The sequence below is a fragment of the Bidens hawaiensis genome, unplaced genomic scaffold, assembly GCF_021521415.1.
Source record: "Bidens hawaiensis isolate Kalapana, Puna unplaced genomic scaffold, B.hawaiensis_p1.1 tig00008152_1, whole genome shotgun sequence".
Classification (NCBI taxonomy): domain Eukaryota; kingdom Viridiplantae; phylum Streptophyta; class Magnoliopsida; order Asterales; family Asteraceae; genus Bidens; species Bidens hawaiensis.
In genome coordinates, this window is record NW_027491581.1 from 1,074,844 (window position 1) to 1,146,932 (window position 72,089).

A 72,089-nucleotide genomic window follows, 5' to 3' on the forward strand; every position below is an offset into this window, starting at 1 on the left:
TATTTGTGGGAGAAGATAATAATATGTGAGAGTAAGGAATTTAGAGTGTATTGCTTAATAGCTGAATACTCTGTTCTTGTCTGTTTCAGTGTGTTATCTGATGTCCTCTCCTTGTGGAGTTGATGTGATATTTATACGTGCAACAGAAATGTTAGCCAAATTTGGTATTATAAAGAAAAATGCATAAGTACAAAGGCTTACCAGGCGCATCGCTGTCGAAGACAAATCCCAGATCAACAGGGATGAACATGTCATCGAAGCGATCGGGGAAGCCAACCTCCCCAGCGCCCAGCGCGACGGAGCCACCCTCCATATGCTCATCATAGGCGGCGTGGACATACTCCTTGACGACTGCACAAAACAAGTTAAATGATATCAGCAAAAAGAATTATATTCGCGCAGAAGTAATGCAATGAGATCAACTTACACAAGCCGTCAACTTGGATAACGGGCTCAGTCGCGCTGTCAGCCCACCTCCTGCTCATACCGACCCCCACCAGCGCCTCCTCACAAATTTTCTTGGCGGGGGATGGTTCGGCGGTCAACTTTTTAACCCAGGCGCCAGTTGGGTTCTTGAAGACACCCACATCCGCAGGCGCAGAAGAGATCGCGCGCATCGTCATGCGGATGGGGATCACACCAGCCCTGATGTAAAAAAACCACTCAGACCAGTCATGAAGGCTCTTGAATGAAACAGTGGAGCACTTCACCTTCTGACTGCGAGGAATAAATGAGAACCAAGAATCTTGGATCTTGGGCTTGTAAAAAAACTGAAAGCGCCGAGGGGTGGGCTCCTCGCGCTGAGATTTGCACATGAACTCAAAGTGAGTCATGCGCACGAGTCCAAACGGATGGACTTGGGATATATGAATCCCATAAAACCTAAGCACCGCACCCACAAACCTTGAGAAGCCCTTCATTTTTTTTTATTTTTATTTGTAGTTTGTATCTTATCATCTTGTAAACTTGTAAATTTCAATGCCTTGGAATGAAATTTTGTTTTTCCCTTCTTCGCATCTTGCGCATTCCCCATTCATCTCTTTATATTGCATGTTTGCTTGTTGAATATAAGATATGCTTGCACGTTGAAATAAGAACAAGGTTGTAAGGAAATTATTATACTTAATCCTTGTCAGTGAATTGTTTGCCATTATCGCTCACAATTTCCATGGGCAAGCCAAAACGGCATATGATGTGGCTCCAGATAAACTGCTTCATCGCTTCGGCTGTGATTTTTGCTAGTGGCTTGGCTTCAACCCATTTTGTAAAATAGTCTACTGCCACTACCAAAAATTTTACTCGTCCTTGCGCTTGCGGTAGGGGGCCCACAATATCGATTGCCCATTTGTGGAAAGGCCATGCAGAGGTCACCGGAATCAAGTTGTTCTTTGGCCGCATGGTGTTTGGCGCATAGCTCTGACATGCTTTGCATTTTTGGATCTCTTTTAAAGCGTCCAAGTACATGCCTGGCCAATAGTAACCTGCGCTCATTGCCTTGGCAACCACCATGCGCGGGCCAGCATGTATTCAACAGATTCCTTCGTGTATCTCTCTGATCACATAGCTTGCTTCCTCAGCATCTAGGCATTTCATGAGCGGTCCAAGATAAGAGCGTCGATATAATGTACCATCAAGCAGTTCATAGTTCTACGACTTGTGTCTTATCTTCCTCGCCTGTGCGCGATCGTCTGGTACTTTTCCCTTCTTCAAGAATTCCATTACTGGAGTTATCCATGATGAAGGGGTTGTATGAGTTACAAGGACAGACTTCGCTCCCACCGACGGGTTGCTCAATACTTCCACCCTGACATCTTTGCCAAAGTGATCGAAGCTGGTTGATGCCATCTTGCTCAGCGCGTCAGCAGACTTGTTTTCGCTGCGCGGGATATGAATGATTCTGAAGCAGTCAAATTGCTCAATGAGCTTTTTCGCCTGCTCTAGATACAGAGGCATGGTGTTCTCCTTGGCATCATAAAGGCCATTGACCTGTGCTGCTACCAAGTATGAATCAACATGAGCCTCCAGCTTTTTAACTCCGAATTTGTGCGCGATGCGCAGGCCCGCCAGCAGGGCTTCATACTCAGCCTCATTGTTTGTGCTCTTGAAGTCCAACCTGATGGCGTAAGTATATTCCTGATTCTCTGGATCCACCAGCTTGAGGCCTGCGCCGGATCCTTCGTTGTTTGAAGCTCCGTCGGTGAATAATCTCCACACATTTTCTTCATCATTGGCTCGCGGAGGGTCTACCTCGCGCTGAGCCTCCTCAATTTTTTCTTCGGGGACTTCTGCAATGAAATCAGCCAAGACTTGTCCCTTTATTGCTGGACGGGGTTAATAGGCGATCGTGTGCTCACCTAATTCCAGCGCCCACTTTGTCAGCCTTCCCGAGAGCGCGGGGCGCCGCAAGACTTGCTGGATGTTGTAACCAGTCAGAACTTCAATGGGATGACCATTGAAATATCTATGAAGCTTGCGCGACGCGTGTGTTAGTGACAAAACTAACTTTTCCATGATGGAGTAGCGCGTCTCAGGATCTGTCAGCACCCGACTCACATAGTATATTGGCGTTTGGATTCCCTTGCGATCCACCAATAATACTGCGCCGATGGCGCGCTCTCCTGCTGATAGGTACAATGTCAAAGTTTCACCAGGAAGTGGAGCTGTGAGCGCGGGCAAATTTATCAAACATTCTTTTATCTCACTGAAAGCTTGCTCGGCCTCAGGAGTCCATTTGAACTGGCTTTTCTTTAAGCAGTTCCTCAATGTGTTGACAAATGGGGTAGATTTGCTTGCATGGTTCGCTAGGAACCTGTTGATTGAAACCAATCTACCATTCAGCTTCTGGACTTCTTTCATGGTGGATGGCGAGGGCATGTCAAGGATGGCCTCCACCTTCTCAGGGTTAACCTTGAAACCATCCTTGGTGACCATTACACCTAGAAATTTTCCCTCTAGTACGCCGAAAGTGCATTTGCTCGGATTGAGCTTCATGTTAACTTCCTTTAGGCGCCCAAGGGTTTCTTCGATGTCTTTGAGCATTTGCTTTTCCTCCCTGCTTTTGATCACCAAATCATCCACATAGACTTCTAGGTTTCTTCCAATCTGCTCGCTGAAAACGGCATCCATAAGTCTTTGGTAGGTGGCTCCCGCATTCTTCAAACCAAAGGGCATTTTTGTGTAACAAAAAACACCCTTGTCGGTTCTGAAGGCGGTCTTGTCCTCGTCTTGTGGTGCCATTTGTATCTGGTGATAGCCTTTGTAGGCATCCAGGAAACATTTGAGCTTGAATGGCGCCACGGAGTCCACCTTTGCGTCGATGTTTGGGAGGGGGTAACAATCTTTTGGGCACGCTTTGTTGAGGTCCTTGAAGTCAATGCACATCCTCCACGACCCGTTACCTTTCTTTACCATCACAGGATTGGCTACCCATGTCTGGTATCGTATCGGGCGGATGATGTTTGCGCGCAATAGATCCTCAACCTGCTCATTCATGGCCCTCGCCTTCTCATCCCCCATGACTCTCTTCTTTTGAGCAATTGGCTCTACAGACTTGAACGTGTTGAGAGAATGTTGCGCCAGGTCTAGCGGAACCCCAGTCATATCAGAGTGTTGCCACGCGAAGACCGACATATATGCTGTGAGCAATCTTTTCATTCTCAACCTCGTGTCGTCTGATATCGTAGCGCCAATTGTGATTGTCTGCTCCGGGAATTTTGGGTTGAGAATCCATTCCTCTGGCGCGTTGTCTGCCATTGGAAGTTTCATCCTCCCTTCCCGCGGAGTACTTGTCACTGCACACAAATGATCTCGGTATACAAAAGTTACACCTGTTGGTGTTGGGAACCCCAATGCGCCGTGCGCGGGCGACGGTATGGCGTTGAATTGGGCAATCGTTTCCCTACCCAAGATCATATTGTGGCATGAAGTGGTGGGCAAGACCAAGAAGTTGACAACTTCGGCTCGCTTGTGGTTTTCATCCCCCATGGTTAGCTCAAATTGTATTTGACCTAGGGGATGAATGATTTCATTTGAAACACCAGAGATCGGTGCATTCACAATCTCAAGCCTTGCTTGGTCTGCCGGATCCAGTTTCCTGAAACATTGCTCATACATGATGTCTGATTCGCTGCCAGTGTCCACCAGGACTTTTGACACTTCATAATGAGCAATGTGTGTAGTGATGACAAGAGGGCTACTGATGGAAGGGCCTCCCCTGATTCTTGGGAAGATGACTTGTTGCTCGCGCCAATCTCCTTGGATTTGCGCGCTTCTCTTTCTTGATATTTGCCCTTGCCTTCCTCCCTCAGCTACACAGATTCTTTTGTACTTTTTGCTGGCTGAGGCTCCTGATTGTTCATTTTCTGGTCTTGAGTTTTTAACCAGGTGAGCCAGCTTGCCTGATTTCACATCTTTTTCAATTGCATCCTTCAAGTGGTGGCATGCATCAGTGTTGTGTCCTGTGGACTTGTGAAACTCACAGTACTTGCCACTGTCTGATGGTCCCTTGTAGTGTAGTGGCTTGGGGCTTTTGAATTGGACATTCTCAGTGCTTAACACCTGTGAAGGCGTTTTAGTGAGGGGAGTCCATATTCTTGGCAGAGGTCTGTTAGGATCTCTGCCGCCTTCCCTCTTGTCACCCTCCCCGCGATTACGAACGCCTTTTTGGGGCTGGGGTGAGCTTGGTTGCGCCTGTTTTTCTGCGGAAGAAAAACTGGTTGATTGCAACCTGGACCATACAGAGTTCTGTTTGCCCCTTTTTTCGTTGCTGCGCGGTGACTCAGCTTGATGCGCTCTTTCTCTTGCCCTATCTTGGGCAATTTGCTTTTCATTTCTCGCGAAGACTCGCGATGCTTCCATTAGTTTGGCCCAAGTGGTTGGCATGCCATCTCTGCTTACGAGAGCTCGGCGGAGTTGATCACTGCGCGCGCCTTGTATAAAGGCCACGCGCAAGAGTTGCTCAGTGATACCTCCGATTGCCAGAGACTCCTGATTGAAACGAGTTATGTAGTCTTCAATCGTTTCATCATTCTTGCGCACGCAATGCATGATGTCATCAGGGTCGCGCGTGTGTCTGCGCTGCTGTACGAAGTGGGCTTGGAACTTTTCCAATAGTTCCTCGAACCCATCGATCTGCCCAGTCGGCAAGCTCTCGAACCAGACTCGCGCCGCGCCCGTGAGGCAGTGAGCAAACATGTGACACCATGTTGGCATCATCCAGCTTTCTAGGTTTCCAGTGTTGTAAAACCCTTGTAAGAAATCGTCTGGATCTGTTGTGCCGTCATATTTGCCCAAACCACTTGGCATCTTGGTTTTGTGCTGAATGGGGGCCTTCGCGATGCGCTCAGTGAACTTTGAATGTTTCACCAAGATGGCTGGCCTGTATGGTGTGGTTACGTCCACTTGCCCTCTTACTGGTGGGCTGTATGGCGCGTGCAGATCCAGATCGGCTCTGGCTCCAGGCGCCATGTTCACGTGCGCGCGGAGCTGTGAGCCTCCTGCATGAGTATCTCGCGTCTTCCTCATGCTGTGCACTTCTTCATCACTAAACTCAGTGTGTGCAGTGTGAACAGAATGACCCTCTTCCGGCGCGCGCGCCCTCTTTGTTCCATGAACGTTTTGCTTGTCAAACGCTAGCCTTTGTGTTAAGTCAGCTGACTTTTTTTGTTTGATCAGCTCATTGTACTTGTCCATTAGACGTCGTTGCTCGTTTATGAGCCATTCTTTGGGGTCATTGGTTTCATCTTCTGGACCCATTGGTCCCTTTTGTTTCGCGCCGGCAAGATTTTGTAACGTAAGATCGTCTGGAGGAGTTTCAGTCTGGTCATGAGGAGTTGTGATGAAGGGACGGTTACTGGTGGCGCGCGTAGAATCACGCGGCACCCTCAGAAACTGTTGTCCCTCATTAACATCCTCACGTTCAATATCCTCCAGAACTTGATCAACGTTACGAACGCCAGAAACCATGGTGAAAATTTGTTTTTTAGAGATCTGATGAGATCTTGTTGCCGTTGTAACAGTGGATGGCGCCAATGAAGAAACGTGGATCGACTCACTGGTAGACGATCTACTTTCCTCGGGTGTGATTATGCTATTTCACCGATGGTTTCTCTTGGATCTGGGTTCTTCCACCTACAAAATGAACAGCACCGTAAACTTACCCCTCAGAAAGGGACAGAGGGGTCCTCTTTGGGGTAACCCTCCGGTGTGAGAATAAGTATTTGTGGGAGAAGATAATAATATGTGAGAGTAAGGAATTTATAGTGTATTGCTTAATAGCTGAATACTCTGTTCTTGTCTGTTTCAGTGTGTTATCTGATGTCCTCTCCTTGTGGAGTTGATGTGATATTTATACGTGCAACAGAAATGTTAGCCAAATTTGGTATTATAAAGAAAAATGCATAAGTACAAAGGCTTACCAGGCGCATCGCTGTCGAAGACAAATCCCAGATCAACAGGGATGAACATGTCATCGAAGCGATCGGGGAAGCCAACCTCCCCAGCGCCCAGCGCGACGGAGCCACCCTCCATATGCTCATCATAGGCGGCGTGGACATACTCCTTGACGACTGCACAAAACAAGTTAAATGATATCAGCAAAAAGAATTATATTCGCGCAGAAGTAATGCAATGAGATCAACTTACACAAGCCGTCAACTTGGATAACGGGCTCAGTCGCGCTGTCAGCCCACCTCCTGCTCATACCGACCCCCACCAGCGCCTCCTCACAAATTTTCTTGGCGGGGATGGTTCGGCGGTCAACTTTTTAACCCAGGCCCAGTTGGGTTCTTGAAGACACCCACATCCGCAGGCGCAGAAGAGATCGCGCGCATCGTCATGCGGATGGGGATCACACCAGCCCTGATGTAAAAAAACCACTCAGACCAGTCATGAAGGCTCTTGAATGAAACAGTGGAGCACTTCACCTTCTGACTGCGAGGAATAAATGAGAACCAAGAATCTTGGATCTTGGGCTTGTAAAAAAACTGAAAGCGCCGAGGGGTGGGCTCCTCGCGCTGAGATTTGCACATGAACTCAAAGTGAGTCATGCGCACGAGTCCAAACGGATGGACTTGGGATATATGAATCCCATAAAACCTAAGCACCGCACCCACAAACCTTGAGAAGCCCTTCATTTTTTTTTATTTTTATTTGTAGTTTGTATCTTATCATCTTGTAAACTTGTAAATTTCAATGCCTTGGAATGAAATTTTGTTTTTCCCTTCTTCGCATCTTGCGCATTCCCCATTCATCTCTTTATATTGCATGTTTGCTTGTTGAATATAAGATATGCTTGCACGTTGAAATAAGAACAAGGTTGTAAGGAAATTATTATACTTAATCCTTGTCATATTGTAAGTGATTTTTCCATATCTTAATTATGTTGACACGTGCCTAGGCGTTTTCATTATTCCTCTTTTGCGCGACGTTATCCAAATTTTCTCTCTCCTGGGCCTATAAAAGCCAGCCCTTAGAGTTTTTTATACTTCATCTTCTTGTTTATTATTCAGAGCTCTTTTCTTTCTTTGTATTCCGATTACCTTTGTTCTGCTTCCAGCTATCTGTTCTTCAGAAGCATCCTTTGTTCGTTGTCACAGTTGTATGTCTGATAGCTCAGACGACACATTCTCCCCCATCCATTGCCGTAGAAAATCGTTGAAGAAACGTGGATCGACTCACTGGTAGACGATCTACTTTCCTCGGGTGTGATTATGCTATTCCACCGATGGTTTCTCTTGGATCTGGGTTCTTCCACCTACAAAATGAACAGCACAGTAAACTTACCCCTCAGAAAGGGACAGAGGGGTCCTCTTTGGGGTAACCCTCCGGTGTGAGAATAAGTATTTGTGGGAGAAGATAATAATATGTGAGAGTAAGGAATTTAGAGTGTATTGCTTAATAGCTGAATACTCTGTTCTTGTCTGTTTCAGTGTGTTATCTGATGTCCTCTCCTTGTGGAGTTGATGTGATATTTATAGTGCTAGGGTTTTCCATGATTGGGCTCAGACCCAATTAGGGCTTTGTTGGCCTCTTCCAGTTGCTTTGCGCCACGTGTCCTTTTGGACACCTGGTGCTTTTTCATTGGTTATAATCACGTGGTAGCACATGGGTTTTGCTGAGTTGTCCACCTTTCATTGGCAGCTGTCAACATCAGCATATTCTTATTCCTTAAAAAGATACCTTCTGGAAGGTTGTCTGACGTGCACAATCAAGGTTGCCCTAATCCTGATTTGGATAAGGACGAGGTTGATTATGTGCATGTGTGATACGCGCCTATCCTGAGGATGCGCGAGGTCTTCTCTTTATTCTCACGCGCAGATGTTTCATGCGCAGATGTGATATGCACGAGCATGTGATATGCGCCACGCGTGGATGCGCCGCGCGCATATGTGATATGCGTGAGCATATGTGATGCCTGAGCATCTGTGGTGCCTGAGCATATGATGCCTGAGCATGTGATGCATGAGCATATGTGATATGCGTGAGCATATGTGATATGCGCCATGCGCGTAGGTTTTGGCTTTGTGCCTTCATAATGTCTTGATTTCAAGACTCTTGTCCATATCTTGTGGGTTGACCCGCCTCGCTCGGTGTTGAGGCGGGTACATACCTCTTCACTAACAATTATACAATAAATAGGCAACGTGTCCGATAATATGAATCACCAAAATATACCAAAAACCAATATCCTTGCAAAATGTCATTCAAATTTGTAAATAAAACAAAATCACTTTCAGACCCAAAACCAACATATATCAGCATGATCTGTCTCTATTGCCAGAATAGGTGGTCCCTAGTTTAGGATGTGAGTTTTAAGTGTGGAGAAAGCGACACACATATCATTATGGTCTGTCTCCAGCTGGAAGGTTTCATCGGGGGGGGGGGGGGGGGGGGGTTGGGTTCAAGCTGGGTACTTAGAGAGGCGACCCATCTAGAACCTTGAACACTCGACATTATGATGTTTATGTCGTCAAAGTCAAGGATGTAGAGAAAGCGACACATCTAGTCGCTAGTTTCAATCACGTACGCCAATTTATTTAAGTATCATGTATTTTGTTTTTAAATATTTGATATTGTAATTGGTATATTTGTAACAATAAATTCAAAGATATTAATCATGTAACTTTGTTAACTTTTTGTGACTTTAATATTATTTGGTATATTTGTAGTCATTTTTGAAAATTTTGTGATCTACTTAGGCGTTTCTCGATCTATTCGGCGTTTTCATCACGATATAGTCGGTTTTTTTCACGATCTAGTCAGGCTCTTATTGTTTTTAACATTCTAGTCGGTTGGTGTTTTCACGATCTGGTCGGCCCGACATAGACATGAATACAGTCGTCGGCCCGACTGCTTTGTTGACGCTTAGATTGTCTTCACGAACCAGTCGCCACGTCAGCTTTATGGACGCGTGTTTGTTTTCATTGGCTCTACGAACTAGCCGTCTTGGATTATTAAAAAGTCATCCCATGTATTTCGTAATGAACAGTTTGGAAATTATTTGTAAAAGATGGTTAAATTTAGAAAACCATTTTCTAAATGCATATGTTATTACTACACCATATAAGTTATTTAGACTCCATATGTGTCTACACGGCTCGTATAGGTGCAAAATTTTGATCTTTTGTGATGTAGAGTATCAGGTGTTTGAAGCCGCCACGTATAGGGGCTATACGACATGCATAGACTGAAAAAGCTGACATCCGTATATTAGTTAGTGATGTAAGAGCTATACGAATCTTATAATCAATATACGAACCGTATAGAGTTTTTACACACAATAAGAGTGGTTTTTGAATTTAACGGTCCTTTTCTAAAATGGTTATTATAAGAATTTTCCTTTTATTTTATACTTTTGTTTAGAATTGGAATCTTTTTGTTGAATAATGGTACCATATCATATCGGCCACACACAATTGATAGCGACCATACACAATTGATAGGAGTACCATATTTGAATTGCTCATTTTCGGCAATATTACATGTGTTTTTTTTTAAATAAAAAAGGGTTGAATAATATGAGACCTTTTGGATATTTTATGTAAATCAAAAGAAACTAACCAGGCCGTATCAAAACAGTAAAGCTCCAAAAATCCAGTACCGATACGGGTATTGTACAGGACCGGATGGGTAATTTTGGTACGGTATTCAGTATGTGTTTTGGAAAGAACTTTTATTTTTTTCAGTATCATATTTTTGTAACTACTTTCTAAGACCATGTGTAGTGGCAACGTTGCCACCTGCGTTTTGGAGGATAACGCGGGGGGTACGCCCCCACCCCCCCCCCCCCCCCGCGTTTTGTAATTTTTTTTTGGCTACGTTATATATACAACGCGAGAATTGGCTCCAATATCAAAAAAAGAGCCGTTATATATTACCTTGGAAGGAGTTTGGCTGGTTTTCTGGTTGCCACGGCCGAAGCCGTTGGGAGGGTGGGGGAAGGAGTAACTCCGGCGGCGGATGCGGCGGAGGTGGAACGAGACCTTGTTTTCTGATCTGGCTTCGAGCTTGTGGCGGTGGAAGGATACCTTGTTTCTTAATTTGGCTTCGGGCTTGCGGCGGAGGAGGAGCGGTGGCGGCAGTAGAATTTTGTTGGGTGTTGGGTTGGTATGTGTATTCCCAGGAGCAGCAGTTGTTTTTTGGTGGGTGGAAGGATATCAGCTTGTTTCTTGATTTTAATGTTGTTTTTCCATTTTATGTAATTATTTAAAGGAATTATTATTAAAAAACAAATAAAATTAATAGTGATTGGGCGTCATGTGGCGCATAACGCCTGGGGATGGATAGTTATGACTACAACCTGTTTTTGTAAAAAATCATAACTCTGACTGGGCGCCACGTGACGCATAATGCCTGGAGATGAAGAGTTATAACTACACATGGTTTATTCTACACAATTTTTGTAAATACTTTTACATAATATATAAACCGTCCTTGCGTCAATTGAAACAAATTTCGAGTCCTTCTGATGTTAAAATTACACGACCATAATTGCCAGCTTGTGAAAACCTCCCAAATGATTGTAATCCATTTTATTTTAAGATATATCACTCTTTATAAACGAACAAATTTAAGGGAATTCTTATGTGAGACTTATAAAAGTTATTTTTCTAACTTATAAAAGCATGGTTTAAGAATTTTAGAAGGCTTTTCAATCAAAAATATATTTTAAGAAAAATTGGGCTGTACTACATGTCTTTAGTTAGCCTTTTATCATACAAGGCTGTAACACTGATAAAAAAACTTCATGAAATTGTACCAATTGATCAAGCAATAAACAAATGAACATATCTTTCCTATCATGTGGATAAAGGACTTATTTAATTTCAAAACGGGTCGTATTTAAGGTTAGCTCATTTGACTGAACCATATTCCTTTTTTAGACGGGACGGGAAGTCTTATTTATTATGCACTTAAAAGGCACATCTTTTGGTTTGTTTTTTCTTGTCTCTTTATGTTATTGTTTATAAGTTGGTTGTGGTGACCATGAATATTTGTGTTTTAACTTTAGGACCTTTAGCTAGGGAACGAGGAATTCAGTGGATCAAGCGACTCATTTGGCAACGGTTTTCTTTATTGGAAACAATTACAAGCACGAACCACAACTACTTTAAACATATACTTTAATAAATAATTTCACTTACAACTATATTATTAGAATATAAAAAAAATTCTTTTTAGTTAGAAAAAAACAAAAAGCTATTATATAAATACTAACGTCCTGGTTTTAAAACAAATATAAATATGAGCGTTGACTTATTTAAGTACATGCGGTTCTGCGTTAATTAAATTTATAACTTGCAAAGAATATTTTCTCAAATTTGACAGAATTACAAATTTTGTCCTTTAAAATAAGACGAATTACGGTTCGTGTCCTTTTCTAAGTTTCCTTGCAGGCGGTGTACTTTAAACTTTTTTTTCCTACAAGTTTTGTCATTTACGCTAACTGGGTTAGAAAAAGTCAGTTAAGTATGACATGTGCAAAACATGTGATGGGCATAATTGTAATTTTAATAGGGGAATGTATTATATATATTTTCTTTTCTTTCTCTCTTCTTTCTCTCTAAGCCACCACCATCACCATAAATTCCGGCCACCATAAATTCCGGCCACCTCGTTGCAGATTCCATTCAACCCACCACCACCACCTCCTCTCCATCTCACAAACCGCCACCACACTTTCCGTTCACAAACGCAAACGATCCCTATCACCCGAACCCGACCCATCCTTTTCCAAAACCCGTATCCGAAAACCCAATTCACCTAACCCACCCACTGACCAAGATCAGTCGCACCAATCAAGCGACTTAACAGTTGGTTAACTTCAATGGCTGGTGCAGCCCCATCTCTGCTTATCCTCCACCCCCAGTTCACCCGACTCGCCACCACTCTCTGCCCATTCACCTTAATCCACCACTTCACGGCCTTCTATACCTAAGTTACAAGACCTGTGACCCTAACCTACCCACCCTCTTCCTAACTTCTTTCTTCCTCCTTTCCAATTCACGGCTAAACCGCCGCCGCCATCCCCCACCTTGTTTCCGACAGCCATTCACCAAGACGGGAGCAATGGGTTTCAAATGATTCGCAGAAGGGTTCTTCGCTTGGGGATCTTCGCACAACTCGTTTCGCATCGGGATGCGAAAACATGGTTTCGCTTGGGATGCGAAGACACGGGTTCGCTCGCCGGATTTCGCATAACAACTTTCGCATGAGGGTTTTCGCTTGGAAATGCGAAATTGTTCCTTCGCACGGGATACGAAATCACGGGTTCGCACGACGATTTCGGGTTGCACCTGGTTCGTCGGGTTTGGTTAAATAGGGTTCAGATCTGGCCAATGGGTTGGTGTTTAGCTCAAGTAGGCCGTGCCTAGTGTTCCTTGCACACCCACTGTTCACCGGAGCTTCTCCTTACCGGAAACTCAGATCCGGCATCGAGCTGGGTTTTCCATATTAGTTTATGTTCTAGCCTGCTTACACATATATTTATGTCTGTAATCATAATTTTTCGGAGATGGAGCGGTGGCTGGTGGCGGAGCTATGGTGGCGGTGGTGATGGTGTTTGAGGAGTGGTTATGGTGATGGTGTGGTAGAACATAGAGAGAGAAGTGAGATGAGGCAGTGTTAATAGATACAGAAACAACAGCAGAAGAAGAAGAAGTTGCAGGGTAGGCAAAAAGACAAAACTACCCTCACATGCTTCTCACGTGATGGGATTTAACAGAGTTTTTCTAACCCAGTTAGCGTAAAGGACATAACTTGTAGGAAAAAAAAGTTTAAAGTACACCGCCTGCAAGGAAACTTAGAAAAGGACACGAACCGTAATTCGTCTTATTTTAAAGGACAAAATTTGTAATTATGTCCTCAAATTTTATTAGATTAAGAATGCACATTTATGCGTTGTGGGAAAAAAATTATACATATGTTTTAGCGATTCATTACAATATGTAATTAAGTTCATTCACTCACTTCTAATTCATACCTTTGGCAAAGGATGGTGTCCGTTGAACGAGTCAACCTGACTTGTTACTCTTTTATTATAGATATAAATATAAATAAATTAAGTGTTAACATCAAAAAAGTATTATGTATTGGATCATTTCAGAAGTTTTTTTACAGCGGGAAGTGCGAGAAGTGAAGGTGTAACTCCATTAATCCCTAATTTCACTCCATTTCTCATGTATAGGTGCGTTGTGTATGTGCATATGTATGTGTGTAGGTACGTATGTTTGTATATGTGTATGTATGTGTGTAAGTACATAAGTTTGAACGCGGCTCGGTACATTTATATGTTTGTAAGTAGGTTTGAATGTGTAATTAAGACATAAATAAAATCAACCTACATATATGCATGTAACATCATATGAAAGGAAGTGAAATTAGGGGTTAATAGAGTTATACCTTCACTTCTCGCACTTCTCGCTGTAATATCACTTCTCGCAAGATTCATCCCATATATATATATATATATATATATATATAAATCATAGACAAAATTTTCATTTTTTATATTTATTATAAGACTATTGTGATAGTTGAATAACAATGTATTTATAGGACAACATGGAAGTTGTTCAAAAAGGAAAATCTGGTGTCTTTTTTATCTATGGCCGGGTATGGAATGTAAAACATTTTTGTGAAAGAGTTTAGCTACATCTTTTACATCGAAATGTCTCATTTTTTTAAATGTTGATTCAAGTGGCAATGCTTCATTATTGTATACCGATTGTTGTACAACTCATTCTCGATTTAAAATTCAAATATATCTGATGATATCTAACAACTATATTTGTAATACATTTCTTTTACATAATATAAATAGACTTAATTATCTTTTTTATTTGTATTAAATTATTCATTGTAATTTATACATTAATTTCTCTCGTGTAATACACGGTTTTCTAAATCTAGTTATTATGATACACCCAACCCAACCCCTATGTTCCCCGTTTTTCCTGCAAAGGCTGCCGCCGGCGAGCTCGACGGCTCCGGCAAGCCTCCAAAACCCATTCCAACTCGTTTATTATCGCCATTAAACCTCATAAAACTCGTATACCATCACGACAAACGTATAGCACCAATGACTTCAAAAATAGCCATCCATTAGAAAAGATGGTTGATCATGGAGCAACTGAATTATATTGGTGTTTTCTTCTCACCAAGCATTTTGTCAGGTAAGAAAAAGATTTGTTTTTTCTAAAAACCTTCATTGGTGTAATTGTAATTTATTCATATGACATATTTGTGTAAATTGCATTTTGTTTAATTGACACATTTGTTTTCAGAAACGCTCGATGGTTGACAAAGAAGTTTTGGATGTAAAAAAATTTGTGTCGATGCTGTCACCGGTTTCGATTTATTGCCGATTTAGAGGCACATGAAAGGATTTGTGAAGTACATGTTTTGTAAAAGTATTTCTTTATATTTTAATGTAGGGAATTAAATACCCAATAGTCTTATAAAGCGTTTAAAATGAGAACATGTAAATTTACATCATTTACATAATTTGAACTTCATATGAGTCATCAAATCAACTAACAATACCCACCATCTTCTAACACTCTGTGGAATTCACCACACCAAAAATGGGCAAACTCGTGGACGTAGGCCTTTGCTCACACATAACTTTTTCTAGCTCAATTGTGACCAAAGGTTGCCATCGTAAGTATCAAACTGCGAGAAACTCACATTTTAGTGGTCGTAACAACTCAAAAGTGTGGCTAAACGGTACCAATATTTGTTGCTGTGATTATTCATTTTGTCCCAGTAAGTGTGACTAAAGGGTACCAACGATCACATCTATGCTTTTTCAGTGTTGTTGTTTGTGTTATATGGTGACAAAATAAGTATGTTGGCTACAACCAATTCAAAAAACCGTGGTTAAAGGGTTGTTGGAACCAAACATAATAAATGTGTCTAAAGGGTACCTCGTATTGAAAATGTGGTTGTTTGTGTTATATGGCCACATATATTATGTTTTGGTCACATGCATTTCAAAAAAACCATGGCTAAAGGGTTGTTGGAATCAAATGTAATTAATGGGGCTAAAGGGTACCAACAACCACATGAGTATATTGAAAGTGTGGTCGTTTGTGTTATATGGTCACAAAAATTTATGCTTTGGTCACATTTATTTCAAAAACCCATGGCTAAAGGGTTGTTAAAATCAAGCATAACATATGTGACTAAATGGTAGTAACGACCATAAACGTATTCTAAGTGTGACTTTTTCTATTATAGAGTCACAAAAAGTATGTTTAAGTCACATCCATTTCGAAAAACAATGACTATAAGGGGTTGTTGTAATTAATCATAGGCTAAAGATTACAATGACCACATCAGTTCAGTGTATTCTTAGTACGACTGTTTCTATTACGTAGTCAGAGCAAAGTTTCTTTTAGCAACATATATTTCAAAATACTGTGGATAAAGGCTCCTTGTAATAAATCATTTTGTCCAAATAAGCTAGGATGGCTAAAGGGTAGAAACTGCCACATGTTACATCGCAAGTGTGGCCGTTTGTAATTATATAACCAAAAAGAAGTTTGTTTTAGCCCATCTATTTAAATTATCGTGACAAAAGTATTGTAAAAAGATATTTGTACCATTAAATGTGGCTAAATGACAATAACAACCACATGAGTTCATAGTAAGTGCATTGTTTGTATTATATAGTCACAAAAAAAGTTTGTTTTAGCCGTTTCTATTTCAAAAAAATTTGGATAAAGGCTTGCAACAACCAAGTGAATTTATCGTGGTGTGATGTAGGCATTTTCGTGTAATTATCCATTTAATTTCAATTTAATTTGGGTAATAAAAATTGTACTAAACATGACAAAACCTATAAAATAAATTTGAAATAACCAAATCATATATCTAATCTATCTAACTATACTAATAAAAGAAAATAATGAAGATGATGTAGCAATCCCACATTCATTCTTGGCATAATCTCTCTTCTCATTCATTTGACTTATCCATGGTTATGGAGCAAAATCATATTGGTAAATGGGTTATAATTTCCTTTCTAATTCTCTAATATCTCATTTAATTCTACCTAACAATACATTCATTCTTGGTCTAATCTCTCTTCTCATTCATTTGACTTATCCATGGTTATGGAGCAAGATCATATTGGTAAATGGGTTATAATTTCCTTTCTAATTCTCAAATCTCTCATTTAATTCTACCTAACAAGCCATGGATCATGGGTTAAGATAATTTTGGCAAATGGATTATAATTTCATTTCTAATTATCTAATTTCTCATCTTATTTATTCTAACAATCCATAGGTCATGGGACAAAACAATTTTGAGAAATGGATTATAATTTTCATTCTAATTTTCTAATTTTTCATCTCATTCACCATAGTTATCCACGGGTAAATGGTCAAAACAATTTATGCAAATATTGTATATAAAAAATCGATTTTGTAAATTTGAGATTCTAGACTTCTTATTGTTTATATATTTTATTTTTACCTTTAATTTTGTTCATTTCTTTCAAATAATGGATCTTTTTATTTTTATTATTTGACAAATCCGTGTAATACACGGGTTCAAAAGCTAGTTAACAATATACACCAAAATTAACATATCCATATATATACACAAGTTTTCAACTTATACACTAAGGGGTTGTTTGTTTACATCTGGATGAAACCATTCAGATGTAAATATCTAATTCATTCGGACTTCGGACTGTTTGGTTCCAAACAGAAAAACATCTGAATGGTTAAAATTAAGTCTGAATCATTCAGACTTATTGTTGTTGCTGAACGGGATAGAGGCTCATTCAGATATGACTCATTTAGATCTGAATGAACCAAACAACCCCTAAGACTTGAAACTTTTAACTCAACGTCAGGGGCGGACCCACATAGTTCTCATCGGGGTCCCGGGACACCAATGTTTTTTAAAAATTACTTAGAGACGATATATTAAATTTTATAAGGACCCCATAAAAATTAATACTTGGAACTCATACTATTAAGGCTGAACTAGTCTAGTGGAAAGTCCCTTGTTTTTTCTTTGAGAGGTTGCAGGTTCAAGCCTCACCATACCCAGTTTTTGTTGTTTTTTTAATATTCTTGTCAATATTAGTTATTTAGTTAGGGTATTTGTGTTTTTTCTTTAGTTTATCCCATATAACCATTATGACTTTAGTTTATCCCATATAACCATTATCACCATGCAACATATATAATGACAACATGAGTTTTACATATACTTAAATTATTTATCTTGTGTATGTATATTATAATTAATCATTTATTTGTGTAAGAGTTAGTTTTTCATGTCTTGGTTATTCATGTAAGACCATATATATATAGCTTACGCTTATGTTTTTCGGGTATGTATAAAAATGAATTAAAAGTGTATGTTCTATCTAGTTTCTAATCTATATTCTTTCTACTTACTCGTTTCCGATGACACCATATTTTCGTGTTTTATTATGTTCCTCCTCTCGACCTGACCCGAATAACGACCGACCCAAAAATTTTGTAAACTGGAAAAATTGGGACCCCATTAACAAAAAATTATGGGTCCGCCACTGCTCAATGTCCTTTGTTTTATTTGTTGATCTTATTGCTCTTTTTTTGTGCTAATTTGTTACCTAGAGCAACAAAATATGGAAAAATAAGATCACCTCTAGTAGCTCGACCATCGTTTTTTCTGTTTACTGTATATTAATTAAAAAAAATATTCAGCTGATTAGGTTATTAATAATCATCAGTTGTCAAATAAAAGAAATTGTGAAATACTTAACAATTCTTTGAAAAGTGTGAGATACATTAGCATTAGTAGTTTCTGCATATATGACCTACAATTCAATTTATTAGGTTATGAATTTATTGTCAGCAGTCACGTGAAAATTTATTAAAATAATAATGAGATTGTCAAACACTTACCGCAATTTTGGCATTACTACTGTGCTTAGATATAGCAAAATTCTTCGCTTAATTTACCTACAAAAATGTTGTATAAAATGTATAATATATTAAGTAGGTTGCTACATAACTGTTGTGTGCCATGGTCATTGCAAGCCAACAAGTGATCAATTTTAGTTTTTTAAACTAACGGATATGTCCATCAAAACACAGAGAATATCTCAGATTAGAAGCGATCGATTAAAAGCTTTGATTTGGAAGTGACTGATTGAAAGTTTTAATTTGCATGTAAGTTTTAAACCACTTAGTCGTGTTCACTGATATGATTTGTTGTCTGTTTGTTTTCATTTTGATGTTAACACTTCTCTCTAATGAATGAAAACTTTTTTCTTTTTAAATAATCTAAATCATCCCAAAAAATTAACTCAGTACTCATAATCATTAAAGGAATTTGCACAGCTAAAAATAGAAAAAAAAAACTCGTGAATACCAAAGTCTTTAAATCTTTGTATCGATACTGGTAATGAATATGCATAATTGGTACATGTGCATACTGCAGTAATGAAATTTGAGGATAAAAAGAAAAAATTTTAAAATAGACCTACTTTAGAAAGAGACAACTGAGTTTAAAAGCTTGTACGTAATAAAGTGAAAAAGACAATTGCTTTTTGGGTTACTAAAAAAAACCAACGTTGATGCATCCGACTAAAATGACATCTTTTTAAAATTACATCGTAATTTGGGTAAAAAAAATGGGATATTGTTTTTAATACTCACAACTTTCCATCATTGGTAGATAACACTCCTAACTTTTGATTTGTCAACCATCACTCTCAACTTTCACCATATTTTCTTGTACCACTCTCTGTCTAAAAGAACACTAACCTCGTTAATGTTTTGGACTAAAAATGTCATTCAAATTAATTAAGGGAGTAAAACAGAAAATTTATTTTGAGTAAAGTGCCAAAACCGTCCCTGAGGTTTAGTCAATTATGCAATTTACGTCCAAATAGTTTGTTTTGTGCAACTGAACCATTGAGGTTTACAACTTCTTGCCAATGTCGCCCAATTTTCTAACGGCGTTAAGTTTAAGTGTTAACACAGGGGCATTTCAGTCTTTGTACCAATTTATTATTATTATTATTATTATTATTAAACCCACCACTCAAATATGCTCTTGCAAGTCCAGACCCCCACCGCCATAGCCGCCCATAATGCCACAACCACCACCTATCCGACCACCACCGCCATAGCCGCCCACAACCACCACTCACCTGCAACCTAGATCGGCAACACCACCACAACCTCTCCAGCTTCTCCTCCCTATCTATTCAACTTCACATCAAAACCCACACTACCACCATCGGTTTCTTCACATTGAGAGGCCATTTAAACAGAGAAATTAGAAAGTAAACAGAGCAAGATGAGGGAGACGAGAATGAATTCGAGAAGATTCCGAAAATGGTAAAAGGTGATTCATAGAACCCATCTCCGGCGTGTTACATCTAACATTTCCGACACGCGGTCCCACCGTCTTCTTTGGGATCGGAATCAGGAGATATTTAGAGGTGGGAGTAGACCAGAAGGGATCGACAGAAAGCACCGGCGGTACCACCGTCTTCTCCGGTTACCCCGTTTTCCAGATCTGAACCCAACCCTAAACAATGTCTTCCATTTTTAAGTTAGATCTAGATACACAGCAGATCGGCCCGGCTTGCGATGGCTGTATTTGGCTTCTGCTCGAAAGTAATCAGTTGATTACTTGAGATCGGCGGCTTTCGGTTTCAACAGAAATGTCGATGAAGATGACGACTGTGGTGTTGGATCTGGTTATGCTTCAAACTTTCAATTGAAAGAGGAGATGAAGTATGAGGCCATTTTTTTTTATTATTTTGGGTTTATAAAAATATTAAAAACAATAACGTAATTACTGTTTCCTCCTTCATAAAACATTAAAACAGTAACAGAGTTACCGGTCTGGACGACATTGGCAAGAAGTTGTAAACCACAATGGTTCATTTGCACAAAACAAACTATTTGGACGTAAATCGCATAATTAACCAAACCTCAGGGACGGTTTTGGCACTTTACTCATTTATTTTTAACACACAACCTCCATTTCCAGCGACCTCTTTTTTTCCGGCGAATTTGAGTTTTCCGGCTATCCCATCTTTCAGAACACCATATCGATCATTTCACCGAGCTTCACATGTGAATTTGAGCTTTCCGGCGAGTTGCAGGTTTCCGGCGAACACCATATCCATCATTTCAACGCCCACCGCCCCAAAACTGCAACCCCCGCCACCACCAGTGTCTCACCCAGCCACCTTTCGGGATCGCCTGCGTGCCGGAAAATAGAGTTGCAGGTTTTCAGCGAGCACCATCTTCGTCATATAATATGTGATGTTCTGAAAGAAGAGATAGTCGGAAAACTCAAATTCGCTGGAAAAAAGAGGTCGCTGGAAAAACATGGTCACCGGAGATGGAGGTTGTGTGTTAAAAATAAAAATGTCCGTTTTACCCCCTCAACTAATTTGAATGACATTTTTAGTCTAAAACATTAATGATGTTAGTGTTCATTTAGACGAGAAATGGTACAGGAAAATAAGGTGAAAGTTGGGAGTGGTGAGTGACAAATCGAAAATTGAGAGTGTTATCTACCAATGAGGGAACGTTAGGAGTATTAAAAACCAATATCCCAAAAAAAATTAATATTACAGCAAATCTGACTAAGCCATAGACCACAAACATTTTAGTATTTATATTATATAACTTAACGTAAAGTTTTGCCTTCACAATACAATAAATATATTATGCACATATTTGTAGTGCAAACATATATTGCATTTGTGAACCTATCGATGCATACACACAACCATATGAATTCATTTTTTAAACTATTTAATCAGTTCAATAAGTATGAACGGAACAATGAAAATGCACTAGAAAACGACACTTAAATACCTCTAAAACACAATCCATTCAAGGTTGAATCATCCTTCTATAAAATCCACCAAAATGGTTTAAATTACAATAAAATATGAGAATACATAGTCCAAGAATTCGAGAGCACGCTAAGTAGATGCTCGAGTTTAGAACAAGACCTGCTGATGTGGCCAACGCCATTTCGCTTTGAATCATATCAGGTCTCGAACCCGGAAATATTAATCTCTACCTTGCATTTGAACCATGTGTTGACCCTGCAAATGTCAATGTTTAATTCTGAAATCAGTATCTGATTATGCAAAACACACAAGTATACATATACATATACAAACACACAAACAAGGATTACCTGTGAGTTCCCATAATCCAGACCGTGCAAATACGAGCCTTGATGAGCTAGCTGCAAAAATGCACATATATAGTGATTATTAGAATATATAATACTTACATACATAAAATTTATAAAACATTCTAGTGATTGTAGAGGTGGCAAATTTTAACACATTTATGCAAAAGTGGGTCAGTTTTAAAGGTGTAAACAAGCCAAAACGAGCCCGACAAAGCTCGAGCTCATCTCGTTTCGAGCTCTTTTTCTAAAGCTTGAGCTCGACTCATGAGTTGTTTTTTCAAAGCTCGGACTTGGCTCGTTTATTATTTATTAATTAATTTATATACATTTTTAAGTATTCTTAATATTTTGAGAAAACACTTAAACTAGCCTATGCCCGACTCAAGCTCGTGTAGTATCTTAAACGAAACAAAGATCAGCCTGAGCTTGGGTGTGCAGTGTGAAATTAATACAAGTCCAGAAAAGGTAAAACTTGAAAATACGCAAACTTGTTGAAGTTCGACGAGCCTTAATGAGCTTCGCATTCAACGCTTGGGCTTGATAACCAAACAAGCTTTATTTAAGGCTCGGTCTTGGATAAAGCTCGAAAAAAACTCCACCGCTTTCGAGATTTTTGTCAATCTGAGCTCAAGTAGCTCGCGAGCGGCTCAAATCGTTTGCATCCCTAGGCTCAGTTTACATTATATTTTATTAATAATGGTCTAACGGGTCAGGTAATATATAAATAAGTGTAGCTAAAAATTAAACATAAGAAAGTTTAAAAGTTGATCATAGTATAATCTCCAACTTCCTAAATTGTTTTACTAAACAAGTTTGGAGCATTGATATTTACAAATTACAATATATATCTGTTTTATTAACTTTTTAAATAGATATTATTTATAAGATCTCAAGACGAGCATTATGTGATAGTGACCTGCGCGCTATGATCAGGTTGCATCCCGTCTTTCCTAGCAAATCCTTCCTGTCCTTTTGCGGATCCCTTAGTGTCACCCTTCAGAAAAGCATTATTCAACAGTTATGCATAAACAAAAATAATATAACTTAAATAACAATATCGAGAGAAACAAACAAACTTCACTAACCTCCATCTGCAAAGCAAGCCAATCCAATTTGGAAACATAAAGAAACACAAACACCAACTTATTAGTAAATGCTTATAAAAATCTATTAACTAATGTAATAATATTTTATTATTTTAAGAAGCTACCTCTCTGTATCTGCTCAAGTATAACTTAAGTGGTTCGATATAATCTTTAAAGCCTAGGGTAGCCATTGCCCACAGAAGATCGTCACCGTTGATAGTTTTCCTCTTTTCCCTTTGGCACTTGTCACTTGCCCTGCACCAAGACACATAATTAAAATTATTATAACCCTGAAAAATCACATAACATACAACATGTCCACTTCAAAAGCATAGAAATATTCCTATCAAAAAACCGATCACCAATATAAATAAGAAAAAAAGTACCAGTTTTCACATAACGTTTGATGCTTTTATGCTCGAATCGTATTTAGATATGCATTTTTTAGATCATGAGAAACTTCATTAAAACAAAATGTCTCAATAATCTGATCTCTTACAACTTTTATAACCCAAAATAATTAATTGCTTTTAACAAGAAATAAAAGGCACAAACTTTCAAACAAAGTTTGAAGCTTTAACATTGCAAATGAGCTGAACCGCTTGCAAGACACTCAAAAACCAATCCATAAAAAGCTCGAAACATGCCAAGCCTTATCGAACCCAAGCCACAATAGAAAGCTCGTTTGCTTATTAGGCCCGAGCCTTGTATGGGAGAATCGGTTAGACTCGTCGAGCCATTTGTATTTTGAATTTTTAACTCTTTCAGATTTCTATGTGTTAATTTTTCACTGTACAACTGAGCTTGAGTCGAGATTAGGCTTGTTTTAAGATTTTTCTCAAATTATATAAATAATTGAAAATGTATAATAATTAATAAACGAGCCGAGCTTGAAAAAACGACTCATAAGCTAAGAGCTCGAATTGAACTCAAGCCTTGTATGGAAAATTCGTTTCGACTCATTGAGCTTTAATGAGCCTTGTGTATTTTTTTTAACTCTTTTAGACTTCTATGTATTAATTTTACATGCACAGTTGAGCTCAAACCAAGCTTTGACTATGAATTAATTAAAAAATAATAAACAATCTTAATCAAGCTTGAAAAAACAACTGACAAGTTGAGAGCTTGAAATGGGCCAAGGTCAGCTCAATCTCTCGTAAGTCAAAACGAGACGAGCTTGAGCCTCGTCAAGCGCAGGCTCGGCTCGTTTACAACCTACGCACATCTAATTTAGGGGTGTAAACGAGTCGAGCTGAGCACGAGCTTATCTAGACTTGAGCTCGTTTTTAAGTTCAAGCTCGAGTTCAGCTCGGAAGTAGTTTTTTAAGTTCGAGTCAAGCTTTGCTAGTTTTAAGCTTTATTTCTTGAGCTCAAGCTCAAGCTCAAGTTCAGCTCGAAAGTAGTTTTTAAGCTCAAGCATAGCTCATTAATAATTTATTGATTATTTCACTTATATTTATACATATGTTTTATATATAACATAATAAATATTATCTAACTTTTCATAGTTCTATGTATAATTTCAATTATCATAAAATTATATATTATATATGTTAAATTAAGCATGTATAAATAACGGGCTCGTTTAAGCTCACAAGCTGGCTTGAGCTCAACAAGTGAAGCTCAAGCTCATTTATCAATCAGGATCATTTTTAGGCTCGGGCTTGTTTAAGCCCAGCTCAATCCATGCTTTTTAAGAGCCGATCTCAAGTAGCTCACAAGTCACTTGGCTTTTTTACACCCCTAATCCAAACACCTCAAACTATGAATCAAGTATAAACACACACAAAAACAACAATTTAAGCAAATTAAAGTATAACCATACTCGCTAGTGACAAAGCTGATAAACTCAGAAACACACTCCTGAACAGTCCTCCTTAGCATCTTTCGACATTTTCCCATTAGCCGGTAACCCTTTCTTCATAATCCGACTAATATTCGCAATTGGCAAAAACCGGTCATGTTCTCGAACATTCGATGACCTAGGGCTCAAATCCCCACCACTCTCATGACTCCCACCGCCTCCTGGACTCAATGGACCCTCCGCCATCAAAAACCAAAACCCTAATTTTCAAAATTAACAACAATTCACAATCAAATCAAAACCTTTTTTAACAAATACAACAAATGTAAACTGTCTAAAACCCCTACATGATATCAATTTGGATACAAACTTTACTAAACATCATCATCATCATCATCATCGTACTCAGTATATCCCACCAATAGCAAAGCTACGGTAGGGTCTGAAGAGGATAAGATGTAGACAGCCTTACCTCTACCCCCATAGGGATAGAGAGGCTGCTTCCGATAAGACCCCCGGCTCGATAGTAGTTTTGCATCAAGCCTTGGACATAAGGCACATAGCACTCAATCATCGGTACACCGGCTGATTGGTGCATGTACCATTGTCTTTCGGCTATCAACGCCACCACAAGATGCCTGATTAACCTTCCGCCACTTTTAACGTTATATTCACGAGATTAGTAAAATAACGTTAAAATTAGTGCAATTTTACTTTTGCCCACCCAAGGGTTCACACAAACTTTACTAAACCAAAAACCTAAATACCAAATTTACAAAACTAACAAAGCGGAATTAAAATCAAATCTTTTTAACATATACAGCAACAATACAGTGTTTGAAGCCCCTACATGATGTCAATTCGAATTCAACCTGATTTACTAAAATCAAAACCCTAATTATCAAAACTTTTCAAACCCTAAAAATTAAAATTAGCAACGAATCGAAATCAAAATCAAAACTTTTTAACAGATACTGTTTAAAGCCCATACATAACATCAATTGAACTATCAAACCAAAACCCTAAATATCAAAAACCCACAAAATTAACAAGGAATCGGAACCAAAATCAAAACTTTTAGACAAATACAAGAAGTATACAGTGTGTAAAACCCTTACATGGGTATCAACTCAGATACAATTGAACAATTAAACGAAAACCCTAAATTTGGAATTCAAATTACACTCCGAGATCGGAAACCAAAACCCAACAAAATTAGAAATCAGAATCGGAATCAAAATCAAAACTTGATTACAAGTTTAGATAGAGTGATTAAAAGGCATACATACATGTATACAGATTGATAATATGATTGAAATGTAAAAAAAAAAAAGTGTTAGTTGTGGGCTTGCCTTGATTGGTTAAATAATAAGTGAAATTGGGCGCGAAGATGGAGATAGAAGGATCGGACGCTGGAGAACGAAGGAAGAAGAAAGGAGACGATTGAGATGCAAAGGTATCGACACCGTTCGTTTGGTTTATTTATGGGAATAATCGATGGTCTGATTATTTAAGGGCTGCGATTTATTATTATTATTATTATTATTATTTTATTTTTCTTAAAATGACTTTCTTTGTGTGTAGTTACGACTCTTTTAACATTTTTTTTATTGGAGAATCACGCTATTCAATACTGATTAGACTATTTTGTTTTACCGTACATATATTGACTTTTAAGTTTGGCTTAGTTGTTTTTCTGAAAAACCATATTGTCGGCTGCTGCTTTACAGTCAGTGTGCCTCCATAAAGTGAGAGATGCCTGGTGTTACGCATGGTGAAACGAAAACCCGGTAAGCTCGAGATGCGGACTGAATGCCTAGTTTTACATATTATTGTTTATATTATTTGTATTAATAATTAAAAATATTTTTGTGAAAAAAGAAATTGTTATAGTACAAATATGATGGATTATGAGAAATAAAATAAGCATAAAATGATTATAACCGGAGTTTTTAATGATGTTTTTGGGAGTGAAACGATCGAACTAATTAGTGTGATTGTGGTGGAACAAACTCACTAGAGTTATCATCTCTATTTGGATTTAAAATTGGTAGCATGTATCTTTCTCTTGATTATCGATTTTGTAATTTTTTTGTCTCTCTTATACGAACTTTTGTAATAAAGTATTAATTGCATTTAGGTAGTTTTAAGTGGCTTGAATAAAGTTGTCACTTCAATCCATAACAAATAAGTCAGTCATGCTCTTGAGTAATTTACCAATTGAGCAGTAGAAACCTTGGGCAACGAGTAGTGGCAGTCGAGTTGTTGCCCCCATCAGTGGGACCGAGGCACACACAACTACTCAATGGTAAGCAAGGCAACACGCAACTACAAATAAAAGATAACTTAGTTTTTTATATAATACCAATTGATTAAAGTAATAAATAAGTTTAAAAAAATAATAAAAATATCTTGGCTTTTTATATAATACAAATTAGTTAAAATCATAACCTAGGCTGTATATGTTGGATCGTTCATAAAAAGTAATTGAAATCAAATAAATTGAAACATGAAATTTGGATCTAGTCTATGTTAATGGGGCGACACGGGCAATTTTTGAGAGGAAAAACACCCCACCCAGGGGCAATAAGTGTGTGGTGGAGCGGTGGGGGTGGGGGGCAACATCTATTTGTTGCGTTGTCGTGTTTGTTGGTTTATTATTATTATTATTATTATTATTATTATTATTATTATAATAGTATGTGTGTGTGACGGGGTTACAATACCATTACACCCCTTAAATGAAAATCGCAACTCTGCTAACGTGGCACAAAAATCGCTCTTATTTTGTGGCGGAGCGCGCCACGTGTCAAAAATCGCTCTCATTTTGTAGCCCTCCACTACACATAACCTTATTAGGATCGGTATTCAGTTAGTCAGTTTCGATTCCTATTCTCCATCTTATAAGCAACACACATGCACTTATAAATAACCATGAACCTAACAATAAGATTTTATTTACAATCATGAGTTTACCCAACAACCCATTTAACTTTACACAATAATTACTTAAAAACTAATTACAAAATCCAATATGAAGCCCAAATAACATTAGAATCGGTTTTTCCTCGATGACAAGTTAATCCATATACAAAAATACACGTCGATAACACCAAATGTCAGCTCAATTTACACGACTAAACGGTAGGGCAAACCGTTAAAACCTGAACCATGAACCGAACGGAACCAACCGACTTGCTACTCCAAACCCAACCTCAAAAGTACAAGAAAAACTGCTACTCCAAAAACATCACACCTTCCATTATAAGAAAGTTTCATTGAAGATATGAAACAAAACCAATACTATCGCGGATCAGGTCGAGCAAACGACTCATCAATCGACATATCTTGATCGTTGGCCATTAAGTCAAGCGAACCCATGTTCAAAACCGTATGTCTTGGTATTTCATCCGAACTACCATCTCGTGCACCTGTCTCACTCCCCTTTCTATCAATATTGCATCTTGTATGTCCTTAATAACTTCAGACATTGATGGTCTATCGTTCCCGTGTGGCTGCACACACATCAAAGCTTTTTCGGCTATCTTCCACATTGACTGGACGTCATATTCGTTACCAAGAGCCGGATCAATGATTCCCTGAATGTCCCCGTTCTCTATATGCATCTTCGCCTGTCATCAAACCAATAAAATAATTAATCGTACGGCTGGTAAAATGAACATTTTTATTTTTAATAAATAGTTGATGGACTTACCCATTGAACGATGTTACGACAATTGCTACCAAAGTTTTCGTTTGAAATTGCTTCTTGGCCCGAGATTAGCTCAAGAAGAATGACACCAAAACTATAGATGTCGGTTTTGTCTGTTAAACGATTTGATATATAGTACCTACATTTCACAAGTAATATAAAGTTTGAGAATGATATAATAAAAATAGCATTAGTGTATTTATTTCCCATGAAAATTGTAACATTTCACTTTTTCAAAAATTTGAAGGATGTTTGATCATTGTTTAAACCTCAAAAATATTCATCAATAATTAGAATATAGAAAAATATGATTTTAGAACTTACTCAGGATCAAGATAACCGAGTGTGCCACGAACAATGCTTGAAACATGTGAAGCACCATCAACTGCAAGCTTTGAGAGGCCAAAATCGGAAACTTTAGCCCGCATGTTCTTATCGAGAAGAATATTGCTTGTTTTCAAATCTCTATGAATGATGGACGGGGTGCAACCGGTATGAAGATACTCGATCCCTAAACAAGTTTAAAAGAAAACAAATTACCATATGCAATTATGCATAATGAAACAAAAATATTGAGTTCTAATAAAGCAAACCTTTGGCAGACTCTTCAGCAATCTCGAGTCGTTTGATCCATTTAATACCGCGTTCCCTTGCTAAAGGTCCTAAATTTATACATAAAGATTCGTTATAACAACAGAAAACCTACAAAAGAATCGGGCCAAGAACAAAAACAGTTTAAAAATAACAAACCATAAAGATGTTCTTTGAGGGTGCCATTATGCATAAACTCATAAACAAGAATATCCATTCCTTCTTCTTGGCAAAACCCGAGAAACTGGACCAAGTTTCGATGATGGATTCGTGAAAGAAGAGTCAACTTAAACAGAAAAAAGAAAGTATATAATCAAATAATTAAGAACGGGCCGTTTTAGCGAGTAAAATAACATGAAGAAATTATTATAAGAAAGTTACCTCATTTTGGAACTCTTTCTTGCCTTGATACACATTATTATTTTGAAGTATTTTTACAGCAATTTCTTTTCCATCGTTTAGTTTTCCATAGTAAACCGTGCCATATCCTCCTGAGCCTACTTTGTTTTCAAAATTGTTTGTGGCATTTCGTAGTTCAGATAATGTGAAGCTTTGAACAGCTTCGGTTGTTGCATTGTTCTTAACAGGCATGCTATGCTTTGGCTCTGCCAAAATAAAAATATAAATCAACAAATTATTTCTTAGAAAATATAAAATCAATGACTTTGTACTCTAAAATGATTGAAATCTTGTCAGAATGTCAGTGCAGTAAAACAAGGGTAAAATAAAGTTACCAAATTACCCTTCTTAAACTGGTCTTGAAAATTTTACACATCTTGTTTATTATAGCTGATTATGTGATTCTAATTATTCAAAATCACTTCAAAACGCGCATCCGATATTAGAACAGCCTAAAGTTTTGTACCATGTGCATGAAAGCATCTTAATACTTGTTGCGTGAGCTTACCCATTTTCGGATGTTTTTTCCGTTGATAAAGCAGTAGACAAGAAGCTAAAAACCCTAGAAAAAGTGCAGCAGCCCCAACTGCTATTCCAATAATTATGTTTCTATTTCGTCTGCCTTCATTACTTCCTTTACTAAGATTAACATTCCCTGTGTAGCTGCAAAAATTACATGCAGATTAATATAAATTTGACCTTAAAAGTCAAAAGTGTGTAGAACAATGGAAATCATAAAGTAACATGATAACCATGCATGCAAATCTAAAATCGTTTAAGACGTTTCTCCGGAATTACAGTTAAATGTGCTTATAAGCATGTTTGACTTGTATGAAGTCAACTGTGTCTTTTTAACTCTAATGCAAAAAAGTAACCTAGCGCAAGGAAGAAATACTCACTTCAAGATTAAGTTCTTATTCAGAAGACTGGACGATACTTCTCCGGTTAACAAGTTATTTTGTACATACCTGCATTCATGAAGAAAACCAATTTATATGATCATAGATAAAATCATGGTCTTTTTATAAAAGCAGGAATGATATATCTCTATATCCGTGTCCAAAAAAACGTTAATTGCAACAGAATCATGCTTTGCAACAAAGTTATGAAAATGAAAAAGAGTGGATTTTGGGTAAAGATTGAAAAATAATAATAATAATAATAATAATATTTTTTTTTAAATTACTTACAGTTGACTTAAATTTGGTAGGTCTGTTAACCAGGTGGGCAAATCACCACTCAACTGATTGTTCTCAAGATGTCTGCACACACAAAACATATATAAGTTATAGAAGTAAAAAAAAATTTAAAAAAAAAACTAGACGTAAAGTATAATGTGAGTTACATGATCTTTAAATTTGGGCATCCTGTGAAATCAGGAATTGGACCCGTGAAGGCATTTCCATCAAGCCACCTGTAGTAACAAACATGTAAAATTTAATTATAAATGTTGGATAAAAGTCATTAAAGTAAAAGGTGCACACTGAAACTTACAACTCTTCTAAGCTGGTAAACTTGGTCAAATCGTTCGGGATGCTTCCGGTCAAGTTCTTGCCAGACAATTTTCTGCATAATGAAGGAAAAAAAATCTTAGATGGATAACACCTTCTTTCTAAATATTAATTCATCAGAAATATGTTCTTAGATATTAATGTCACATTAACACTTGTTTTGAAATGAACTATTTTTCATTATTCCAACAAAGAAGAATATAACAGCATAGAGTTAAGAAAGATACACTGATATAATCTTCGGTTCACGGTCTGAACTGCACTCCAACCACGACCATGCAACTGGCAAACACGGGTCGCCACCTTCTTGGGCCCAATCCAACAAATTATAACCCAATACCAAACTTGCAGCCACATTTCCTGTAAATCAAAGAAACCTCAAAAAACATAACATATTTCATAAATAATAGTTGACAGTTTTAAACTTCTAATCTAAAAAAACTTGCTTTACTTACCATCAAGAGACCCGTCACTTATTTTCAAATATTTACTAATCTCAATAGCATTAACAAGAGGCCCTTGAGTAGAATCCGATGTTTCCCGAAACTTAAACGACAAAACAAACGGAAGTGATATGTTTTCATAGCCCGGTTCATACAAGCGATTCGACCCTTGTGCGTTTTCTTGGATATTAACAACCGCTTTACTAAGCTCCGGTTCTCCGGGAAGAACTAGCCGAAACTTTCTTGTTTCATCGGGATCCAAATCTTCGATTTCAGCAAAGTAAGTACACGCCCACCCGCATCCCGGAAACCCGTCCAAGTTCATACGATAAGTCAGCGTCCCGTTTCTTCCCACAACAGCTGTCTGCATTACTTTCTGAGGTGGCTGCTCATCTTTTCCTGTATCAATCGGTAACTTTGTCGATATCCTATCGGTCCCGGCTGCAACATCAACAAGATAATTTGCTTTCTTCACTAAATCCGATTGCCATATTCTATCAAACGGGTCATCCGGGTACCTAACCGGGTCTTCATTTTCTGCACCAAAGTTGATTCTTGCGGAAACACTAAGAAAGAACTCGTTTTCAAACGGTGTAAGGTAAACCGACCCGTTAAATGGTCGGAGCTCGAGTGTGGAAATAAACGGTTGTCCGGTTGTAGCATTTGATAAACAAACGCTAACTGTGGAACCAGAAGCCAAAAATATAAGTTCTTGTGACTCGATGGTGTTAGCATCTGAGATGACTATTGTAGCCCAAGGAGTGGGTCCCATTGAAATGTCGAACTTCGGGTAAACATTGTTGTTATCGAAGTTACCGTATAAGAATGTTGCTCTGACAAGGTACCTAGTTCTACTTTTAACATTAAGCGTGTAACAATATTTTCTGTTGTCTGCAGGGAAGTATCTGACTGTTTGATATTGTTGTCTTGTCTCGTTTGTAACCGAGATGCTGGTTGTGATCCCGTAAATTAATTGGTCATCCGGAGTCCAGTTAAGGCCAAGGGTGTCTGTGAAATTGCTTTGACCACCACAGTCAAAACTTATAAAACCTGTTTTGAATGATCAAGATTGTTGGTAAAAATGTCAACTTTGAGGAAAAGAAACATGAAAGAATATAAACTGATCCAAAGGGAACACATATGGCAAGATTGGCAGGTCGGCCCGAACCCATTTTATCCAACTATTTTTTTTAATCAAAAATTTGAACATTTTATGCACTACAAATACACTTTGCAAAGCGTTCGACCTGTTTAACCCATTCAAACCGTTTCACAATTGCCTAATCTTTTTTTTTTCATTTTATTTTACCCAATTGACCGCAGTCAAAACCTTATAAGGTCGGTCAGCCCAAATCCATTGTATCCATTCTTCTTTACAAAAAAATTTAAATTTTTTTGTATACATTATATATACACTTTGCACAATTTTCGACTCGTTTGAACCTTTTCAGCCCATTTCCCACTTAGCTAATATTTTTCACTTTACCCTATTGACCGGTTAGAGAGAACTTTGAATCAAACTAAAAGCATTTGATATTTTCTATTTGACTATTCAAAAAGGAATAACTTGTATACAAGAAATCACATCCAAACACCATCTTACACATCAAATTTTGATCCATCAAACTATTATACACATAGAACCAGTATAAGAGCAACCCTAGCAACAGAACAAGGGCAAAACCAATACTTAGAGCAAGATACCCAAAAAAAAAAAAAAAGTGAACACCCCCAAATGTAGCCGAGCCCGAGTAGGCTTGAGCTCGGCTCATGAGTTGTTGTTTCAAGCTCGAGCTCGGCTCGTTTATTATTTATTAATTTATATATGTTTTTAATTATTTTTAAATATGCTGAGAAAAACCTTAAACGAGTCACTCGGCTCCAGTTTGTGTAGTACTTTAAATGAGCCAAAACTCAACCCGGGCTCGGCTGTGCTGTGTGAAATTAGAACATAAAAGTTCAAAAGAGGTCAAACTTAGAAATACACAAGGCTCAAGCTCGGTAACTAAACGAGCTTTGTTTGAGGCTCGGGCTCGGCTTGTTTCAAGTTTTTTATCGATTCGAGCCCGAGTAGCTCTCGAGCGGCTCTGCTCGTTTGCAACCCCCACCCCCATTTAGGGCAGAATATCAAGCTACCAAGATTAACATATTACATCATCATAAAAGTGATGAATTCAAGAATCAAACCAAAAAACACAAAAATTGAAACTTTACACACAAAACCCTCATCAATCAAGAAAACATCAAATTCCACCACAAAAGCAATTAACTTCAAGAAAACTGCAACCCACATTCCAAAAAGAATAAAACATACAATTAACACAGAATTTTGGAAGAAAATGAACCTGGAATCTGAGCTGTTGCTATGTCAATATTGAGACCAAGAATGAAGAACAAGAACAACAAATGTTGGGTACCCATGTGGCTGCTTGTATATCTTTGCCCAAAAAAAGTAAACTTGAGTCCAGTACAAGATTAAAAGCACAAAAAAGATTAAAAGTGTGACACCATTATTATTATTGAACCCAATGGGTGAAAACTGAAAACACCAGTTTGTTGAAGTTACTAATAAAGTTTTTATCTTGATTCAAGAAAATAAATTGAGTGAGTAAATTAGCATGCAGAAGAGAAGAAGGATCTTCTGATTATTCCTAGTATATATATTAGATATGCATACATGTATGGTATATTATATTATATATATATATATATTTATAATTTATAATATGACTTGAGAGAGTTTGTCTAGGTAGATGGTGATGAAAAAGTATAGTGCAGGGAAGGGGGTGGCCAGTGAGGGTCCACCAACAAGAAACCATGTGGGGCCTACTTAAGTTTATAAAATATTGAGTTTGGGTTTTGGATTTTATTGGCGAACTTGCGGGCAGTGATATAGACGTGGGAATTCGATCAGTGACAGATAAAAACTTGATTCGGTAAAAACCTAAAAAAATTATCTAAAGATATATGGTGAAAATGGAAAAATACAAAAGGAGACGAGGATGAAGTTCAAACACAGATGAAATAAGAAAAAAAAAATTACTAAAGTCATGAACCTTATATAAACTCTATTAAAGTTTAGGTGTTAAACATAAACTTATCCAATGAACATAAATTGATCCAATCAGTGAATTAGGCCCTATGATATTGGTTATTTTAATTATTATAGTATGTACTAAATAAATCAAATACGTTCTTACATATATAATCTAGTCTATATTGGATAGATGATGATGTTTTATTTAGATGTTATAATTGTTATAACTCATACTCTTGGTCTTAAAAAGTTTCATAATTGATCATGTATTTATTATAACATTGATTTAAGTTGACCTCAAGTTTTGTAATTGATGGGGTTAAAACAGAATAAAGCTAGAGAAAGATAGAGGAAATTGTGTACGAATTGAATGAATACCTTTAGTCACAAAACTAAACTTAAAACACTAACACCTATCATCAACAAACATCTAACGACTCGAGACAAAATACAATACAAACTTAAATCGTTTGATTTTACCTATCAATGGTTCATAATTTTAAAACTCACATTTTACAAACAAATGTTTGTGTTATATACATAAAAAAGTACAAATAAATTAATACGCATAACCATTGACTTTTTTACGGTTTCTTGAAAACTAATTTATTTTGAGTAGAATCTACACGTTGTGTGTAATTTTTCAAATCTAATTTAAAAGTCAAAAAGTCTGTAAAATCAACCTTTTGAATTTTGTAGATCATTTTCTTTTGTGTTTTATTGAATATAATTATCCTCGTAAACAATACGTAGCATGGATTGTACTTTCACATTGGCAGACGAAGTGCATAACTCATAATATGTCAGGCTGTGTTTATAATAACTTAGAAAGTCCCGTATAGTCAAATTATTCAGAAACATACATCCAGTGAACAGTGACAATCAAGTTAATTATGGAGAATTTGAAGGTATTGGTTAAGTTATCGACTTTAAATTTGAAAATGGTTGCTCAATAGAGTTAAAGCCAAGTTTCGTATTATGAAATTACTTAACTTAGCTTGATCTAGATTGATCAGATGTCTAAATCAGGAGTGTGCACGGGACGCTTTGATTTTGATATTAAGTCCTAATCAAAATGTCCCATTGATAAAGAATGTTAACCGATCAATTTTTGGCTAATTGGAAGTTGTACACAAAACCTAAGATTTGTTTATTTTGATGATAAAACTAAATATTTTCATAATTAAGACCACTAAGAACAACATTATTTTTAAAATACAAAGGATATAAAATTATGCTAAACAACATCATTTATTTTGAATAGCCATATGAATAATTGATTTGATTCGGTTAATTTGGCTATAACACGTATCAAAATCAAAACCGAACTATAATTTTCGATTAATGCTTAATCAGTTATGGGTAAATGGAGTATTATCAATTGTCAATAAAGTGGTTAAAATTGCAATGGTCGACTTTGAAATGAAAAATTATTAATCTTTATATTTAAAAGAAAGGATATATCTTTACGTAAAGATAACCACGAAGTTTGTATCAATCTTTAATAAAAGGCAAATTAAGTCGTTAACATGTTCACTTTTAGTAAAGCTTCACACTTTGCCAGTTGTACGGTACATGTTGTTGCATTGTAGTATCTCGGCATCTAGAAGGAGTATTACTTTTAAGTATTCCACTAAAAAGTAAAATAAAAGTAATATTGGAAAGGCTATGAACATTTTTACTCTAAGACCATGTGTAGTCATAAAGTTTCACATCCAGAGGTTATGCGTTATGTGGCGCCCAGTCAGAGTTATGGTTTTGTATAAAAACAGGCTGTAGTCATAACTCTCCACATCCAGGGGTTATGCGCCACGTGGCGCCCAGTCACTTTTACAGTTTCTGTTTTTTTTTAATTTTTAATAAGAATAATCAAATAACAATAATATTTTATTAAATAAATATTACAAGAAAATAAAAAAAAAAACTATTCGTCGTTGTTGAAACGGGGGGTGGAGAGCTAATCGCACCCGTAACGGAACTCATATATTGTGTCGCGAGCATAATCGCACTCGTAACCGGCTTGTTGGTCGGGCCCGAAAAACTGTTTATATATAGATGGAGGATCCATATATAGTGAATTTTGTGTAAAGGAATTATAGAGTTGTAGAGTTAAAAGAGAAGTTTTATAAATTTGATGAGTTTTGATTGGGAATTAGTTGGTTTAATATATAAAGAAATATTTTTTTTTTATTCTCAAAGGTTATATATAACGGTAATATTTTTTTGATTTGTGTGTCATTTGCGTGTTTTGTATACAACGCACCAAAAAAACAACATCGCATAACGCGGGGGGGGGGGGGGGGGCGGTGTACCCCCGCGTTTTCAACCCATAGCGCAAACATAACATTTGCAGTACACATGGTCTAATTTATATGAGTATAATAGGTTTGCGTTATGTTTATGAATGTATACATAACATATAATAGGTTATACTTAAGACCTAATTAATATTTTTTTCGTATTCTGTTCAAAAGTTTTTAATGATTATTGAGGACGGCCTGGTGATAATATTTGATTGATTTTTCTTTTAAGTTTTAACTCACCGTACACGCATATTATATGACTTTTCTTCATGTCTAAGTATTCAATAAGAGATCCAACCATATAAAACACTTATAGGTATTGGGTCCAAAAGAGGAATAAAGGATCACTTACTTTCTTTTTATTATTTAGGACTATTGGTTTTTATTGGTCCCAAGTATTTCATTTTTGCCGGCGCTGGTCTCAACTATCACTTTAACTGCCAACGGTCCCAACTTTCACACATGTGTCTGCCACCAGTCCACGACTAACCGAGTACTAACTCCGTTATGTTTTAGATGACGTGTCCATCCTACGTGTTAAAAAACCTTGACGTGGCTGCCTGCGTGTATATTAATAACAAAAAACCCTTCTCCTCCTTGAATATATAATAATATCAGCAGATGACAATTTAATACAAATCCCCAAATCGATATCTTCAATCGATCGAGAACCCAATCGATCAAGAACAACCCCAGCAGCCTGCGCACACACGAGCCTCGGAATCCTATCAACCAACCCCAACTCTTTACACATATGAAACCCTTTATAAAACGCGTAAATATTCCCCAAATTACCCCCGGGAACAATAACCCAATCCGGCACCTCCCAGTCAAACTGCTGCAAGATCTCGATCGCAGCAGTCTTTTTCCCCTCTAACCTCAAACTATTCAACGAATTCGCTAAATAAATCGGTAACTCAGACGTAACCTCCCTAACCAACTGCATACACCCATCGAAATCCGTATCAAGACTCAACACAAACGCCCCATTCGCAATCGGCTGAACCAACTGCGCCATGGAAATCTTGTTCGCAGGCAAGAAAACAATACTCGGAATACCTGCGGACGCGCAGTAGGCCGACAACGCGGCCGACGTGTCCCCGGTCGACGCGCAGCCCACCCCGACAACGGGCCGGTTCATTTTACACAAACGATTAACCTGACTAACTAACACAGTCATACCCAAATCCTTAAAACTACCCGTGTGACTAATCCCGCAATGCTTAACCCACAAATCATTCATACCCAAATGCTGTTTCCCAAACCTTTCGGCCCAGAACATATTCGAATTACCTTCGAAAGCCGATACGATATCGTTGGACTCGATCTCGGGCAAGACCCATTATTTTTTGGACCAGACACCCGACCCGTATGGCCAAGTGGTCTTGCCGATGCGTGAATCGAATAAAGACTTCCAGTAGGATCCGTCGAAGGCTTTTAACGCTTCGATGTTGTCTTGGACGTCGAGTAAGCCGCCGGAGCGTGAGCGGTAGACGATCGATTGGGTTGTTCTTGATCGATTGGGTTCTCGATCGATTGGAGATATCGATCGATTGTCATCTGCTGATATTATTATATATTGAAGGAGGAGAAGGGTTTTTGTTATTAATATACACGCAGGCAGCCACGTCAAGGTTTTTTAACACGTAGGATGGACACGTCATCTAAAACATAACGGAGTTAGTACTCGGTTAGTTGTGGACTGGAGGCAGACACATGTGTGAAAGTTGGGACCGTTGGCAGTTAAAGTGATAATTGGGACCAGCGCCGGCAAAAATGAAATACTTGGGACCAATAAAAACCAATAGTCCAAAAAAATAATTTGTTTTAGGGTAAGTGAATGAAGTGTTATATGTAATTAAGATGTTTTAGCGTGGTTAAAAATATAAATAACATGGCAATACAAAATTGATAAAATTTGATGTGCATAAAATGAGTGATCTTTCCCTCCTTAAATTCCTACTATTAGACTATGTGTAGTGGAGTTTCGACATGTGACGCCACGTCAATAGAGGACTATTTTCATTTAGGGGTATAGTGGTGTTCCATACTAAAAATCGCCCCACAAAGGTTTAATTATTGTTATATTATTATTTTTCAACCATAAACACCTCAAACCCATAGACAAATCTATGCCCCCCCCCCCCCTCTCAATCTGGAGGCGGTATTGTAGCCCAATATCGCCCTGAAAATCCCAATGCCGTCTGCTACACAGCTTTATGTGTAATTTTCTCTTTATAGTTGGAAGAAAACGATAGATGTGTAAAACAAAAAGGATAGGTATGTGACATGAGATTGTGACTTATTTATTTTGCAATAATGTTTCCTTAGTAACAAAGAAAATATTGTCCTCTTCAACTACGGTCCAGCAAGAATAGTGCCCAACAATTTTGACCATATTATCCTTGTCACTACTTGCTAAGATGTCATGAGATGATACATGAATAAATAATAGTTATTAGACAACTTTTCAAATTAGTTTCTAAGTGTTTACTTTTCTAGGATTAACTTTTTAGTTATTTCAACAAATAAAAGCTATTAGATGATACATGAATTATAGGAAAATTGGTTTTAAATAATTTCAATTATATCTTATAGGTAAATATTAATCCCAACTTTAACCTTGCCTGGTGGCAGTTCCAACTAAAGAGCCATTTGTTTTTAACAGGCCGCGACTAACGGATGTTAACTCCATTAGTCTGATGCTTACGTGGCATGCCTAGTTGTCAAGAAACTGATTACGTGGCAGCTTACGTGGCACCCGTCATAATAATAATAATAATTATTATTAAACCCTAACTCCCCACCCATATCTTTCCCACCACAACCGAGCCACCATCATCATCTTCATTAGAAATTTCCACCTACAATTATCATCAAATCAACCTCCAAATCATACATCCAACACTAATTCATGGTCTAGATTGTGTCTCCTTCAAGATCAACATTAATTTCCCCTCTTTTAACCCTAATTCAAGGTCTACATCGTGTCTCAAATCGGGTCTAGATCTGAGATTCAGTTGAAGGGGTAAGAGATGGAGGTGTTTCCGGCGACGTTGCAGACGAGGCGGTGGCGGCGGAGTGCCAACGTGGTGGCGGTACAGAGATCGAGTGGAAGTTGCAGGTACAGAAACCGAGCAATAGTTGCAGGGGCCGGAGAACATGGTGGTTTCCGACAGTTTCTGTTTAGATCTCCACCGCCGGTGGCTGACGAGTAAGATAATGGTGGTGGTCATGGGGTCCGGTGGTGGTTGTAGGGATGAACATGGTGGTGGTCATGGGTTCCGGTGTTGGTTGCTGGGGATAGACATGATGGTGGTTGTGTGTTCCGGCGATGGTTGCAGGGGTGGTGTGGTGGTGGTGAGTTGCAAAGAGTGGATCTAATGAAGATGATAATGAGTTTGTATTTGTGGTGGGTTCAACAAGATAGCCTACTCAGCATCAAATGCCACGTAATGCTGCCAACAAGACCTTTTTTTGACACGTATGCATGCCAACTCAGCAATGGACTAACGGAGTTAGTAAACCGTTAGTCGCAGCCTGTTAAAAACAAATGCCCATTTAGTTGGGACTGTCACTAGGCAAGATTAAAATTGGAACTGATATTTACCAATAGAGTATAGTTGGGATTATTTAAAACCAATTTTCCTATTTTTTTTAAATAATAGTTATAAAGATGATGACTGGGCAGGTAAGTATAGAGTCCACTTGCACACACTCTCTTCCCTTCACTAGATTCCTCATGCACTACCCATGTCACCACGTATCTCTCCAATAAAAGTACATTATCACCATAGATATTTCATGGTTTATTATTATCTGATTAGATAATTTAACTTATAAATAACATATTAACATATAGGGTTGAGTTATAATAAGAAGATTAGTTTTCCTAGAAAGGATAAGAAATAATCTTGTCCATTCATTTGAGAATTGAATGGTTGAGATTAGATTAGAGAGATCATCAAGTGTAAAACAAGGGTAAGGACATAATAGGGATAACACATTTGTTGACTTTCTCTCTCCACATGCAAGGCACATGTCAAATTCCCCCATCATTTTAAAATGTCCATAACTTTTTTATACGAAATTTTTTTTCCAAAACAATTTCACCATAAAAACGAGTGTTTTTTTATCTTTTTTATGAGTACCATATTGCTTTATAAAAATCATCATCATCGTACTCAGTATATCCCACCAATAGCAATGCTATGGTAGGGTCTGAGTAGGGTAAGATGTAGACAGCCTTACCTCTATCCCATAGGGATAGAGAGGCTGCTTCCGGTGAAACCCTCAGCTCGATAGTAGTTTTGCATCAAGCCTTGGACATAAGGCACATAGCACTCAATCATCAGGGACACCGGCTGATTTGTGCATGTGCCCTTGTCTTTCGGCTATCAACGCCACCACATGATGCCTGATTAACCTTCCGCCACTTTTAACGTTATTTTCATGAGATTAGTAAAATAACGTCAAAATTAGTGCAATTTTACTTTTGCCCACCCGAGGGTTCACACATATATACATTTTATAAAAATAAAAAAAAATTCGTGGGTTTTTACAAAGTGTGTTTTTATCATAATTGTGTTTTACAAAATTGTGTTATACAAGTGTGTTTTATTTTTTCATAGTGTTTTTTTGCATTGTGTTATTTAATTGTGTTTTCATTGTGTTTTTATTTTCATAGTGTTTTTTCCATTGTGTTTTTTACATTGTGTCTTTTTCATTGTGTCATAGCGTTTTATTTTCCGGCGAAATTTCCGAAGACTTTTCCGGCAAGGTGGTGGCGGTGGGCGGTGGTGGTTGTAGAAGATAAGTGAAAATTTAAGTGGGTTTTAATTAAGTGAGTTTTTGAAATTAAATTAAGTGGATTTTCAATATTAAGGTATTAGACAAAAATACCCTCCTTTCTAACCTTCTTAGGAAAAGCAAACTTCTTATTTGATCATTTCTTTTAACATATATAACAAAGTACATTTATGTTATAAAAACAAAACTATGGAAATACATGTAAGATTAAAAAAAATTATTTATGAATTAGAAGAGTTAAAATGAAAATGGTAAGAACTAGATATTTAATCTTTTAACATGCTAACGGCGTTTAGAACTACACCTAACTCAGCAATACCTGAGTAAGCCTTGTTGAGACTGGATATATCAATCGTCCATACCGGTTTGGTGCTCTAGGCCTTACTCACCCCGAAACACCGTTGAAGAAACACTAGATGACCCCGGCAGATTAATGATAATCTGGGGGTTAAGTAGATGTTTCCCACGAGGGTTAGGTCCAACAAAGATGGTTATTCTTCTCGACCTGCAAAACAGACACCGTGAGCTCGTCACTGAGAAGGGGGGGTTCCTCCTTGTGACCACCCTCCGGCGTGAGAATCAGACTAGATTGCTCTGAATATAAGTGTATATAGAGAGAAATAGCTAGAGAAGATAAGATGATGATACCGTTCCAAGGTGTTGGAGTATTTATAGCCGAAGGTAGGTTTCCAAGCAGGTACGGCCAGCTGTATAATATTTCTTTTCCACCAACTACGGGCTATGTTCGTGCCACGATGGGAGTTGGTGGGTAGGCAGCGGCTGATAGTGACATTTTGTACTGGAGCGTGCTGCTCCTCGTACTATTGTCGGTGAGCTGTCACCCTGTGATTGGTTCATGGGTTGCTTTTGCCAGATCTTGTCTATTTGTCCATACCTTGGTAGGTATAGTACAAAAGATCTTCTAGAAGCGTACGGACTGGCTCTTTTGGGCGGGAATATTCCCGCCCTGCTCATTCCTTCTTCAGGTGACATTACTGAAGTATAAGAGTTAGTGCCTTATGCGTGTAGCCTTACTGTTAGTGCGGGTAGCCCTCATTCTTGGCTTGTATCTGCAGCTGCGGGAACAGGCAGGGTACTTTACCAAGGGAGGCTTTCCTGCGGGAACAGCTGGCTTACTGCATGTAAGGTCTTCATCTCTCTGAGCATGGTGGGTCCTGCGGATCCAGTTGGTCTTTGCGCAGACGTCCCTCTTCAAGGTGAGTCTTGCGGGTCCAACATGGCTTTGCTGGGACCTACCTCTTCAAGTCCCCCCAGTCTATTGTTCTTCTCATGAATTGTTAATGAGGGGAACTTTTGGACTTTAAGCAAGGGGTTTTGAAAAGGGTTTTTCGTTTTTTAAGGTTTTCCGTGGGGATTCTTCCCGCAGTTTTCCTAATGTCACTTGTAGAAATTCCCGACTTTTCTGCCTGATCTTTGGGTATGATGTGGGTAGGTGTGTAACCTTCTCGCAAGTCGGGAGCGTTGAGTTTCACTTGTGTAGATTCTCCACGAGGTTTTGGTAGTTTGACATAGTGATCAGTTATGTTAAACAACCAATTCCACCTTGAAGCTTCAAACAATCTAGTTCTCAACGTTCCCGCCATGCGGGGGTGCTATTTCTCTTTCCGCAAGCATGGCCCATAAGATCCTTCTTGGTTTCAATTCCCTGCAGGTGCTAAGTATGTGAAGGGTTTCGCCTTGACACTGTACCCGCACTTGTCTTACGGTTTCTTGTTTTCCAAGGTAAGGGGGTACATTCCCTCTTATTTTTGAATCTTTTTGAAACTTTTTGGAATTCGGAGAGTTGGTGAAAGGATAAGGACAGTCCAAACGGTTGAAGGGACGTTGGCGTCTTCTGACGGTTTCAGGACGTGCAGGAAGTTATGATGACGTGACAGCATGTGGTCAATCAGGACGCTTTTTCAGGCGCGTGGGCGCAAGTTTCATGTCACGCGCCATTCCGACACCTGTTGCCAGCTTGCTTTATCCACACGTGTCGCCGTTTCATTGCACCTGCACTCTCTCTCTCTCTCCTCCGCATTAAATTCATCGCATTCATTGCGATGAGTATATAAGGGGGGAGAGGGTGTATCTCATCCCATACCTTCGCTTCACTCTTCTTTTCCTTTTAAGCGATTTCCGGCGAATACTCATCTTTTCCGGCGAGCATTCTCCTGAAACCGCTTTCTTTAACATTTAAAAAATGTCTTCTTCTACTCATGATCCTGAGGTTAACATCGAGGAGTCTGACGTTTACCTCGAGAACCCGATGTCTACGTCCGATAAGGACGATAAGAGTACTGCTGGCGAGTGCCAGTGTACTCTTTCTGTCGATGTATACCATTACATCGTCAAGAAGTTCATGCTGGAGCCGTATGAGCTAGAGTTTCCGGAGCCCAACCAGACAGTGTACGATGCCCCTAAGGGCAAGATAGGGGTTTACGCTTCGTTCTTCCTATATGGGAATCTAAGATTCCCATTAATGAAGTTCGTGTACCGTGTTCTGGAGAAACTCGGTGTTCATTTGACGGAGGTGCACCCAATGGCGATTGCTAAAGTTCGCCATTTCGAATGGGTGTGCCGTATTTTGGACATCGAGCCCCGCGTCGACCGTCTGATGACCTTCTACACCTGGAGGTGCATCCAGGGCTGGTATACCCTTGTTACTCGGATCAAGGGGTTGAAGATCTGCGCTACTGAGCGTATTCTTCGTTCTTGGAAGCGGGAGTTTTTCTACCTCTCCGCTCGCGTCGTCCCCATCGCGATGACGTTCAAGAATGGGAGGGCACTCCCTAACCTTCATGCCTCCAATTACCAGGAGACGGAATGGTTCGCCAAGATCTCCGAGATCCAGACTCCGGTTTATCGCTTCGCGGAGTCTGGGATGGTGATGCTTGGGATGAGCCGTGTGTGGAAGGATGCCGGGTCTGGGACGCCGCAAATACCCATCGTCCTTGAATACGGTTTGAACTATATTCCCTACGGTATGCTCCGTCTTTTGTGTTGGTTTAGGATTTTCTTCTAACATTATCTTTTTTATTTCAGAGGGGAACGACTTACAGTCGCTCTTGCATCCGCGGGAGACTGGTGGTCCCGCACGGTTGGGTACTCGTGATCTCGATGAGAACGAGTTGCCCATTTTGGAGCAGACGGCGGATAGATTCGTAGAGGTCTACCCGCCGGGCCACGAAATTTTAAGCGCCACTCGGCCAGGTAAGGAGTTCTTTAATCCTCGTCCTCTCCATTCTCAAACTTCTGCTGGAATTCCTCTGATTTTGTCATCTTCTGATGAGGGATCCGCAGATGGGCCTTTCTTTGTGAGGAAGAAGAAGGCTGCTGGCGTGAAGGGCAAGGCGAAGGTTGCTTCCGTCGTCGACCTGGGAATCAGTCTGATTCCGAGACTGAAAGTGAGGAGGCGGCGGGGAACCTTGGTGGTGGTGACGAGACCATTGTCTCAGAGGTTGAGACAACGGCTGTCACTTCCGAGCCACCAAGCGTTGCAAAGGTGACTGGCGCGAAGAGGCCAGTTTCATCGGGTTTATCTCCGCCTGTCAGGTCTTTCAGGATCAAGAAAGCCAGTAAGGATATTTTTTGTGTACCTTTTCCGCATTTCCTTCCGCCTTTGTTTTTAATATCTTTTGTTTTTCTTCATGCAGGAGTGGACTTATCCGCTTTCGAGAGCGGTGCGGGAGGAAGCGGTTCAGGACCCATGACGATAGGTTTAGTCAACCTATCCGAGGCGATGACCCAGGCGGCTGCGCCTGTTTCTGGTGCTGGTTCAGTTGCTCGTACTATTGAAGCAACTGTTCCAGTTATGACGTCATCTCCGCCGGCCGTCAGTGCCATCTTTACTACATCCTTCACCGGACCGGCGGTGACTTTTTCCGCGAGCTCATCTGCGGCGGCTACCACGGTTATGAGTTCATCTCAAATGAGTTCATCTCCGATGGTCTCTACCTCAATGGCTTCTGCATTGTCACATTCGGCGTCAGCGACTACCTCTGTTGGGGCCAGTTCTTCAGGTATGTTTAGAGTTAGGACCTCTAGACCTACCTCTGTTGATGAGGGAGTCCAAACTTTGCCTCCTTCCCATCTCCTTGACCTCTTGGATGGATATCCTTTAGGTTCGGGTGATGGGTTTAGCGGCTATCGGCCTGTTATCGACCCTACATGTGTGTGGGGTTACTTTGGCCTGTTATTCCTCCTGATTCATTTTTTCTTAACTGTTTTTTGTTGCAGTTTCAAATTCCAATGAGGTCTATGCGCTAAGGTGGAATATCCTCCGAGGCACGACTCACAGGACGGCTGCAGACTGCGTCGACTGGGTGCGCCATGCCGCTCCAAGCGGTGCACTAGGGGAGGCTATGGCTAGCTACCAGGAGGGCAGGTTGTCCAACGAGCTTCGAATTCTTCTCGCCCGGATGCAGCCGCGTGTCGAGTTACTTTGTCGTGAAAACGACAAGTTAAAGACTGCTCGTAGCCTGGAGGTGGCTCAGGTGCGATCGCTGCGGGAGGAGAACAAGAAGCTTGCCGCCACCGCTGCTGAAAAAGAAAAGGCCTTCAAGGACCTTGAGGCCGAGATCCAAGCCAGGCATGAGGCCCGTTCCAAGGCTACTCAAGCTGTTAACGAACAGCTTAGGTTAGCCAAGGAAACTGCGCGTAATGCGACCGAAAGGGCCACCAAAGCTGAAGCCGTTGTTGAGCCTCTGTGCGCTGAGAATGAAGAGCTTAAAGCCAAACTGGAGAAGCTTCAGCAGGCTCATGAGGCTTTGGCTTTAGAGGATGCCAAGAAGCTACAGGAGCTCTTGGATCAGAGGGCTGTGCTTGATCGCACTGAGCGCAAGCTTAAAGGCGTTGAAGAGGCTGCTGCCAAGGACGTGTTGCTTGCCAACCTCAACAAGAATGAAGCCGAACGCGCCCGCGATCAAGCTCAAGCTACCCTTCAAGAAGCTCTATCCAACAAGGATTGGCTTCTACGAGAAGCGTTGCCGCAGGTACGCATAGCTCCATAATTTCTTTGCTTTGCGCTTTTCTTTATACTTAGAAAAGTTTTTTTTATATATTTTTTATTGTAGATTGTGCATCAGATATTCGCGAACACATCCTATGATGATGCCATGAGCGCAGCCCTCAACGCTTCTCATGAGGATGGGGAGAAGGCTGGTTTCTTGCTTGGTCTAGGATTTACAGAGAAAGGCATCCCGCCTTCCAATTTTCCTTTACACGATGTTGATACTGAAGCTGCCTATGACCAAGCTGTGAACCAGTATGCTGCCTTCCGCATCCGGTTGTGGAGAAGGTTAATGAAGTTGCTGCTGCTGATGACGGGCTAGCTGTTCTCAAAGCTTTCCTCGAACCGCCGCAGCCGACTGATGGTGCGGGTTCAAGTGGGTTTGGAGGAAGTGGTCCCGAAGCTTGAATCTTGAGATTCCTTCCAACCGTTAGGATAGATTTGTATTTTTTGTAGGCGGGTAGATACCTAGCCATTTTGTAATGTTTGAACAACTTTTATTGTGAATATAAATGTTTTGTTAACGCCTTGCCTTGTAAACATTATATGATTTGCTCATGCATATTTTAGTTTAACTTAGCAATTTTCTAAGTGTTTTGAATAAATTAACCTTTCGACGCGTGTTAGATAATAGGTTAATGTTCTATTTCCTCTATCATGATTGTGCGGGTAGGACCGTCACTTTCACTTAGTAGGATGACCAAACTTTATCTATATCTGACCTGCGTGAAGGTTTTCCTCATCTTCCCCTTAGAAATATTTACTGTTTTTGTGTTTATGCGGGTTGTGCCGCTTTCCACACGCAACGACTTACTTCCTCCCTCACTTATTTATGAGGTGAATACCGGCATATCAGTGTGGTCAGTTCATAAGTATAAAGGTAAGGCTATCAACACAATGCGATAAGGAGAATCATTTCCATTAGAAGTGGCTCTAGGCCTTTTCTTTACAAGTTTGGAATTGATCTACATGTAACATCTGCGTAATTGAGCTCCATTCCATGTTCTTGGGATGGGGGTGCCATCGAGCCTTTCGAGCCGGTATGCGCCCTTTCCCAAAACTTCTTTAATAATGTATGGCCCTTCCCAGACCGGGGCCAGCTTTCCTGGGCGCTCTTGGTTCGAAGCCTCGTTGTTACGCAGTATGTAGTCTCCGATATTGAAGTTGCAGAGTTTCACCCGCGTGTTGTAGTACTTTTGCATTTGTCGCTTGTAGTTCTCTTCACGCGCTGCGGCTAGGTCTCTGCGCTCTTCGGTTAGCATAAGGTCTAACCGTCTTTCCGCATCATTGTCTTCTGGTTGAGTTATGACTCTTGGTGAGGGTAGACCAATCTCGACTGGAACCATGGCTTCAGTGCCATAGGTGAGGCTGAATGGAGTCTCGCCCGTGCTTGCTTTTTTCAGCGTTCTGTTTGCCCAAAGGACATGTGGAACTTCGTCCACCCAGCCGGATCTATGCTCCAAGAGTCTTTTTTTATGCCGTCGACGATGCTCTTGTTTGCTCTTTCCACCTCACCATTACCCTGCGGGTGTGCCACTGAGGTAAAGGTGTGGGTGATTTGAAGCTCTTTCAGCCACTTTTGTAGCTTCTGGTCAGCAAAGTTGGTGCCGTTATCGCTCACCAAATTCTGTGGAAGTCCAAAACGACAAATAATAAATTCCCAAATAAATTTTTTGATATGTTTTGCGGTTGTTTGGGCTAAGGGTTTTGCTTCTATCCACTTGGTGAAGTAGTCGATAGCTACCACTAGGAACTGAACGTTCCCTGCTGCTGTGGGAAATGGGCCTGTCACATCGATGGCCCATTTCTGGAATGACCATGAAGAAGTGACTGGAACAAGTTCGTTCTTCGGGCGATGCGTGTTGGGTGCGTAAAGCTGGCAGGACCTACATTTTCTGATGTAGGCCAGCGTGAGCGTTGGGAGTTCGATCAAGCGTGACCGAATCTCTTGAAAAGTTTCTTCCGCTTCTGGTGTCCAGCAGAAGTGCGTTTTCTTCAAGCAATTTCTCAATCTTGACACGAATGGGAATGACCTATCCGCATGGTTTGCCAAAAAGCGGTTAAGTGCGACTAGTAGTCCATTCAGTGTCTGAGCCTGTTTGATGGTAGTAGGTGATTCCATTTTCATAATGGCTTCGACCTTTTCAGGGTTCGCTCTGAAGCCATCTTTGGTAACGATGACTCCTAAGAACTTCCCTTCTTCCATCCCAAAGGAACACTTGCTCGGGTTGAGCTTCATGTTTATTTTTCTGAGCGTGTTGAAAGTTTCTTCGATGTCTATCAACATCGCCTCTGGCTCAAGGCTTTTGATGACCAAGTCATCCATGTAAACTTCTAAGTTCCTCCCGATTTGGGCATGGAACTCTTTGTCCATCAGGCGTTGGTACGTGGACCCAGCATTCTTAAGTCCGAATGGCATCATTTGGTAACAAAATGTGCCATCGGGCGTCCGAAATGCGGTTTTGTCCTGATCGTCAACGGCCATGTGGATTTGATGGTATCCCTTATACGCATCAAGGAAACATTTAAGGCGAAACGGTGCTAACGAATCTACCTTAAGGTCAATTTCGGGTAACAGGTAACTCTTTAGGGCATGCTTTGTTTAGGTCTTTAAAATCTATGCACATGCGCCATTGTTTGTTGGATTTCGGTACCATGACGGGATTTGCAACCCATGTTTGATATTTACTAACGCGTACGATGCCTGCGTCAAGGAGTTCCTTGACTTGGGTTCTACACGCGTTAGCCTGTTCCGCACCTATTACGCGACGCTTTTGTATGACCGGCATAAAAGCCGGGTCACACTTGAGCTTATGCTCCGCCTTACTTCGGGGTACACCAGTCATGTCAGCTGGTGTCCACGCGAAGATGTCAGCATTTTTTTGCAATAAGCGTTTGAGTAAGGTGCGCGTGGGATTAGTTATCGTTGGGCCAATGGTAACGGCCTGGTCAGGGTACTTTCCATTGAAGGCCCATTCTTCCAGCTCGGTAATGGTTGGTTTAGCCATCTTTGGTTTGGGTTTAGATGAGACAGATGCGATGCATACCTGGGGAATACCCGTGATCATCGCGACACCCTCAGCTGTTGGCCATCCCATCATCCCATGGACCGAAGACACCACGGAATTAAATCTTGCCATCCCATCTCTCCCGAAGAGAATGTCGTATGTGTGGTGTGGCTTCCTCATTACAACGAAGTCCACGTCTTCTGTGCGGGAGTACTTCCCGTCCGTGAGAGTGACGGGGAAGGATAGGATACCCAAGGGGGTGTTTGTGCTGCCATCGAACCCTTCCATCGAGGCGTAAACTGTTTCTAGGCGTTCTTTGTCTTCGTCGTCTAGCTTGTCGAAGAACTGCCTGTACATGACCGTTGACGAAGCGCCGTTATCAGCAAGAGTGCGGGAGGTGATGTAGTGCCCCAGCTGGCTTTTGATGACTATGGGGCCTTCTTTGTTGGGCCCTCCTGGCACACGCGGGAAGCGCACTTCAGCTTCCTTCCACGCACTTGGCTCTGTTGTTCGTCGTTTTCTTCCTCTGACGTTGCCATGAACCATGTGAATGCTGATGTCGACGGGCTTTCATCCATTGCGTTTGTACCGATTGTCATTCCCCCCTCCGTTCTTGATTGACGCCACGAGGTGTGTGAGTTTCCCATCTTTGACGAATGTTTCGACGATATCCTTCAAAGATGTGCATTCCTCTGTGGTGTGGCCTTAGGTCCCGTGGAAGTCACAGGATTTGCTCTGATCAACGTTATGACACTGTCGGATTATTGGAGCCTTTGGCCATGGGAGTTTCTCGGTGGCAAATATCTCGGTGACGCTTTTGGTGAGTGGCGTCCATCTGGGATTCCGGTTCGACGGGTGCGTGTTGTCCCTTCCGCCTAAGAGAGGGCGAGAGCTGGATGAGGTGTCGAAGTTTATCCTTGACTGCCAAATACCAAGCTTCCTCTTCTTATTTTGTCGGGCGGTACGGACGTTATTTTCTCTTGTTCTCTGCGTGTAGAGGTTTGTGCTCTGAGGAAGATTTCTACCCAGTTGCTTCTCCGTCTCGGCGAAGCGTTTAGCTGCCGTCATGATGGCATCCCACGTGGATGGCATGCCATCTTTACCCGTCAACGTGCGGATGAGCTCTGGGTACTCAGCGCCCTGGATGAAAGCGGCGCGAACAAGATCTTCGCTAATGGTGCCCAGACTTAGCTTCTTTGAGTTGAAGCGAGTGATGAAGTCTAGCAAAGATTCGTCTTCCTCTCGGACGCAGTTGAGGATCGTCCACTGCTCTTCAGTATATTTTCTTTGTTGACTGAAGTGCTAGCTGAACTTGTGCTGGAAGTCTGCCCAATCATAGATGTGGTGGACCGGTAGACGATCAAACCACGCTCTGGCTGCCCCGACGAGCGTCATTTGGAACATGTAACACCACGTGGGTTCCGTCCAATTACTGACGGTTGCCCCCGCTATAAATCTATTCAGGTGATCGTCCGGGTCAGATATGCCATCGTAAGTGCCTATGTTGGACATTTGTTTGGCACTCTTTGGAGCGACTGCTTCCGCAATGTCCCTTGCGAATTTGGACGTTCCCGCATTCGCAACAGTTGGTCTGAAAGTTTTGGAGAAGTCACGTGGGTTTCCCCTCGTGTTCTTTGGTTTGAAGGTTTCCTCGAAATTTCTCTTCGAGTGGAAGTCTTCTTTACGCTTCCCTTTTGCCTTATGACGAGGGTTTGCGTCACTGTCAGATTCTTCCCAATCTTCATCATCCACATACTCGCAATCGTTGCTCATGTTGAGCTGTTGTCTAGTGCTTCCGAATTTGTCATTGGCCTGCTGGAGTGAACGTAAACGTTCGTCCAACTCAGCCTGGAATTCTTTCTGACGTGCTTCCGCCCAAGCTTTAACTTGTTCAAGTGTTTGTTGGGGAAGTCTCGTCTGTTGTTTTTCCACCTGGGTATCAATGAATCCCAGGGGAGGATTGTTTACTGCACTTGCCCCGGCTTGGGTAACCGGGGTAGTGTTCGTAAAAATCGTGTATTCACCGGTGTTCCCCCCAGTAACTGGGGTTGTGGTTACCGGAGTTTCTTGGTCACTCGGTGGCCTTGGCGTTGGAGTAACCTTAACCATCTTTCCAGAAGTTTGAAAAAACTGAGAAAAAGAATTAGTTCTAGCTTAATGCACGGATGGCGCCAATGAAGAAACACTAGATGACCCCGGCAGATTAAGGATAATCTGGGGGTTAAGTAGATGTTTCCCACGAGGGTTAGGTCCAGCAAAGATGGTTATTGTAACACCCCGACCGATGACGGATTATACATCGGGGCGCTACGAATTGTTTCATTTCTCGTGACACTATTTGGGTGTCCATATTTAATAAATACATTTCATTGCGCATGCGCATAACACACCATAAAGTAACATAAATCACATATCAAAACTCATAATATTCAAATACATAAATTTGTCTTGTTATATTTTAAACTAGGTCCAAAGTAAAAGAAAACATCCTACGTGTCCTCGAGTTTCCAAAAGCAGCTACAGCAAACCTGAACATGTGTTAAAATAAAACGTCAACACTTGCGTGTCGGTGAGAAATCAAGATTAATAGATATAAATAGATAATAACAAAGCACTGCGCGCAACATGTGTATAACTGGTGTTCAACATAGTGTGTAAACAGATTGTGATCAAGCCTAAATAGATCATAGCTCATAGTTCATAGCGTGCTCCAAATCGAGCAAAAACAAATAATCATTCGTGTATGTGCAAACAAACCAAGAAAATCGTAACAATAGGTCTCCCGTGTTCATCTAATGGATCCATGAAAACTTCGGAATAGGCCGATCAAAGCGGTTAATGATCAACACATACAAATATACAACACTAGTAAACGTCCATAACACATAGGTTTTGCGCACATAATTTCATAAACAAGTTTAAGACTCAAGTTGTACGAACACATGAACATCCCAAAACGTTAAAATAAAAGGGGATTAGGTACGAGATTACTCACTTGTAAAAGGTGGGTTGAAAGATAACGTAAGAACCAACTTTGAAACAAGCGAAAGTTAACCTATAAATAAGAGGTTATTGGTTTAACGATTGGTTTTTATGTCTTGAATATATGCAAGTCGCTTAAACAAATTATTTAAAAGAAATTATATATTATATATTTACCGAGATTTCTGGGCAGAAAAGAAGAGATGCCGGATTGCAAAGAGGGGAGTGGAGGCGTCGCTGAAGATCTTCGGCTGAGAGTAAGGGAGAAAGATTTTGGGGAGTGTTTAAGTGTTTGAGTGTAGTGTTTAATTATCCAAGAAATTAGTTTTATTTATAGGAAAACCCTAGGGAACACATCCCTTGAATTGGGGAAAAAGATCTTATCAAATCAAAGCAAAAGATATCAAAAGCAAAAGATATCACAAGCAAAAGATATGGTGGCAGCTGCAGGGGATGGGGAAGGCTGACAGGTTACTGTTCATAGCATGGGAGGGGTCAGTCAAAGTACTGTTCAAGACATGGAAAAGAAGATTTTAAAAGATTATGCCAGTTACTTTTTCTGACAACCAAGAGGGTTGGTAAGCAAGCTGCGCCGAAAGTGACCTTTCGGACAGATGTCAGATCTGGCCTACTGTGCCCATACCTTGGTAGGTATAGCACAGAAGATAAGATATTTCAAAAGCATACAAGCTGGCTTACACTGGAGAAAAGACTTAAGTGTCTAGCGCGAGAAGGCTTGAGTGCGCGAGGGCGAAGGCAGACAGAACAATCCTTAGCGCGCCGCGGGAAGAACTACAATCCTTTGCGCGCCGCGGGAAGAACTACAATCCTTTGCGCGCCGCGGGAACAGTTCGCCTCGCGTATCGCAGGAACAGCTGGTCTTCACGCATGCTTCCTTGTAAGGAGTCTGGCGCGTGGAGCTGCGCAGACATCCTTAGGCGGGAAGAACCAAAGGACAAGCAAAGAGTTAAGAGAAAAAGGGGGTTCAAGGCTTAAGGGTTAAGCAGAGGGGCGGGACGGCGACAAGAGAGAAAAAGGGGCGGGACGGCGGAAAGGAATTATTATTATTATCATTATTATTATTAGTAATATATAAATAAAGATTATAATCAAATTTTAAATCATAAAATCGGATCCGAAAACGGGTACCTGGGTCGGGTCGGATTTGGGCAGTTGTCACAGTTATTCTTCTCGACCAGCAAAACAGACACCGTGAGCTCGTCACTGAGAAGGGGGGGTTCCTCCTTGTGACCACCCTCCGGCGTGAGAATCAGACTAGATTGCTCTGAATATAAGTGTATATAGAGAGAAATAGCTAGAGAAGATAAGATGATGATACCGTTCCAAGGTGTTGGAGTATTTATAGCCGAAGGTAGGTTTCCAAGCAGGTACGGCCAGCTGTATAATATTCCTTTTCAACCAACTACGGGCTATGTTCGTGCCACGATGGGAGTTGGTGGGTAGGCAGCGGCTGATAGTGACATTTTGTACTGGAGCGTGCTGCTCCTCGTACTATTGTCGGTGAGCTGTCACCCTGTGATTGGTTCATGGGTTGCTTTTGCCAGATCTTGTCTATTTGTCCATACCTTGGTAGGTATAGTACAAAAGATCTTCTAGAAGCGTACGGACTGGCTTTTTTGGGCGGGAATATTCCCGCCCTGCTCATTCCTTCTTCAGGTGACATTACTGAAGTATAAGAGTTAGTGCCTTATGCGTGTAGCCTTACTGTTAGTGCGGGTAGCCCTCCTTCTTGGCTTGTATCTGCAGCTGCGGGAACAGGCAGGGTACTTTACCAAGGGAGGCTTTCCTGCGGGAACAGCTGGCTTACTGCGTGTAAGGTCTTCATCTCTCTGAGCATGGTGGGTCATGCGGATCCAGTTGGTCTTTGCGCAGACGTCCCTCTTCAAGGTGAGTCTTGCGGGTCCAACATGGCTTTGCTGGGACCTACCTCTTCAACCGTCAATGAGGAAACCCACCATTATGGGAGAACCCTTGAGTCAAGTTTCGAACCTTAGAACATAAGATCCTAAGTATTAACCATCACCCCATGCCAACCCTTCAGGTCATTTTGGTTTGGGTTGTAACGGGTTCAACAGAAGTGAGTCCGGAGACGTTTTAAAAATATTTGATATGGTCCTGCGTTTGACTTTTAGATTAAGCATCTATACATTTTGAAACAATTAATTATGACCAATATGTACCAATGTCATATTGAATAATTAAAAAAATGACGTAATAAAACATAGGGAAAATGATACGAACCCGTTCGGATCCAAGGGAGCTGAAGGGTTCAAGGAAGATGAAAATCTAAAGGAAGTCGAAGGGTCTAAGTAACCATTTCAATAATTACTACAATTAGGTCTATATATGTTAGGCTTAGAAACGTGTTGAGAAAGAAAAACTAAAAGATAGAAGGAATTAACCAAATCTTCACATGTTCTCATTCATACGTCAAAAGACTATAAGTATCATAAACAAGTTACAGAGAACCCCCTGAACTAGAAATAAATGACATAATAAACCAAATGTCTAATAATCAAGAAATACCATAACAATACCCCTCCCTTAACCATTTTTCTGTCCTCAAAAAGTAAACTCAGCGAAATCAGGAAAACGAAGCTTCATGTCATCCAAGTATTCCCAGGTTGCTTCATTAGCTGTCTGATTGTTCCAACGAACTAACACTTTGATGACAACCCTGTTACCACGCTTTACCATCTTTTTCTCGATCACTTCCTCAGGCCGTAGACGGAACCGTGAATCTACCGGAACGGGCAGAATCTTCTCAGGTGGACCCGGGGCTGGTTTAAGGAGCGACACATGGAACACCGGGTCTATTTGTGCTTCATCGGGGAGGTCCAACCGGTAGGCCACCTTACCAATCCTTTCCAATACCAAAAACGTGCCGAAGTACTTTGGAGTGAGTTTTGAATGTTTATGAACCCGCATAGAGTTTTGCATATAGGGTCGTAGTTTAAGATACACCCAAGTACCCACCTCAAGTTCACGTTCCGACCGCTTGATGTTTCATTATGTTTTAAGCCTTCGTAAGGGACTGTTTCAATAATTTGATTGTTTCTTCCTTGTCTGTTAGAAACTCATCCAATTCTCCGTTACCCGCATCCTTCTTAACATAAGGAATATAGAGAGGAGGAGGATACCATATAATGCTTCAAACGGAGTCATGTTGATCGACGTGTGAAAGGTAGTGTTATACCACCACTCGGCTAAAGGAACCCACTTAGCCCAGGTCTGCGGTCGCTCCATCGTCATGCACCGCAAATAACCTTCTAAACATCGGTTCACCACCTCGGTCTGACTATCCGATTGGGGTGGTAAGCAGTTGATAAATTCGCCGTAATGCCCTTTAATGCCAAAAACTCCTTCCAAAAAACACTCATAAATATCGGATCCCGGTCAGATACTATCGAGCTAGGACAACCATGGAGCTTGAATACGTTATCAATAAACACTTGAGCCACATCGGCTACAGAGAAGGGGTGTCGAAGTAGTATAAAGTGACTGTATTTTGTGAGTCGATCGACTACTACCAAGACTGTATCTTTACCTTTCGACTTTGTGAGGCCTCCGATAAAGTCCATAGAGATATCGTTCCAAACCGTATTAAGTATGGGTAGCGGTTGCAATGAACCCGACGATGCCACATTTTCGTGCTTGGCTCGCATGCAAACGTCACAATTCCGTATAATTTGTCTCGCCATTTTGGTGATCCCTTTCCCATAGAACATACCTTTTACTCTTTGCATGGATGCATGAATTCCCGAGTGGCCACCTATTGGTGAACCGTGACAAAGTTTTACAATGTCTTCCCTTAATTGTTTATCACCCCCCCCCCACCATCAGTTTACCCTTCCTTGTCAACCATTCCCCATTCCATTTAAAATTTGGTACCACTTCATCACCTTTAAGTTTATTCATTATTCCTTGAAGTTGCTCGTCGTCTTGCTGACTAGTGATGATTCGCTGCAGGAGTATGGGTTCAAAAGAGTTCACTACAGTAGTAAATAATGTTACCCCCTGCACACGTGATAATGCGTCGGCTGCCATGTTCTCATTCCCCTTTTTATAGTCAATGGAGTAACTATAACCCAATAATTTGGCGATCCATTTATGTTGGAGAGGCGTTGTCACCTTTTGAGTTAGTAAATGTTTTAGACTTTGTTGATCCGTACGGATAAAGAAATGCCCGGTTATGAGATAATAATGCCACTGCTTCACCGCCATTAGGATCGCCAACAACTCTTTTTCATAAACTGACAGGGCCTGTTGTTTGGGAGATAACGCCTTGCTAATAAAGGAAATGGGGTGTTTGTCTTGCATTAGTACCGCCCCTAGACCACAAGCCGATGCATTAGTCTCGATCACAAACTGCTTAGAGAAATCTGGTAAGGCGAGAACAGGGGCTGATTTGAGCTGATCGAAGGCTATTTGAGCACCTTCGTGCCATCCAAAAGCATCCTTTTTTAAAAGGATGGTTTATGGTTTTGCAATGACCCCGAAGGATCGTATAAACCGACGGTAGTAGCCGGCTAAACCTAAGAATCCCCTGAGTTGTTTAAGCGTTTTGGGTGTCGGCCAGTTGGTGATGGCCTCGATTTTGGAGGGGTCGGTGCTAACCCCTTCCTTTGAAATAATGTATCCCAAGTACTCGATTGCTTGGCCCCCAAAAACACATTTAGACTGTTTGGTGAACAACTTGTGCTCTTGCATTAGTCGAAGTACTTGTTCAAGATGAGCTAAGTGTTGCTTGTTGTCTTTGCTGTATACTAGAATATCGTCAAAAAATACTAACACCCCTTTCCTCAAAAGTGGCTGAAAAATTTGGTTCATAAGTGCTTGAAAGGTCGCTGGGGCATTCGTAAGGCCAAACGGCATTACGAGAAATTCGTAGTGACCTTCGTGCGTGCGAAAGGCTGTTTTGTGGATGTCTTTCAGACACATTCGTACCTGATGGTAACCCGATTGCAAGTCGAGTTTAGAAAATACCAAGCTCATCTAACAATTCTTCAATAAGGGGAATAGGAAATTATTTTTTACCGTTGCCTCATTTAACCTCTGATAGTCCATACACATTCGCCACTGACCGTCTTTTTTCTTAACTAAGACAATCGGTGCAGCGAAGTCACTTTGACTGCCACGTATAATACCTGCTTCCAAAAGTTCCCGGGTCGTTTTCTCGATAACATCTTTTTGTACCATTGGGTGCCGGTACGGACGTTGACTAATTGGTGTTGTACCCTCCTTTAAAACAATCTTATGATCAAATTTACGCTCGGGTGGTAAACTGGTGGGTGTTTGGAACACATCTCTGAACTCGGTAAATAGAGGTTGCCATATGCAGTCATCCTTTCCTGGTACAATTTTTGAATCAAAGGGCACCTGAGGTTGTGTGAGTTGTATACTAAATAGTTGAGACGAATTACTCTTGGCTTGCTTATGTATGATGGACGCCATTTTTTCCCAGAACACACCAAAAACTTGTTGTTCTCAATGCCTTTAAGCTCACAAGCCACCCCGTCTATCTTGAACTTCATTCTCATCTTTTGAAAGTTCCACCGAATGTCTTCCAATGGAGATAACCATTGGACACCTAGGATCATGTCATAGTTTTCTAATGGAATAAGAAGGACCTCGGTTGTGAACCATTTACCATCCATAGTCCACTGGAACTCGGGGCAAAGTTGTTTACACTAAAGTTGATTGCCATCGGCTACGCCCACTTTAATTGAAGGAATATCTTTAATCGGACATTTAAGTTTCTTGGCTAACCTGCTGTCAATAAAATTGTGAGTCGAACCCGAGTCAATTAGGATATGAAGTTGGTGCGTCCCCATTGAACCCATAATCCTCATTGTCGAGTAAGAGGGTAGCCCGGTTAATGCATGAATAGAAATTTGGGGGTCTGATTCATCCCCTTCAGCAGATCCATTATCATCGTTATCATCGTCATCGTTAACCTCAATAATAAACAATTGATTTTTGTGCACTTATGACCCGGTAAAAACTTTTCAGTGCACCAAAAACACTCACCTTTCGCTCGTTTGCGTTCCAATTCTTTGCTGGTTAAGCGACGTGGTTGATTTGTAGTATTAAACTTAGTGGTTGCTCCCCCAGTTGTTTTTGAGTATGGGGCTGGCAGTAAAGGCAGTTTAGTGGCGTTTACTGGTGGTGTGATACGGGTCGTTTCTGAAGTTTTCAAGGGGACCCCCTTCCCCGTTATGGTGTTCATTAGGTTCATATTATTAATATTTTAGATTCTTGCCAACCCGTAAGCCTCGTGTAAGGCCCCTTTCCCGGTAGCCCTACTTTAGCGTCGGATTTACTTATAAACACAGTTCTTATAAACCATAGTTAATTAAAACTTTCGCGGAATATAAAATATTAATCATTCGTTACAAAACATTTAATCTTTTCTTTAAAACCATAACATAAGACATCATAGTTAAAACATCGTTTCTTCTATCTTCATATGCCAGTCGTTCAATCCATGCCATGTGTCATCCTCATGCCTTCTCGATAAACATATATACCTGCGTGCATACTAAAAGTCAGCTACGCTGAGTGAGTTCTAGTTAATCAGGCGACAGACAATACGTACACATATCTTACATACATACATATCTTAACCTTGTATAAATATCCATAAGAGGACGTCACATAATATCTATTAAAAGAACTATTACTATTATCCTACTATCTATATTCTCCATAGAAGGACACTATATATATATATATATATATATTCTCCATAGAAGGAACATCCTATATACTTCCATAGAATGAACATTGTGCTTTCCATTTAAGGAACACTAGGCTTTCCATCAAAGGAACATTGGGCTTTCCATTAAAGGAACACTATGATTTCCATTAAAGGAACACTAGGCTTTCCATTAAAGGAACACTATACTTTCCATTTATGGAACACTCTATATATTATCCGTAGAGGGAACTCTATATATAAGCTATCATTTAATATCCATATAAGGAGACAATCATCGCTATTATTGGCAATACATGCAATATCCGAAGATCGTTCACGTACCGACAAGTAATCATCCCTGCATTACATACAATATCCATATCTTTATTTATAACCTAACGGTACATGCAATATCCGAAGATCATTCACGTACCGACAAGCAATCAATCGTATCTAACACATATATCATACATGGCATACACTTACAATTTAAGTTAAGTGTATTAACTGTCACATCGAGTATGCACACAACCCCGAAAACATAACAAGGAAGTGGGGGCTAGAAACTCACCTGAACTCGGTTACTTCTTCTGCTACTGGTTATTCCTTCTCGAGCTGTGCAAGTCTAACTGTTTAATAATTACAATATTAAGTACCGCTCTAGTCATTCTCATTGCTACTTGATTAGCCTTATGCGTTTAAGCCGGTTTTACTTCATTGAATCATTACCCGGTTAGTTAATCGTTACTCGTTGACCTTTAAGGTGTCTTTCATTAATTAACAAAGTCCAAGGGCTATATGTATTTATATCATTCTTTTCTAAGTCTAGGGACCACTTTGTAATTCTGCCAATCTTCTACTTCGTTATCCAGCCCTTAACGAATGGGGTTCTTAACGAATGAAATCATTCATTATAACGAACTGACTATTATAACGAACTGGTATTTAACGAACTGAAACCTTAACGAACTGGGGGTTCATTCGTCAGTTCTTCCTTAATGAACTACTTAACGAAATGGAGCTTCTTCGTTACTTATCCTTAACGAACGACTAAACGAACTGCTTCTAGTTCGTTACTTCCTCCTAACGAAATGGATTAACGAATTACCTTCTAGTTCGTCAAGTCACCGCTAACGAACTAGGGTTAGGTCAGAATGTCAGAGAACATTCTCTGACATCCTTACCTCGTACAACCAACTCCGGCGCCGCCTTTGCCGGAAAACGGGGATATCGCCGGAAAAACGATATCTCAGCCGTTTCATCACCGTTCTACATTTGTTATCAACCCATCATCAAGACTCAACCCTTTTCTAGCATAAAGCTTGAACCTTTATGGCTAAAACATTCAAAACTAGATCTAGGGGTTTATTTAAACAAGCTGTTCATAACCATGAGTTCGTTAAGTCCATTTTAATCTTCAAGTTTGCAACTTTACGATTTGTCTAGACCCGATCTATCATCCTACCAATTTTCATGTAAATTCGTACATGAAAAGTAAACCTTTTTAACAAAAACGTACCTTTAAAGTTTTTGTTTGAAATAACTCGAGATGCTCAAAACCATATCAAACGAACTCCGGTTTGAGTGATTCAAGCGGCCACCGAACCGTCTCGTCCCGATCTACAAACCCATCAGCTCACCTTTGCCGTAAACCGCCGCTACAGTCGCCGGAATAGTGAAACAGTGGCCGGAAATCCTCATTTTGAGCTGCTACGGTTTTGCTGATAAAAACCGTACTTCCCGACCTCTGATCGAAGATCTAATATGTGGGAATCTTCATTTATATATCTTGAACACTCATTTAAAATTTGGGACCGATCCGACGGCTAGATCTCCGGGAATCTTTGTGTCATTGTGGGTGGGAATTGGGTTAAGTGTGTGTTTTGATGGTGGAGGCTATGGTGTAGAGATGTATGAAAATGGAAAGAATTTGGGTTTTAAGAGGTATTTATACTCCCTTAAGCCCATGGACCTAAGGCCCATCTTTCCTTTTTGGTCCTTAATTAACTCCATCTAATTAGCCTACTTATCTTTCCATCCTTATTATTTTATTAATTCTCAACTAACTCAAGTAAATTTTTCATCATAAATAAATAATATATTAAATATTATTTTTAGAAATTTCGGGATGTTACACCTCGTGCAGGGTTCGAGGTTTAAACATCTTAACTAGACCTTTGATTTCCGGTTTCAACCCTTTCACATCGAGACTAATCGCTTGTGACTCACTAATCGTAACCTTATTAAGCAACCTATCAAAAGCCGAGTTATATACCTGTAAGTCATCTCCCTGATTAAGAGAAGCCAACTCCTCCATTGCGTCCTCAAACATTGCATTCAAGAAACAAGTAGTTATGGCTAGTACATAGTCTCTCCATGATACGTCTATTCCGATTCCGGATGATTCCCTGATCTTTATAAAGGCTGTATGCCACTGGATTACGTCTCCTTCAAGGTGAATGACGGTGTTCTTGAGTCTCATATTCTCTGGTGCCTCGTCAACCTCAAATAAGTGTTCACACCGGTATACCCAACCTTCAACATCTTCGCCATTGAATTTGGGAAAATTGACCTTTCCCACCCTTATCGGCCGGTTATTTTTGTTCGGGTCTTGGTTCCCAAACGCTCTGGAATAGTTGCTGGAACTAGCGTCTTCATTCGACTTATTCAAAAGTTGTTCCTGTTTATGCATCATGTTCGCGAGAGAGGCTTGAAGTTCAGCGCTAGCCTTCTGATGCTCCTTGGGCGAGTTATCAACATCTTGGTTTCTGGTGTTTGTCATGGTGATGGACGATTCCGACAGGGATCGGCTGGATGCTTTGATACCCTTGTTAGGGTTAGAAACGTGTTGAGAAAGAAAAACTAAAAGATAGAAGGAATTAACCAAATCTTCACATGTTCTCATTCATACGTCAAAAGACTATAAGTATCATAAACAAGTTACAGAGAACCCCCTGAACTAGAAACAAATGACATAATAAACCAAATGTCTAATAATCAAGAAATACCATAACAATATAAGTGTTCGTGCTTTAGTTTATGGATATCCATGTTTATGGTATAAAAATATTAGGGTTTACTAACCTTGTATTTGGAGAATCGTCATCACGAATCGGCTAAATCGGAGACCTAATCCTTCTCGAATTGGATTAACCTATCAATCCCATCTTATAATTTCCGGGTTCCATCAGAAAACATAATATCAAAGCTACCTAGGAACAACTTGGTTCGATCCACACATGAGGGTTGAAATAATGTTCCGTTGGCATTAAATGCCAAAAACCTTCTTCCGTAATGGATGTGTGATACCTTCTGGTTTCTAGAGAATAGAACACTATCTTCCTGCTCTTAGAATGCACATGCGGAAAGTAAATCTTGTTCGCCATTTCTGGCGTGTTGGTTTCGACGCAAAGACATGTCTTACGACCAATATAAATCGCATGCCTTCCTAAGGTCTCTGTTTTCTCCCATTGTCTTGAGTCATTCATCTTAAATACCTCAATAGACTCTCCTAACAAACCTACAATGACCAGCAACAGGTGTCTATCACATTTCATTAGAACGTTTTGTTTGGGAGATACGCAACTATTTCTCGGGCCATTCAACCAAGTGTAATCTTGGTTGTATGCATCTATGAAACCAAGTCCTCCATTGTTATACACTGCATAAAGACTTTGGCCATAGTGTGTTCCAAAACGAAAGGACTGTAATTCATCATCACAAAAGTTTAGATGGTATTCAAACCAAATGACCCTTAAGCTACAAAGTGGATGAAAATACAACCTACGCCACGTGCTGAAAATCCAACAACCACACAATCTGAGGAAGTAGGTGGATCCAAGAAACAATAGCTTTGTAAATAAGGCACCATTAATGGAAGCTCACGGATATCACATGTAAAGGGGCTATAGAACATTAGGGGTCCTGGGAACCTACGTATAAGCAACCAACCACCCACAGAACAATGTATTTCCATATCACCAATCAATTCTTGAGGTTTCTTTATAAAGTATTTGTCACCAAATATCGGGTTAGTAAAAGATATAACGTCTCGTTCTTTGTGTATCACCATCAGCCATGGTGAAACTAATGAATATGACTGCAATCTCCCTCCATTACTCCATTGGATCATAGGTGCGGCTAAATGGCATTGCCTGCATGTAGCATGAAAGTTGAGGTACTCGGCGCCAACACAAAAGTTCATAATCGTCTTCAAAACATCAAGCGGAATGTTGAGAACATGTGACTCCATATTCTCCTCATCATTGTCAATATTCATGCTATTACTATAAACCTCGACATCCCCTACCGCCATCTCATTTTCTTCTTGAGACTTGATTTCTCCATGTAACCTACATAACAAATGATTTATCTTTCAAGAATTAAACATAACATTTCCACCTATTCTAGAGCAAATAAAAGCAATACCTGTGCTCCGATATGAATGATAAGGCTATGGTTCTATTCTTTAAGTTGTATGAGTGTATTACAATGTCGGGTCTGTCAAGAAGGTATACAAAACCCCCTACCTCGGAAGGGCTACAAAACACAGAGTCATCATGAGCAAGATCCATGAATAATGTAGTGTCCTTAAGATCTTCAACTTCTTCCCATCTTATATCAATTGTGTGCAATTTAAACAGATGCATGCAATGAAATGTTCTCTTTGTCCCGTAATTATGACCTAATTGAATGCAGAACAGCTCTTTACAACAACCTTTAAGTAGAAGAGTGTCAAACTGACAACAAATACTCGAAGATAATGGGAACTTAGAATATGGCGATAGACTTATTGCAATTTCACTACCCTTTACTACAATATCAATGTGTATGACCCAATATTGACCACTCCCATCACTCAAGGCATATACTTTACCATTGCAACAAGTTACGCTGCATAAGAAACTATCATAACCGATTATGCTCCTCATTTGTTTAGCATATGACATTTCCACCCATTTCAACCTCTTTCTTGTATAGACCAACCGGCAAAAAACAATGGTATATTTTATAGTTGGTAACATGAAAATTGAACCATGATCACCGGGAGGGGACGATAAACAACACCATTGGGTAAAATTTGAACCTCCATCTCCATTTTTCCAAATCAAACGGGGGAGACGTATGATCTTAAAAGTCATTGGGTTCCAAAGAGACCACATGTCATTGTATGGATGGTTGGAGAGAACCACCCAGCCATAGAAACATCCTCGGACACGCCTCCCAAGAAACGAGGAATTCGACACATGTGCTAAGAAGGTGGGTCACGCATGGTGTAGATGATATGGTCTCGGTTTTCGCCATCTTCAAGGTCCCGATCAACCAACCAAGGATGGTTTGCTGATGGGGTGGGTAATCCATCACATGTGGAAGCACAAACATGCTTCTGCAGCTCCATCTGCAAATGTCCATAAAAGTTCAAACTTAATTAACAATGCAACAATCTTTGTTTTCAAATAAAATCAAAACCCAATAACAAGTTTGAGATTAAGCATCAGAAAAAAAAAACAAAAACAAAATTAAGATAACTCTTGAAGATGCATGTAATTGATACAAATTGCAACTCAGCTTAAAGACACATCCAGAAATATGAATCTAAACACACAACAAAACCTGCAACTAAAAAGATCATAAAGCTAAGAACTTGAACACAATCAAGCAAGTATATATGTGTATATATATACACATTATAGACACTTGAATTGCTGAACATCCTGTCACAAGATAAATGGAAGTATAATCTTTCACCCACCCACCCACCCACCCAAAGCTTGATGCTTTTATGCTCGGACAATAATCAGTTAGAATTTACAAACCACAGATGTTATTTAAACTAAAAACCGTTAGCAATCCTTGATGCTCGTTACTTAATCCACTGTCTGCCCTAACACAAAAAAGACATTGTTTTATCAACACTTGTGTTCCAGGATGATAAAGACTAGATTTTTTTTCGTTCTGCAACCAGTTGGGTCAAGCAAACAGGAAAAGCACGGTTTCAATCAATGTTTTAGGAGAATAAAGTATATACAAGACGCTTTCACAAGATAAATGGAATAATCTACTTTCAACCACCCAAAGCTTGATACTTTTATGCTCAAAACAAGGCGTCTCAATAGTCAGTTTTTACAAACTGTGATCTTTAAACTAGAAACTGTTAATATTCGTTAATCCACTGCCAAACACACCAAAATAATAATATATTAAATACCTCTTTTTTTAAATCAAAACTGTTAGCCGGATCGATCTCTCTGTTGATTACAGTCTACAAAAGACTCGATTTTTTTGACCAAAAAATTTAAAAGACTCAGCACTAATATTATTATTATGCAATTTACGAACCGATAATAGCGAAAACAAAAACAAAAACAAAATCATACCTACCTTAGAAAAGTACAACATAGATATTTACGTATAGACCCTTCAATTTTTAAAATTGCGATCCCTGAATAATAACCGATGATAATAAAAAGAGAAAATGGCAAAACTAGTCCTTTATGTTTGCACGCCTTTTCAATTGTCGTCCTTTGGCAAACTTAATTAATGACAAAAAAACATCATTTATTCTTAAAAAATCTATCACGGTATGTCCTTTGGCCCTAACCCAGTTATCTTTTCTCGTTAAATCTGGTCATGTGCATTGCACATGAGGGTAGTATTTTAATTTGACATACACTAAAAAAACTAAATGCTATTAAAAATAAATCACTCTTTTTGCTCCATCTTTGTTCTCTGTGTGTGTGTGTGTGTGTGTGTGTGTGTGTATACTCTATCTCCTGATCAGGCTCACCACCACTATCATCATCCCATCGAGTTCAAGCTCACCACCGCCACTACCACCATTATTCAAATCCACCACAACAGGCCACCGCACTCTTTTTCCTAAACAAAACCCCACCAGTCACCACAACACAAAACCTCGGCCTGAATTTGGAACTCACCTCAACTCCGAAACCCCGTCAAGACAATCACTAGTAATGGTGGTTGTGTGTTTTAGGTCGCAATCATCTAAGGAACAAAAAGCCCATGTCATTTTAATCTGACAGAGGCAAATCGTTGAGTAATTGGGGAATCAAAATTAGGGTTCTTGTTGGATTAGGTGATTTCGAGTATGTCTGAGGTTCCGACGAGATGAAACAGAAGGGTGTTGTAGAATGGTGGTGGTGGTTTGTGGCTTTTAGGGTATATGGTGGATTGATGGTGTGACGCTCTGGTGGTGGTCACCGGCGATGGTGGTAATGGTTACCGGATATGTGGTGGTGATCATCGCTAAACAGAGATGGTGGAGATGGATTAGGGCTAAAGCTAGGTTTTTGATTTTGTACTTATGAAGATTGAAGAGTATTGTGGATTAGGGTTTTTAATGTGTGGATTTAGGGCTAAAGAAGCCGACGGTGACTAGTAATGGTGGCTGTGGGTAGAGACGGCCGACGATGACTAGTAATGGTCGCTGCGGGTGGCGGATGACCGGATTTAATGGTCGACGGTGCCTGGTAATGGTGGCTGTGTGTGTGAGTGAGAGAGAGAGAGAGAGTATTTACTATTAAATATATTTTCTTTTTTATTTTCAATTTTTATATAAATTATGTAAAATTACAATACTACCCTCATGTGCAATGTACATGACCGGATTTAACGAGAAAAGATAACTGGGTTAGGGCCAAAGGACATACCGTGATAGATTTTTTAAGAATAAAGGATGTTTTACGTCATTAAGTTTGCCAAAGGACGACAATTGAAAAAGCGTGCAAACATAAAGGACTAGTTTTGCCATTTTGTCTAATAAAAACGAACACGTGCGCTTCCTGAATAATATCCTATGATAATAATAAGACTCTACTGTATATGTATATATATATATATATATACCATTGATTTTGTTTGATCAATTGTCATTACTCAAAATGGCATTCTTGTAATTTTATTTTCACCATTTTATTAAACTTTAATACTGAAAGGGTATATTAATAATTTTGGTGTATCATCATTAAAAGCAAACATTCAACTCTAGTAAATTAAATTCCTCAATAAAAGCCACATTTAAATCTTTCTTATGGAAATCGTTATTAGTCTATTATCATTTTCAAGATTTACAAAAGTTTCATCTAATTCAGTGGGTAATGCATATATTGTTATTTTCAAGAGTTAATAGTGACGAAGTTGGTAATGAAAACCTCTTGGATCTCCATGAAGTGTAGGTACGTAAGTACCTATGTCCATATGTATGTATGTCCCTACGTGCAAACGTGCATACATGCCTACACGCGGACGTTCGTATGTTTTGCATCTGGACGAACATATGTGTCTACGTGTGTACATCCATATATGCGGATGTATCTACATGCCTACGTACATATACACCCATACATACGTACCTACGTCCCTACGTGCGGACGTACCTACGTGCCTATATACGTATGTGCCTACATCTCTACGTATGTATGCACATTCATAAAGTGTATGACGCACATATGAATTTCATATGTTGTGTAGTTTTTTTTAATGATAAAGTGTAGTCTTTTTTAATATGTTATGTTTGATATGTGGGACAAACGTTAACATAATCCAGAACCTATGTCAAAAAATTTGTGATGAATCAGATTTATTATTATTCAATCAATCGAATCATATTATCAAATCATACACATACACTTTTAAAAAACAAGGTTAAATGAAAGAATGCTAATTTAATATAAATTAATATGTAACTTTCTTTTAATTAATACATGTCATATATGAAGCAAACCATATTTTACTAATATACTCATATCTATAAATAAACCAAAAAATAAAAGAAATTTTGTGATTGGTTCAACTGACTTCTCACACTTCTCACAATTAAAAACATTTCTAAAATGAATCTAATTATATATATATATAGAAGATAAAAAATAAGATGTTTTGGAGATTAAGTCATGTAGAGATATATAGTAGACTTAATTACTATTCACAACCCAATGCTGCCATGACTATCTTTTTATTTAAATCATCACCCTGATTCTATAATACGATCCGATTTAAGCCATATCGTTACCATGCGTTAACTTTGACAATTTATTTTAATATGACCCGGGGGTATATTATATTGGTAAAATTGCATCATGGTGGCACATTAAAACCTTGGATCGTGAGGTTTATTTTTAATTTGGTAACTTTGATCCTTTTCATCGCCCATAAATCTCGCTAAAGATATCTAATCATGCAACTTGTCGGAAAGCTAGAATGAAAGATTACAAACTAACCACCTAATGTCATTCAAGTAAAACGAGTGATGATTATGTCAATGTTTATAAAGATATGAACTAGTTTCGTGTCACGGTTGACTATTCCAACAACTCTTTGGAAAGATAACATGAAAAACATATAATCCATCTAAAGTTGTTTAAAGTAAACAATAGCATTTATTTCTTTAACTTATATATTTATATTAAAATTATACAAACTAACAATTCGTGTCAACAAATCCTAGACAAACATGATACTAAACATGACAAAAACATAACAAATAATTTGTCTTTCCAAACACAAGCATAAGGATGCATATTCAAGAGTTTTCATAGATAACAAGGATTTATTCACCATTCCAAGTTCAAATACCATAAATTAGCACAAAGATATACAAATCCATGGATAGATGCATAAATCATGAGTTTTTCAACATAACACAATCATACATCTACAAGTCTTGAACAACAATCAAACTTTTGAACACACAATACCATTGAAGAATAATCATGAAATTGTTATAATTAACACTAACACAATCATTGCCAATAATCCATAAATACCATCAAAAGTTACTAAACTTCATCTAAATTAAAGTGATACAAAGAGTTTAGCTCATCATGAGCTCAAGAACAACATACAAGCTTGAAGGGATAATTAGATTCATAGTTAATTTAACAAGAAATCAAACCAAAAGTCCAAGCTAAATTATGGGTTGATGAATGATAAATCTGTCAAAGTAAAAACATAGAACTTAGTTGCAAGTTACTTTGCGTGTGGTTCTTTCACCTAATCACAGCCTGACAAAGAAGCAAGTGCACCACATCTGACCCATCTTCGATCAATAGCTCCTTTCAATCTAAGAGCCACCACTTCCCAGGGGTAGGCCTTCGGAACTAGAAGGCTCCCAACCCTAATCTCCTCTACATAACTGGACCAATCCCCTGGACAAAACACCAATAACTGTCCACGAGCCAAGGTGCCCGAATGAACCAAGGCGATAACGAGCCCATCATCTTTAACTTCAAAAACACTAAGGGTATGTTTGGCAGGAAGCTTTTAGCAGCTTCAAGCTTTACAACAAGATGACCAGTAATACTATGAGTGACCAATAATTAGTAGAGTGAAATCATTCATTTACAACATGTTTGGATTTATATTTCATTTTAAATAAGTTTTTATGTTCTTACTTTGACGCACTATTGAATCTTAGTGCACTTAGAATCGTTGGTATAATGATATTATGAATTTTGATGTTCTGTATTGGTAAAATTTGGACCACTGTGCACAGAGTCATCATGAGCAAGATCCAGGAATAATGTAATGTCTTTTAAATCTTCAATTTCTTCCATTTTATATCCGTTATGTGCAATTTAAACACACGCATGCAATGAAATGTTCCCGTTGTTCCGTAATTATGACCTAATTCAATGCATAACAGCTCTTTACAACAGCCTTTAAGAAGAAAAGTGACAAATTGACAATAAATACTAGAAGATAATGGGAACTTAGAATATACCAAAATTATTCCCCAAGCTTTTAGAGCTCGTGTTTGGGACAAAATTTCCTCATCATAAGAGCCTTGAGATCGACCCATGGAAGATCCATAGCCACATCCGAACCTTGGAGGTGCATAACACTACCCCACCATGTTAGAGCGGTTTGCCTAAACTGCTTGAAGCGAAATTTGTCTTTTTCGCTTCAGGGCATTCGCTGTGTCGAAATACACTCTCAGTCGATTCGAACCATTGCAACAAGGTAGTCTCACAATTGGTTCCAAGGAATTCGACGGCTTAGCACTTGTACATTGCTTGTACAAGTAAGATGCGGGTTTAGGTTCAACGGTGCAACAACGGGTGCGGGTTGGGTAGCTTGGATTTGGGTTATAAGTTCGGGAATCACCGCGGCCATTTGCTTGACGACGAAAGCAGCCATACATCGGTTGGAGTTCTTGCGTGGGTGACGGCTAAACGAAGGCATGCTAAAAGTTTATAAAGAAATGGTATAAGTTTGAGGTAAAAGAAATGAATATGAGGGTGTAAAAATAAAATAAGATAAGATAAAGTTTCAATTGTTTTTTATTGTGAATCCTAGAGTTAGTAAAGAGGAGATGCTAGTGTTAGATAAAATGTAAAATCTTGTTTAGTAATAGCAAAACCGAAAACAAATGTAAATGATTTTGAGAAGTTAAAGCTTGAAAAATGGAGATTTTGAGATTTATAGAGTCGGAAATTGTACATGAACCACCATGATTTGATATTCCAACTCCAAAAAGTTTATAAAACACCACGTTGGAGTCTAAACATGTGCACGAACCACCGCGACTTTTTCATTTTTTTGACTAAAATAACGATAATAACACAATAAATCGAGATACAACGTCATGTCAAAACACTAGTCTACGAACCACCGTAGTTCTATTGTCTTAACACCGAAAAATTAGGATGGTGACCGGAACGCTCGCATTCGACTACTTAAAGTATTGACATTTATAACACAATTTGTGGCCTAGAAAACGAGCACTATAACTCAACCATCCCAGGTAAGTAAATCACCTTCGATTCTTGGAATCTTTTTGTCAAATGGTCGTTTTATAATGTCTCGTTTTCTATGATGGCTACAAATCCGATATAAACACAACCTTAAGGGATTTGAAACAACGGGATCCAAGTTAATCCTTGTAATCCATAAAACACAAATAAAAATCTACTTTTGCGTTTTAAGGTAAGGATACCTTGGAAAGCTATGAAAGCGTGTGTATGTGAACATTTAGGATATTGGTGAATTTTAAACAAGTTTATAAATAGACATGCGATATGAACAATTAAAATAGAATAAACACGTATGAACACACGTATAGGACCCTAAGCATGACAATTCTAGGTCGTTACGTCTAACCACCTATCCCAATTGTCATATCTCTGACACCAATCTGTCACAACCCCCGACCAAAGGCGGCAGAACATGCCGAGGTTTAACGATTGCTCATAAGCACATGACACTTTTTAAAGCGACAATATTTAACAAACATATTTCATCTCACAACATCGAAAATGTCGCATAACAATATTCAAGAGATAGTCAACAACAAAATATAGCAAATCAAATATTGTTATTTTTGCTAATAACTTAAAGGTCTTGACGTCCGTTTCCTCCACAATCATCAAATCAACCTAGATGCAAACCTGTAACATTTCATAAAATAAAGTTTGTCAACACAAAGGTTGGTGAGCAGTTCATAATTTTGAGCAATAGATATAGTATGAAAAGCCACAAAACTAGTATACGAAACCATAAATAATAGCTATAAACTTGGATAAAATAGTTATCGCTAACAAGTTAGCGACACCCAACTATAAGGGGATGCCAAATAGTTTAGGATTTTATAGTAATCGTTAATTACATTACGTTAACGACACCTTGCCATAAGGGGTTGCCAAATGGTCTAGGATTTATAGTTCCACCATCCAAAAGCAATAAACACATAGATATATAGGCATAGAACACCAAATCGAGCAATTATTCAAGTAAAGTAACGTTTGTGGTTTAAGACCCAAGTATAAAATATTTAGTTTAGATAAGATGAAAGTTCACCCCCAAAACGAAAGATAGAAAATGGGGTATGAAAGTACTCACGTTCAAGTATAAAACTTGATCGGCAAAAGGTGAATAACCGGGTGGATGAAGTTTAACGAGAAAGGCCTAACATAAAAGTAAAAGCCTTGAATTAGAAAGGTTGTTTTGGAAATTCTTTAAAATAAAAGACA

General features: G+C 39.4%; 1 protein-coding gene and 3 pseudogenes across 3 annotated transcripts; all 4 read right to left on the minus strand.

Moving 5' to 3' along the window:
* Window positions 1–21,388: 21,388 nt before the first annotated feature.
* LOC143637212 (nuclear transcription factor Y subunit B-8-like) lies at window positions 21,389–24,875 on the minus strand (annotated as a pseudogene). Its single transcript, XR_013154389.1, has 6 exons — window positions 24,595–24,875; window positions 22,895–23,024; window positions 22,770–22,775; window positions 22,601–22,678; window positions 21,685–21,735; window positions 21,389–21,589 (listed from the first exon to the last, which is right to left on the minus strand). The product of XR_013154389.1 is annotated as a nuclear transcription factor Y subunit B-8-like (transcript).
* Window positions 24,876–27,619: 2,744 nt separating this feature from the next.
* On the minus strand, window positions 27,620–33,796 carry LOC143637230 (putative LRR receptor-like serine/threonine-protein kinase At1g67720; annotated as a pseudogene). The gene is made up of 14 exons (XR_013154394.1): window positions 33,575–33,796; window positions 31,242–32,279; window positions 31,014–31,146; window positions 30,770–30,841; window positions 30,621–30,689; window positions 30,466–30,537; window positions 30,175–30,243; window positions 29,784–29,938; window positions 29,258–29,481; window positions 29,036–29,162; window positions 28,879–28,947; window positions 28,610–28,796; window positions 28,289–28,424; window positions 27,620–28,205 (listed from the first exon to the last, which is right to left on the minus strand). The product of XR_013154394.1 is annotated as a putative LRR receptor-like serine/threonine-protein kinase At1g67720 (transcript).
* Window positions 33,797–35,816: 2,020 nt separating this feature from the next.
* Window positions 35,817–39,264, minus strand: LOC143637250 (threonine synthase, chloroplastic-like; annotated as a pseudogene).
* A 15,698-nt stretch (window positions 39,265–54,962) lies between these two features.
* LOC143637251 (uncharacterized) lies at window positions 54,963–55,328 on the minus strand. Its single transcript, XM_077104688.1, has one exon. The coding sequence runs from the start codon at window positions 55,326–55,328 to the stop codon at window positions 54,963–54,965; it is 366 nt and encodes a 121-aa protein (XP_076960803.1).
* Between the last annotated feature and the right edge of the window lie 16,761 nt (window positions 55,329–72,089).

Bases quoted from the DNA above. Each gene is read 5' to 3' on its own strand.
- LOC143637251 (XM_077104688.1), bottom strand. From the start codon at position 55,328: ATGCGGGTTCATAAACATTCAAAACTCACTCCAAAGTACTTCGGCACG.